Source organism: Carcharodon carcharias, chromosome 6 (genome assembly GCF_017639515.1).
Source record: "Carcharodon carcharias isolate sCarCar2 chromosome 6, sCarCar2.pri, whole genome shotgun sequence".
In the NCBI taxonomy this organism is placed as follows: domain Eukaryota; kingdom Metazoa; phylum Chordata; class Chondrichthyes; order Lamniformes; family Lamnidae; genus Carcharodon; species Carcharodon carcharias.
In genome coordinates this window covers 124,908,624-124,980,712 of record NC_054472.1, presented here as the reverse complement: position 1 = coordinate 124,980,712, position 72,089 = coordinate 124,908,624, and the positions used below count along the sequence as shown (strand labels likewise).

The 72,089-nt window shown below is 42.8% G+C and overlaps 1 protein-coding gene and 1 long non-coding RNA gene across 3 annotated transcripts; one reads left to right on the top strand and one right to left on the bottom strand.

The window, feature by feature from the left end:
- Positions 1–32,803: 32,803 nt before the first annotated feature.
- LOC121278967 (fatty acid-binding protein, liver-like) lies at positions 32,804–34,888 on the bottom strand. Its single transcript, XM_041189596.1, has 4 exons — positions 34,695–34,888; positions 34,009–34,181; positions 33,818–33,919; positions 32,804–33,563 (listed from the first exon to the last, which is right to left on the bottom strand). Exons 1-4 carry the CDS (start codon positions 34,765–34,767, stop codon positions 33,510–33,512), a joined length of 402 nt encoding a protein of 133 aa, XP_041045530.1. The 5' UTR covers positions 34,768–34,888; the 3' UTR covers positions 32,804–33,509.
- An 83-nt stretch (positions 34,889–34,971) lies between these two features.
- On the top strand, positions 34,972–43,029 carry LOC121278968. Of its 2 annotated transcripts, none has more exons than XR_005943304.1 (2): positions 34,972–36,316; positions 42,344–43,029. It is a non-coding gene; the product is annotated as an uncharacterized LOC121278968 (long non-coding RNA). The 2 variants fall into 2 exon arrangements; XR_005943305.1 differs by having other exon boundaries at positions 34,972–36,320.
- Positions 43,030–72,089: the final 29,060 nt, after the last annotated feature.

The following is a 72,089-nucleotide window of genomic DNA, read 5'->3' as shown; positions in this document are numbered from 1 at the left end:
GCTTTTGGCTTTTTAAATATGAAACTTGGAGCCTTTCTCCCTATCCCTCACTCTTCACTTAACAGGATCTTTTCCAGGTTCCTGTTCTTCCTTTGACTAGAAGACTTGCTTGGGACTTTCTCCTGTTCTACTCCCCTGGATTTTGGAGTCTTTTCTTTAGCTTGGGACTTGCTATCTGTTCCCTTTGCTCCAGTCTCTCTCTGGCAGCTACTTTAAACCAACTTTAGCTTGGAACTGGTTATCTGTCCCTTCTAGGCTACTTATGCCTGGCAGCTATCTTCAAAACTGCTGAACTCTAACAGCTTCCAAATCAAAACTGCTGTCTCTAGCTTTTCTGTGTGTATGTCTGTGGGAGGGTCCTGCCTCTCTGGGCCCCGGTTGCTAGTCAACAGGCCAGTTCTTCTAATCTTGTTTGTTAACCTTAGCTGCAAGAGCCGTTAAAACCTTCTTAGAAATGCAAGCACCTTTTAAAGTGAAACTAAAACTCAATTTGATCTTTCTTAACATGCAAATGTGGAAATACAATTCAAATGTAAACATTAAAGCTAAAACTCATTCCTAACACCCACAAACACTAATGTAGCGTATTTAAACTATTACTATTTCCCAACACTTTCTTAAGATTCTCCTTAAAACCTACTATTTTGACCAAGACTTTGGCTCTAATATCACCTTATGTGGTTCAAATGTTGCTTCATAATGCTCCCATGAGGCATTGTGACATTTTATTATGCTGAAGGTGCTATGTAAATAGAAATTCTTGTTGTTGGGAGAAAGGATGAGCAAAGGGAAGGAATAGAAAATGATACAACTACTATCATTTGTTTTTTGCTTTTTTTTAATCAAGGATTGAAAAAGTGGGCTTCAACAAACTTTTAAAAACTGTACTTGCTGGGCAGCTGTACAATTGTTTACTTGGGTATTCTGAGTACACCCACATTTCATTTTTAAGACGATTATACAAGTGAAAATTAACCATGGAAGGGCCAATCATGTAACCCATCCTCAATGTTGATGAGCTCTGTGGTTTGCAGGTGGTTCATCTGCCTCTGCCTTAGAGATATCAGCCAGAATTTTGCCCTTGTTGGGTGGGCTCGGCAGGGGCAAGCAGGTTCCCGACTGCTGCCCACGATCAGGCCTCGACCGCGAATTCACACTGGCGGGCCAAATAAGGCCCACCCAGCATGAAACGCATGCTGCAGTTCTCTGTATCGCGGTGGGGAGGAGAGCAAGTGGGGAACTTTGCGCATCCGCAAAGGAAAAGCTAAAGAACTGAAGAGTTTTGAAAATTAAAAATAAAGAATTGTAAGATGTTAAAAAACATGTCCCCTCATGAAACTCTGTCACATGAGCAGGGACATGTTAAAACTTTTATTTTGTTTTTAATTGGAACCCTCATCCCGCCTGTGCATGAGGTTCCCAAAAAATGCAAAGGCCGCTTGGCCTTTTTGCCTGCGCAGTGAAAAATTTCATTTAATTGGTAATTTATTGGCCTTAATAGGCCTGTTAATTGTCGGTGGGCGTGCTGCCGACTCCTGCACACCTGCCAACTGAAATATTGCACAAGTGCGTCAGGACATCTGGACATTCGCCCGACATCATCACACGTCATTTTATGTTTATTCAGGTCAGGCATGCATCCGTCCAACAAGCATAATATTCTGGTCATAATCTTGTTGGGCAACACAAGATCAAATAAAATAAGAGCAAAAAGATGTGGAGGCTGGAGATCTGAAATGAAACAGAGAGTGCTGGAAAAAGTCAGCAGGTCTGGCAGCATCTATGAAGAGAGAAACAGAGGGCAGAATTTTGCCCTTGATGGGTGGGCGGGCCCCACCAACTCGGCAGCAGGCGGGCAGCTGATCGCTGCCGCCAAAACAGGCCCTGCTGCCATTTTAAGTGGGAGGACCAATTAAGGCCCATCCAGCAGCCTGCCCGACGGGAAGCGCTATGCACTTCCTGTGCGGGGGCTGGGGGGGATTCCCCAACTGTCAGAGTGCGCTCTTTAGTGCATGCACACGAAACAGCGCACATCTCCCTGAGACTAAGTGCTGCCTCAGAGAGATCGCTGACAGTGTTTGAAAGTTTAAAAATAGAAAAATAAAAAAGTTATTAACATGTCCCCCTCATGTGACAATGTCACATGAGATGGGACATGTTAATAAATATCGCAGGAACTTTATTAAATTTTTAAAAACTGACATGAAACCTCATCCCGCCAGTCGATGAGGTTTCATGTTTCTTCAGAAGCCCGCCGGAGCTCCTGGCCTGCCCGCCAGACTTATGGTGGACAGGCAGGGCCTTTAATTGATTTAATTACCCAGTCAATGGCCTCAGTTGACCATTGACAGGTTGGCGGACGGACAGCTGATAAGCGCTGTCCCCCGCCTTCCTGAATATTTAAATGGGGCGGGATGACGTTGGAGGTTCCTCCCGACATCATCCTGCATTATTTTAACGTTGGCCCAGAGTTTATGTTTCGAGTCCGATGTGACTCCTCTTTGAATAAAATGTCACAAGGTGCCTCATTGGAATTATGAAGCAAAATTTGAAACACTTAAGGTGATATTAGAGCTAAAAGCTTGGCCAAAGAGCTAGGTTTTAAGGAGAATCTTAAAAGAAAAAAAAGGTAGAGAAGCAGAGAGGTTCAAGCAGAGAACTCCAAATCTCAGGGCCTAGGCAGCTGAAGGCATTGCCAGCAAAGACAGAACAATTAAAATCGGGAGTTCTCAAGATGCCAGGATCAGTTGAATGTCCGAAGAAGAGTCATATTGGACTCAAAACATTAACTGTGTTTCTCTTTCCACAGATGTTGCCACACCTGCTGAGCTTTTCTGGCACTTTCTGGTTTTATTACGCAAGGTCAAATAGTTTGGATATTTTTGTCATCATTCCAGCATACAAGGATTATCAAATGATGCCGCACAAAAGAAGGTCATTCTGCTGACCAGGCCTCTGCCAATGCTTTGAAAGAGATGTCCAATTAGTACCATTCCACTGCTCTTTACTGATAGCCATGCTAATCTTTCCCCTTCAAGTTTTATCCAATTCCCCATTGAAAGTTTCTACTGAACCTGATTCAATTACCTTCTCTGGGAGTACATTACAGATCATGATAGTTGCTGCCTAAAAAATTCTCCTAGGTTCTTTTGCTAATTATCTTAAACCTTTGTCCGTTGGTTATTGACCTTCCTGCTGTTGAAATGTTTCTCCTTATGCACTTCATCAGATCCCACATTGTTTTGAATACCTCTATTCAACCACTCTTTAATCTTCTTGCTCTAAAGAGAACAATCCCAGCTTCTGCAGTCTCTGAACATGAAAGAGATCTCTCATTCATGGAACCCTTCTATTAAATCTCCTCTGCATCCTTTCCAAGAACCTGACACCGAACAACACCAATACGTGCGTTTATATCACACTTTTAAACTAAAAGAACCTCCCAGTGTGCTTTACAGGTGTTTTTAAAAAAGAATTGCCACCAAGCCACTTCAGAAGACATTAGGGGTCAGCTGACCAAACGCTTGGTCAAAACATCTCAAAGAAGGAAAGAGAATAGAGAGGCTGAGAGACTTAGGGATGAAATTCCAAAATTTAGGGCAGTGGCAGCAGAAGATGTGACCACCAACGGTGGAGCGATTAAAATTGAGAGTGCTCAAGAGGCCAGAATTTGAACAGCTCGGAGATTTCATGAGAGAGGAGGGGAGCTGAAAGGCTGGAGAAGATCATAGAGATAAGATGCCCAAAATTGAACACAAAACCCCAGCTGAGGCCTAACCACTGCCTTATAAAGGTTTAGCATAATATCATTGTTTTTCATTCTCTTTCTGTAAAGAACGCATCCATATTTTTTTAACAGCCTTCTCGATTTACTCTGCCACCTTCAAGGATTTGTGTACATAACGCCCCCTCCTCCCCCACCAACTCCCCATTCCGCTCCAGCCCCGGTCTCTCTGTTCCTGCACTCTCCTTAAAATTATACCATTTAGTTCATATCATCTCACCTCATTCTTCCTGCCAAAACATTTCACATTGCTCTGCATGAAATTTCATCTGCCATGTGTCAACTCATTTCATCAGGCTGTCTATGTTCTCCTGAAGTCTGCTGCAATGCTCTTCACTGTTTACTACATTTCCAAGTCTTTTTTTTTAAATCATATTTACATTCATGGTTTATGTAGCAGCTGTACATTGATTAAACAATAGCCCTTTGTCTACATGAATTGGCAGATTGTTCGGTCTAAGGGTATGTACATGGCCTCATGAATGACATCTTTGATGGCCTTCAATTATGGGAATCTTGCCAAATGGAAGAAGTGGAGGCTTAGCTATTTCTTTGTTTCACAAGGAACAGGATATAATCAATGGCAAAAAATGTTAGATTGTAACTCAGGGAAGATTTGAAGTGAGACGGGTTCAGGGGCAGTGGGGGTGGGAGATGGGGTGGCCGAGGAGGAAAGTGGGCGGTAAACATTCAGAAAGAGAAAAGAGCTGATTTATATTATATGGCCTCATTTTAATTTTGACATCTTTCTCCCACTAATGGAAATGGTCTCCATGGCATCAGGTGGAGCAGAAGATTGAAAATTAGGGTGGCAGTTGGGTTCTGGCAGTGGAACCAACCAGGGAAGAGGTTAATTTAGATCTTGTTTTGTGTAATGAGATACTAATCTCATAGTAAAGATCCTATTGGGAAGAGTGATCATACCATGGAACTTTTCAGTGTGACATACTTATGACCGAAACAAGAGTCTTAAGCTTAAATAAGCCAATTATGAGTATGAGAGGTGAATTTGCTAAAGATGGTTGGGGAACATAGATGAAAATGTATGGAGATAAATAAGCAATGGCAAACATTGAAGTAATAATTCAAAATAATTAACGACAAAACACTCCATTGAGAAACAAAAACTCTATGGGAAAAGTGATCCATTTGTGGCTCACAAATAAGCTAAGGAAAGTATTAGGTTAAAAGAGGCCTGTAAAATTGAAATGAATAACACCCTGAGGGGTCAGAGGGAAAATAGAATATGTGAATAACTAGCAAGAAATGTGAAAAATAGATTCTACAAATATGTGCAAAGGAAGAGAGTGGCAAACATAAATTTTGTCCCTTCAAGGCTGACATTGGTGAACTTACAAAAAGGAAATGGCAGGTATTAAACAAATCTTTTGTATCTATTTTCACAGTAGAAGGGACAAAACAAAACACACCAAAACTGATAGAGAATCAAGGGGCTTATGAGAGTGAGGAAATTAAAGTAATTAACATGAGTAGAGAAAAAGTACTAGAGTAAAAGTAAAAAGTACTATTGTCAAATCTTCTGAACCTGATCGACTACGTCCCAGGGTTCCTAAAGAGATTAGGACTAGGGGATGCATGCATTGTGAGCTTCCAAAATGTGTTAAATTCTGGAATGGTTCAGTCCATTGGAAAGTAATAAGGGATATGGGGAATCAAGTGAGAAAGCGGAGTCAAAGTCAAAGGTCAGTCATGATGTTATTGAATGGCAGAGGGGGGGAACAAGAGTCATGACCTATTCCTTCTCCTATTTCTTTTGTTCTTATGGATCCAAGGTAATCTTTGACATAGGTTAACTGTTGAGCGGGTATTGCAGAGCTGATGCTGGTTGTGCAAGGGAGAGTATAGATCGCAATGGGGGAGCCCAAGGATTCTTTGCAAAGACCAAAAGAGCACTCCTGCTCCTCCTGGTGCCAGCCCATAAGGAATACTTCTAAAAATGAAAAAAATCTGAACAATTCTTTGCCATTTTTTTGCTATTCTGCTGTCTCCTGCTCAGTTTGTTTGGAATATTTTCCCACAGGTGGGCCTTCCCCCTGAGTTCCAGTAAAAATAATGTTGTGTTATTCTGAATCATAGGCTAACCATCTAGCCAATTGAACCCTCCTTTCCCCTCTCTAGATCTTTTCATTGAGCACTGCCAGTATGACATTGGCGTCTCCATTTTTTTTGCTGCCCTCACTCACTCTAACCTGCCTCCCTCTGAATTTGCAGCACTCCGTTCTTTGGGGTCCGACCCTAAGATTGTCATCAAACCTGCTGACAAAGGCAGTGCCGTGTTATCTGGCATACTGAACTAGCAGAGGCTGATGTTAACTCTTTGACACTTCCTCCTACTTCCCACTGGACCATGACTCCACCATTGAACATCAAGCCATTGTCTCCATTACGTCCATCGGCCTCATGCCGTCTGGCCATCTTTTCGCCACACCTTCCAACCTTGAACAGCACAACCTCTCAAAATCCACAGACAGGACTGCCCTGGTCGATTCATTGTTTCACCCTTTTTCTGCCCTGCTGAACTGATTTCCATCTATCTCAATTCTTATGTTTACTTCTCTTGTCCAGTCTCTTCTCTCCTACATACAGGATTCTTCCAGTGCCCTCCATCACTTCCCAGTTTCCTAGCTCTAACTGTCTCATCTTCACCATAGATGTCCAATCCCTCCATACCTCCAGCCCCGACTCAGAACTTGGATGGAGGCCCAACCAGTCCCCATCTATTTTTATTCGATTCTGTACTTAATCTGGGAGAATTTGAAATTTATATTGAAAGCAAATTGAAAACCTTTCATCCTTCAGAACAAATATTCTCTTCTGTGCTAAACACAGGTCGCTTGTAGAATGTGGGAATCAGGCTTCTCTCAGCAATGTAATTAAGCTTATTGCTTGTGTTAACATGCATAAAATGTTTCTTCTCCAGTTTCACGGCTATTGGCTCCAGTTGCTCTAGATTCCATAAGCAGAGTTAACAATGATATAAAATTGCCTTCTCCTCTTTTTCTTCAGGTTACATTCACACTGACACAAAAATTTGAATTCCCATCCTAATCTACTGCATAAACTGTACAATATATCACAATATGAATTATTTCATGAACAATAACATGTAAAATAGAGGAAATAGTTTTCTGTTTTGAGGACAGCTTTGGTGACCTGAAATGAGTTTAATTAACTCATTTAGTCCCTTTGGCAAGACTGCACAAAGGGTGATGTTCTAACATGCTGCAGTCAGTATAACATGTCAAATTGAGAATGTAACTATATACTTCACACAGCTCTAGATACTCTGAAATCTTTATAAAAATGTAAGAAGTAATTTAACATTTCAACACCATTTCTCGTTAATCTTATTCCTTTGGAAAAGTTAAGCTCCAGAAATACTTCTTTAAATGAGTATTGACTCTCTAAATGTAGTATTTTAACTCAGAGAGGAATTGTTCGCTCCCGTTGGTAGCGAGCGTCATGGAGGGCATGAGGAAACAATATGATGAGAAAGCCAAAAATCAGTTTTATGCCATCATGAAACCAGTTTGTGATAGTCTGTTCTGCCCGTCAATGGCATCCAATGTTGGGAACTTAACTTTAATGCATTTGCACCTCCTTATTTTGCCCTCACACCAGAATTAACCCTCACACTAAATTTACTGCCCACATTGGTGTGACTTCAGAATGGTGTGTTTCCCAGCTGCCTTAAAAGGCGTGCACCTGGTGAGCCAAATTTCGGGGGGAACTCGAAGGTAAGCGCTCGCAAGCATTGGCTGTAAGACAGAAAGGAAAAGGCGCCGCACATTCAGTGGGGGCATAGGTAAGTCGCCTTTTCCCAGCTGGCTTCCAGTGTGCTGCTGGGACAAGGGTTCCAGTGATGGTGAGGCTGGTTGGGGGGTGGGGAGGTAAGGCAGCTCAGACTGAAGGAAGTACACAAGCACGTGGAGGGGGGTGGTGTGAGGGAAGCGGCCAAGCACTTGGAAAATCTTGGCAAAAGTGAACATTCTTCTGCAGCTGAAGCCATTCAGCAGCAGCTCCATTGACATGCATGGAGTTGAGTCTCATAAGCTTTTCTGTCCACTCAAGCAACGCAAAAGCATGTAAGTGCCACCAGATGCTCCAGATCATTTCATCCCTTGGGCGCAGACTGCAAATTTATGTGTGTTTTAGGGGACAGCAGAGCAATTGGCCAACTGGGCAAGTTGTAGAAACCTCTTGTGGAAGGTACCATGTGCAGTCATTGGTGGAGGTGTTCACAGCCCCTTGCAGTGTCTTTATTCATATTTGGACTGGTACCCATTATAGTTCAAGCTAACAGTGCAGTCTTGCAGCATGGGTTAGGAGAATGCCTGCACCTGAGTTGAGAGCACAGCATGCAGTCCTGTGGCTGAAGTTGCTGCCAATCAGTCAAGTGAGCTGGAGAATTAATGTTCACTTTTGTAAATGAACTCCCAAGAATGTTTCCTTGTCTCTGGCTCCTTGTTCTGATGAGCAGTGCTTGTGTCACTCAGATATGAAACCTTGGCTCCTGCACAAGAAAAGGCTGTGTCTCAGTCCAGGGCCTCTTCCCAGTGCAGTATGTAGCCTTCAGAGTAAAGTGATGGTCACCCACCTCGGGTGGGGTTTCGAACAGCCAATGGGTGCACGACACACTGGCCATCCAAGTGGCAGCCAGCTTGCTCCTGCATGCATGAAGGGGCCTTCAGACTTAACCAGGACACATACGCTAACCCACGCATTTCTCTCTTTGTTCCTGCAGGAGGAGAACATCAGGACCATGGAGCCTGGTGATTTAGCGCATGGCTTATAGGGAGCAGAGAAGAAGAAGAAGAGAGCGGCAGAGGCGCCGGGCTCGGCAACGGGAGGAGCACCTACCTCAAATGAAGACACAGCACGGGCTACTACACTCAGCCGAAGATCCACAGAGAGCTGTCACTCCACTCCTGCTAGACCCAGGGTCTACAGGCTTTTGCGTTGCTTGAGTGGACAGAAAAGCTTATGAGACCCAACTCCATGCACGTGAATGGAGCTGCTGCTGAATGGCTTCAGCTGCAGAAGAATGTTCACTTTTGCCAAGCTTTTCCAAGTGCTTGGCCGCTTCCCTCACACCACCCCCCTCCACGTGCTTGTGTACTTCCTTCAGTCTGAGCTGCCTTGCCTCCCCACCCACCAACCGGCCTCACCATCAGTGTCACCGAAGACTGCACATATCTAGGGAACTGGTCGGTCACATATATACCACCTGTTGCAGAATTTGGCCCAAAGGGAATGTGGAGGACATCCACGTTCATGGAGGATGATGACGAGATGCAGTGAACAGTCCTGACATCCTCAACCTCCACCTGTGAATGTTTGACTCGTGTGGCTGATGGTAGCACACATAGCCTCAGTGCTCAGGCCCATGTCATGGAGATGCAGTGGAAGCCCTAAATGTCACTAGATTCCAGGAGGATGACGACCGCATGCAGTGAGGACACTCCATGGATCTTCACATTGTCTTTGTGAGTGTCTGGATCCTGTCTGGCTGAGGGAATGTTGCTTGCGCTCTGTGATCAGGGTCATATCATGGAGTTAAAAGCAAAAACCTGTGGATGCTGGAAATCCAAAACAAAAAACAAAAATACCTGGAAAAACTCAGCAGGTCTGGCAGCATCTGCAGAGAGGAACACAGTTAATGTTTCAAGTCCAAATGACCCTTCAACAGAATTAAGTAAAAATAGAAAAGAGGTGAACTATAAGCTGGTTTAAGTGGGGGGGGGGGGGGCGGGTGTGGTGGTGGTGGTGGTTGGTGGTGGTGGTGATGGGGGGTGTAGAGCTGGATAGAGGGCCAGTGATAGGTGGAGATTGCCAAAAGATGTCATAGACAAAAGGACAAAGAGATGTTGAAGGTGGTGATATTATCTGAGGAATGTGCTAATTAAGGGTAGAAAGCAGGACAAGCAAGGTACAGATAGCCCTAGTGGGGGTGGGGTGGGGGTGAAGGAATCAAAAAAGGCTAAAAGGTAGAGATAAAACAATGGATGGAAATACATTTAAAAATAATGGAAATAGGTGGGAAAAGAAAAATCTATATAAATTATTGGAAAAAAGATTGGTGGGGGGGAATCGGAAAGTGGGTGGGGATGGAGGAGAGAGTTCATGATCTAAAATTGTTGAACTCAATATTCAGTCCGGAAGGCTGTAAAGTGCCTAGTCGGAAGATGAGGTGCTGTTCCTCCAGTTTGCGTTGAGCTTCACTGGAACAATGTAGCAAGCCAAGGACGGACATGTGGGCATGAGAGCAGGGTGGAGTGTTGAAATGGCAAGCGACAGGGAGGTCTGGGTAATGCTTGTGGACAGACCGAAGGTGTTCTGCAAAGCGGTCAACCAGTCTGCGTTTGGTCTCTCCAATGTAGAGGAAACCGCATTGGGAGCAACAAATGCAGTAGACTAAGTTGAAGGACGTGCAAGTGAAAAGCTGGACTATCACTTTGCTCTGCAGTTTACACACTGAACAGGGAACGGGCCCTGGACTGAGACACCTGCCTGTATCTTGTGCAGGAGCCAAGGTTTCACACCTGAGTGACACAAGCATTGTTCATCATAACAAGGAGCCATAGACAAGGAGACATTCTTGGCAGTTTATTTACAAAAATGAACATTAACACCCATGTCTGCACTGTGCAGCTACATCTTCCTGCTGCTAAGTCATGGTGTTCCCCCAACAACCAAAGCAGAGGTGGGGGCAGCCTGCTGACTGCGATGCCCTGTCTGTGATGACATCGGCATGTGTCCTTGGGAGGGCCGAGACCTGGAGGGTCCTGCCCTGCTTTGGGTGTCCTGCTGTGGGCACCCAACAGCAGGTGCCTACCTTCTTGGCTTGTGGAGCTGGAGCTGCGGGGGTCACAGGAAGAGAGGATTTGGATCAGCTGGACATTCCCAGAATCACCTAGATGGATGGCCCTGGGGTGTTGATATGCTGGTCCTCTTCCCTCTGGTTGCCTGACGGTTCCAGCTGACTCCTTGAGGAGAAGGGGGAGCTGTGGTGAGATCGAGCTGCCCCACACCCCTATCACGTTGACACTATTAGTGATGGAGTTCAACACCAATGTCCTGGGCCAAGGTCTCCATGGCGGCCGCCATCCTGCCAGTGTTGATCTCAGTGTGTTGACGTGCCAGCGCTATCAACTCAGACTGAAAGTGGATAAATTCCTCCATTGTCCTTTGCAATCTGAGGAGTGTACCAGACATCCCTTCCTGATGTTCCCGTCATTGTCTTTGCAGCTCCAACAACTGATTGAGGGCAAAGTATGAAGGCTCAATATCTGACTCAGCCTCAGCAGATTCCTTACCTCCAGCAGTCCTTTGAGTGCCAGTGACCTCGGATGCCCCTGTAGCCACCTGTTGTGTAACATATTGTGTGCTGTGCTCACTGGATTGTGAACCTGCGACTATTCTAGATCTAGGTCCCACCATGGTGTGTGTCACTGTACTGGTGGAGGGTATGGGTGAGTGCCATGATGGGTCTTCAACGGTGCTGCCCTCAGAGGCCTTATCAATGGTTCTCTTGGTGCTGGGGTCAGGCTCAAGGTTGCCTGAGGACAACTTGGCAGATGTGCCGAGGAGAAAAATTGGAGATGATTAGTGCTTGGTAGCCACATTACACACAGAACAGTGGACTCAGAGTAGTGTTGAAAGAGGGATGATCTGCTGCTGGGTCCTCATGCAGATGCTTGTCGACCTCACTGTTGCCGCAGGAACAGTTCATATTCCTTCTGGGAGCAGCCATGTACCCATCAGCAGCAACAGAATTGTACTCAAACACAATCTGTAACCTCCTGGCCTGGCATATTCCCCACTCTACCATTACCAGCAAGCCAGGGGATCAACACTGGTTCAATGAAGAGTGCAGGAGAGCATTCCAGGAGCAGCACCAGACATACCTAAAAATAAGGTGTCAACCTGGTGAAGCTATAACACAGGACAACTTGCATGCCAAACAGCATAAGCAGCAAGTGATAGAGCTAAATGATTCCACAACCAACAAATCAGATCTACATTCTGCAATCTGCAAGATTCCAATAGTGGGCAATTAAATAATTCACTGGAGGAGGAGGGGCCACAAATATCCCCATCCTCAATGATGGGGGAACCCAGCATATCAGTGCAAAAGATAAGGCTGAAGGGTCATCCAGAAGTGCCGAGTGGGTGATCCATCTTGGACTCCTGCAGGGGTCCCCAGCTTCACAGATGCCAGTCTTCCGCCAATACGATTTACTCCACGTGATGTCAAGAAATGGATGAAGTCACTGGCTATGGTCCCTGAAAATATTCTGGCAATAGTTCTGAAGACTTGTGCTCCAGAACTTGTCGTTCCAGTACAGGTACAACACTGGCATCTACCCGCCAATGTGGAAAATTGCCCAGGTGTGTCCTGTACACAAATAGCAGGACTAATCCAACCTGGCCAATTATCGCCCCATCAGTCTACTCTCGATCATCAATAAAGTAATGGAGGGGGTCATCACAGTGCTGTCAAGTGGCATTAGCTGAGCAATAACCTGCTCACTGATGCTCAGTTTGGGTTCTGCCAGGGTCACTCAGCTCCTGAACTCATTATAGCCTTGGTTCAAACATGGACAAAAGAGCTGAACTCCCGAGGTGAGGTGAGAATGACTGGTCTTGACATCAAGGCAGCATTTGACTGAATGAGGCATTAAGGACCCCTAGCAAAACTGGAGTCAATGGGAATCAGGAGGAAAAATCTCCACTGGTTGGAGTCATACCTAGCACAAAGGAAGATGGTTGTGGTTGTTTGAGGTCAATCATCTCAGCTCCAAGACACCACTGCAGGAGTTCCTCAGGGTTGTGTCTTAGGCCCAATCATCTTCAGCTGCTTCATCAATGACCTTCCTTCCATCATACAGTCAGAAGTGAGGATGTTCGCTGATGATTGCACAATGTTCAGCACCATTCACAACTCCTCAGATACTGAAGCAGGCCATGTCCGAATGCAGCAAGGCCTGGACAATATCCAGTCTTGGGCTGACAACTGCCAGGCAATGACCATCTCCAACAAGAGAGAATCTAACCATCGCCCCTTGACATTCAATGGCATTACCATCACTGAATCCCCCACTATCAACATCCTGGGGGTTACCATTGACCAGGAAATGAACTGGACTAGCCATATAAATACTGTGGCTACAAGAGCAAATCAGAGACTAGGAATTGTGCGATGAGTAACTCACCTCCTGACTCTCCAAAGCCTGTCCACCATCCACAAAGCACAGTCAGGAGTGTGATGGAATATTCTCCATTTGCCTGGATGAATGCAGCTCTAACAACGCTAAAGAAGCTTGACACTATGTAGGACAAAGCAACTCATTTGATTGGCACCCCCTTTTGCAAACATTCACTCTCTCCACCACCAATGCACAATGATAGCAGTGTGTACCATCTACAAGATGCATCACAGGGACTCACCAAGCCTCCTTAGGCAGCACCTTCCAAACTCATGGCCAATACCATCCAGAAGGACAAGGGCAGCAGATAGATGGGAACACCACACATGGAAGTTCTCCTCCAAGCACTCACCATCCTCACTTGGAAATATATCATCATTCCTTCATTGTTGCTGGGTCAAAATCCTGGAAATCCCTCCCAACAGCACTGTGGGTGTACCTACACCACATGGACTGCAGCAGTTCAAAAGGCAGCTCACCACCGCTTCTCAAGGCACTTATGGATGGGCATTAAATGCTGGCCTAGCCAGTGACGCCCACATCCTGTAAATTAATAAAGAACAAAGAGGCAGCATGTGTCTTTCACTAGCTCTCCAACCACCAGATGAAACCCATGATTCTGCCGCAGGAGAGATTGCTTGCTTGGGGTACTGACTGATCATGGCAAATGATTTGCTATAGGGACTGGGGTACTACACCTATTCCTCCTGGTCCATAAGCAGGGAAGTTAAGATAATCACAGTGAGTTTGGTTTTGCCAGTTTATTGATTTAACCCTGACCTCTCAACCCCTATCCTCTCTTGCCCGTTTTGGGATGCTGGGTTAAAACTCCCCCTTCCTTGACTGGAACATTCTCCCTGGCAACTGTCTGAAGTTGAACCAGACTGTTCAAAATTTTGGTGTCAAATTTGAGCCCCGAGGTGAGCTATTGACCACATAGTCGCAACACCACCATAAACTGCTTACTTTCACCTCTGTAAGATCGCCTGACGACAGTCCACCTCAGCTCATCTGCTGCTGAAACACTCTTTGATGCTCCTCGTTACCTCTACAATTGACAACAACTCACTCCTGGTCAGCCTCCCAAGTTCAACACGCCGTAAACTTGAGGTCATCTGAATATCTGCTGCCTATTTGCTAACTTGCACCAAGTCCTGTTCACCCTGTGCTTGCTGATCTATATTGGCTCCCAGTTAAGCAATACCACAAATTTAAAAATTATCATCCTTGTTTCCAAATCCCTTCAAGGCCTCAAGCCTCCCTATCTCTGTAATCTCTTCCAGCCCTACGAATCTCCAAAATATCTGTACTCCTCCTATTCTGATCTCTTGAGCAACCAAATTTTAATCGCTCTACCCCTGGCAACTGTGCCTTCAGCTACCAGACCCGAACAGGTAGAATTCCCTTCCCACCTCTCTCTCTTCCTTTGAAATGCTCCTTACAGCCCAACTCTTTGACCAATTTTTTGGTTATCTGCCCTAAAATCTCCTTGGTGTCAGGGCTGTTTAGTTAAACCCTGTCTTGTCTACAACAGTATCCTGTTGTACTTAACATCAACCACATCTTAAAATAGGATTACTTACGCAGCTTTTTGGAATATTCTGTTTTCTCTAAGTATTAATATTTTACATTAAAATGTTTCATGTACTAATGCTGTGTTTCTTAGACAAGTTATACCTTTCAGATTTATATTGGAATCAGTGCATACTTCATAAAATCCAATTTTTACGGTCAGTCAGCCTGTGAAATTAGCGAAAATAAGATTTTCGCAATAAAATGACGACTTTCAAAACATAAAACAATCTGAATTCTTTCCCCAAAAAAGAGTGTAAAAGTCAAGACTCACCCTTTGAAAGATGGAGAAAGGGCATACGAAAGAGAAAATCTTGGGCAACAATAAGCAACGTTTTTTTCAAAGCTGAAATTTTTCACCCGATGAATACTTCAGCGAGTTTATGACCTGCCTCCACCAACTCCTGTTATGTGTAGTCAATAGTGGCCTTAGTAATATTCTTAATTGTAACTCTATCTTATAAATTTAAACTATCTTAACAAAGCAAGTGACAGCTTTATTTGACCAAAAGTTTAAACACCAACGAAATGCTACCAGCAAATCCTAAATGTTCTTCTATTTAACTGTCTACAGAGTCATCATTGCCAGCGACCTCTGCAAAATAATTCCTCATGGGACTTCGATTCTGGATTCTGGACTCATGCGAAACCATAATTCTTAATTTTATCGTTGTCTTTGCCCTGAACCCCTTTCTTTCCCTTATCTCTCTTTTATTGCATGAATGCAAAAGGGGTAGACATTGGGAAACCGTTTCCTGCAGCGTGCGTGTGTAAAATAAACTACCCCTCTTATTTTTACCTTTTTATCTTGAGTTTGCTGTGGGGTTATTAATAGAGGATTGGATCACTCCAAACTGTCGGGCTGGAAAAATGCGCCACCACTTACAAAATTATCTTGCAAGATAATTGCAAATTGCAACAAGTTACAGTGAAATGAGAGAAAACAACCAAGGGAGAGTGCAAGAGGAAACACAAGAAGAAGGGGCACACGAGAGGATCCACCATAAAACAATATCCCCTTGTATGTGTAGCAGTTTTGGAATCACTTTTCTAGATTATGGGAAAGCAACAGTAAACATCTCAAGGCAGATAGGATAGTTTGTTTTGGCAATGCTGGTCTACATTTATATAAATTCAAGGTTCTCATTTCAAAGATAGCCTCATAAGATTTTACTTTAGCTAGAACTGTTACCAATGTGAGAAAAAGAGAACATCTACTCATCGAATCAAATATAATCTGTTGCTTTCTAACCCCAATGCAGCACAGTAAAATGTTATTTTGTTATGAATATTCAAGGCTGAGGCAGTGAATTCCATTTAACTCTGTGCTGAACTGAAAGTTTACACTGTTAGGATCATAAATGATCATTATTCTTCACTGGTCACATTCAGTGTGTCAGATAACATGGCTGCCTATCCAAAAACATTTGATTAACAGCTGGTGTTCCTCAGAGTACTCAGCTATGGCTAATTAGAACATAGGACCATAGGAACACAGGACTTAGGAGCCAGAGTAGGCCATTAACCCCCCAAGCCTGCTCCACCAACCAATAAGATCATGGCTGAACTAGTTGTCATCTCAATTTCACGTTCCAGTCTTCCCACCTATAACCCTTGACTCCCTTGCCTATCAAAGGTCTATCTAACGTAGTCTTGAATAAATTCAGTGACCCAGCTTTGTGGGGAAGAGAATTCCAGACTATAATGGTCCTCTGAGAAAAAAAAATTCTCCTCACCTTTGTCTTAAAAGTGAGCCTCTTATTCTTCAACTGTGTCCCCTAGTTCTAGAGTACCTGCAAGAGCAAACATCCTCCTAATAGCCATCCTAACAAGTCCCCTCAGGGTCTTTATGTTTCAATATGATCACCTCTCATTTTTCTAAAATACAATAGGTATGAGTCAAAACTGTTCAATCTTTCTTCATAAGATAAGTCCTTCAAACCAGGAATGAGTTGAATGAACATTATCTTAACCACTTCTAATGCAATTATCTTATTCTTCAAATAAGGAAATGAAAGCTGTACAGTACTCCAGATGTGGTCTCACCAATGCCCTGTGCAGTAGCAGTAAAACTTCTGTCCTTTTGTATTCCATTCCTCTTGCAATAAATGTTAAAATTCCATTTGGCTTCCTAATCACTTGATGTACCTCCATACTAATTTCTTGTGATTCATGTACCAGGACACTCAGATCCCTCAGTACCAGAGTTCTACAATCTCCATTTAAATAGTATACTGCTTTCCTTTTCTTCTTGCCAAAGTTAAGTTCACATTTCACATATTAAACTCCATCTGCCAAATTTGTTCCCACTCACTTAAACTATCTTTTTTTTCATTCATTCATGGGATGTGGGCTTCACCGGCTGGGCCAGCATTTATTGCCTATCCCTAGTTGCCCTTGAGAAGGTGGTGGTGAGTTGCTTTCTTGAACCACTGCAGTCCATGTGGTGTAGGTACACCCACAGTGCTGTTAGGAAGGGAGATCCCAGGATTTTGACCCAGCGACAGTGAAGGAACGGCGATATATTTCGAAGTCAGAATGGTGAGTGGCTTGGAGGGGAACTTCCAAGTGGTGGTGTTCCCATCTATCTGCTAGATGGTAGTGGTTGTGGGTTTGGAAGGTGCTGTCGAAGAAGCCTTGGTGAATTCCTCCAGTGCATATTGTAGATTGTCTATGTCCCTTTGTAGACTTTTTACCTGCTCTTGAAAACTTACTTTCCTATCTATCTTGGTGTAAATCGACAAATTTTGTCCCTTCATCCAAGTCATTGTTATAGATTGTAAATTGTTGAGGTTCCAGCACTGATCCCTATGACACTCCACTAGTTATACCAACCTGAAAAAACCCATTTATCCCTATTCTCTGTTTCCTGTTAGCTAAACAATCCTTTCATCCATGAAACATGTACACCATCTTATGCAGTAACACTTGATGTGGGCTCTTATCAAATGCCTTTTGGAAATCCAAGTACACCACATCTACAGGTTTCCCTTTACCCATCTTGCTTGTTACTTCCTCTAAGAACTCTAATAAATCAGTTAAACACAATTTCACTTTCAAAAAACCATGTTGACTCTGCCTGATCCCATTATGATTTTCCAAATATGCTACTATAACCTACTTAATAAATTCTAGCAATTTCCATATGATAAATATTAGGCTAACTGGACTATAGTTTCCTGTTTTCTCTCTCCTCCTTTCTTCAATAATGGTGTTACATCTTTTACTCTGGTGGGAGGCATCCAGAATCCAAAGAATTTTGGAAGATTATAACCAATGTATCTACTATCTCTGCAGCTACTTCTTTTAAGGTGCCATGTGCCCCTGGTGGCTTGACAGCCTTTAGATTAATAGCTTTCCCAGCAGATCTTCCCTAGCAATGGTGATGGTTTTAAGTTCCACCCTCCCATTCAGCTCTTGATTTTTAAGTATCTGGGAAGTTTTCCAAGTCTTTGTCAGGAAGATATTAATGTATATAATGTTATTGGAAATTATTTTAAATTGGGCTTGTAGTGGGTTGTGTCTGTGGGTGTGAGTGTGTGTGTCTTAACTGGATCAAAGCCAGCTAGTCTAGGTGCTTTGATATATAGTTGTTTTGAGATGTTAAACAGTAAAATAGAGTAAAATAGTAAACAGTAAAATAGTACATTTGCATTTTGTTGAATAAACCATTCAACGAGTGGGGGTGAAATCTTGCACCTAGCTAGAAGATACCAAGCAATATGTTTATATTACTAATAAAATTGGTACTATGAGAGAGGATTTATTGTAAGAAGAGGTGGAGTTCAAAGGGGCCTGGTGATACAATGATAATTTGCATTGAAAGGGAAGACTAGGTATATACAGGAAAGAATTTTGTGTGTGGGTTAGAGACACGTGAGATCTAAGCTGCCTGTAAGCCTAAACTGTCTGTGAAGGAATCAAATTGAAAGGAACCCCATTTTCAATTCATAAGATAAAATATGCTTTACCTGGGGTCTGTTTCAGTCTATGAGTTATTGTTGCCTTGGGGAAGATTACCTGAGAGTGATTAATTTGGGGATTTGTTTAAAAGCTATTATGGTGGTAATTTGTAGATATGTGTTTGTGTTTAATTTTGTTGTTAAATTAATAAATGTTTATTTTATCTTATATAAAAAACCTCTGGAGGCTTGGTGGGTTTCATTTCAGAATTCAGAGCTGCATCTCAAACATACCAATTGAAAATACAGGTTATGACAGTTGTTTAAAGTTTCTATCTGGGGTTTTAAATAACTCAGCCTTTACCAACTACTGTGCAAAACAACTGGGAGCTTTTGACAGGATAAAATTTGTAATTCCTTGATTGGTTTGTAATTGGTGAATCTTAAGGTTATGCGTATGAGAAGCACCTTGAATTCAGGAGTTGGTGAGGTTTTTTAAGAAGTGGTGAGCATGCAAGATGGCTTTAGCAATTGCTAAGACTTGTCTGGGAGTCTGATTAGGTTGCAGAAAATAACCAAGAGTAAGTTAACGAAGTTGGCAAACAAGTTAAAATTGTGGTTACCTGCGGGGGCCAGGAAATCAGATATAATTAAAAGAATAGCACAGTATCTAGTGTTGAAAGTGATACCTGACATTTGTGAGTCATAGCTGGAGGTAGTGAGACTTCAGTTTGAAATGAAGAAACTTGAATTTGAACAAGCAATGGAATTGAAAAAACTTGAATTAGAAAAGAAGGAAAGATAAATGACATTTAAAAGGGAGCAAGCAGAAAGGAAGGAGAAAGAAAGGAAGCTAGAACTGCAATTTCAGGCAAGAGAGAATGAGAGAGAAAGAGAATACCTACTTAAAATGCTGTAAGTTAAAAAATAGATCTCAGATTCTGAGGAGAGTTCTGATGATGAAAAGACCTTTAACCTAAAAACCCAGAGGAGAGATGTTTAGATTTGTACAAGCTCTTCCAAAGTTTGAGGAAGAAGATGTTGAAACATTCTTTATTTCATTTCAGAAGATAATTAAACAGATGAAATGGCCACAGGAGTACTGGACGTTATTATTACAGTCTAAGTTTCTGGGTAGAGCGCATGAGGTATATGCTTTGCTGCCTGAAGAGGTATCAGTGAATTATGATGGGGTGAAAAAGGCTATTTTGAGTTGGTTCCTGAAGCATAGAGGCAGAAATTTAGGAATATGAGAAAACAGCCTGGGCAAACTTATATTGTGTTTGAGAGAGTAAAACAAAGTAATTTTGACCGGTGGATATGGGCATTAGACATAGAGACAACATATTCTTAGGGAAGTAATTATTTTGGAAGAATTTAAAGATTCAATCCCTTTGGTTGTGAGAACTCATGTGGAGGAACAGAGGGTTCAAACTGTAAGACAAGCAGCAAAGAGAGCTGATGATTATGAGTTAGTTCACAGAGCTAAAACTTTATTTTGTCACCCTTTCAAATTAGAAAAGGTTAGAAAGTGGGAAGGTAAAAGGACGGTAGGTAGTCAGGGAAGAGGAGTAGCTGGGAATTCCCAGGAAATTTCTTCTCAGAATAAAAAGGAAGATGCTGAGGGTAGGAGTGACATTCGAAAATTGAGGTGTTTTCATTGTAATAAAGTGGGGCACACAAAGTCCATGCATTGGAAATTATTGGGAAAATCTGTTGGAATTATTGGGTACAGAAAAAGCCCTGGAAGTAAAAGTAATGTGGGTTCTGAGGTTCAGGCACAGGAAAAACCTGTGAAAACCAGGGTAAAACAGGGAGAATTGGTGATAGATAAAGAAGTGGGAATGTGTTCACAATTTACCTAAGAGAATTCTGAGGAACAAGTTACAGAAATGCTTAAAGGCTTTGTGTGTGAAGGGAAAGTCTTCCATGTGTACAGGATGGAGTAGGCAAAGTTGTTAACATTTTAAGAGTCACAGGGTCTAGTCAATGTTTAATGTTGTGGGACAGTGATATTTGTTGTTCAGAGGGTGTATTGTAGGAGCAGGTGATAATAAGTGGGGCTTATGGAGATGCTAAATGTATTCCATTGTGGAAGGTAAATTTAAAGAGTAAGTGGAAAACAGGTGAAGTGATTATTGGAGTAGTGGAAAAATTGTCCATTGCAGGGTTCAATTTATTCTGGGTAATGATATAGCTGGATCACAGATGTGGGTGATGCCTATGGTAGTTGAGCAGCCTGTAGAAGTGTTTTCAACAGAGGTGATACAGAAGGAGCATCCTGGATTGTTTCCTGATTATGTGATAATGAGCTCATTGGGAAGAACAAGAAAAACAAGAAGGGCAGGCAGTTCAAAAGCTAGAAAAAGGTGCCAAAATCCGATTAACTAGCAATGTGTTTGATAACATTGTTCAGGAGGAAAAACTACAAGACAATTCAACTGAAGTGTTTAACTTAGAGGTTAGTGAAGTTACAGAAACATGATTTTCAATTAAAACAGTTATATCAGAAAGCTTATTTCGAAACTGAAACAAAATGTATTCCAGTATGTTATAACTTTCAGGGAGATATTTTAATGAGAAAATGGAGGCCGGATCATGTCTCAGCAAATGAAAGCTGGAGTGAGGTGCATCAGATTGTTATCCAATTAGGGTTTAGAAATGAGATTCTGAGGATTGCTCATGAAATTCCAATGGGGGGTCATTTAGGAATTAGGAAAACACAGGAAAAGATACAGAACTTTTTTTGGCCTGCAGAGGGTTGTAGTCAAATTCCGTAGAGCCAGTCATACATGTCATGTAACAGGGAAAACACAAGCAGTGATCAAGCAGGCGCCTTTAATCCCATTATTAGCAATTCAAGAACCTTTTACTAGAGTCATGATTGATTGTGTGGGACCTCTCCCTAAGGCTAAGAGGGGAAATCAGTACTTACTAACAATAATGAATGTGTCTGCCAGGTTTCCTGAAGTGATACCTTTAAGAAACAATACAACTATGAAGGCTGTGGAGGAGTTAATTAAACTTTTTACAAGATATGGTTTACCTAAGGAAATACAATCAGATCAGGGGTCAAATTTCATGTCATAGCTGGTTAAGGAAGTAATGAACAGTTTGGGGTACAACAGGTTAAGTCAAAAGCTTATCACCCAGAGTCACAAGGAGCTTTGGAAAGATGGCATCAAACTTTAAAAACTATGATGAGAGCGTACTGTCAAGATTATTCACAGGATTGGGATATGGGAATTCCATTTTTGTTATTTGCTATTAGAGATGCTCCTAATGCATCAACTGGTTTTAGCCCTTTTGAACTAGTTCATGGTAATGAGGTAGGGGGATCACTGAAATTGATTCATGAGAAATTTGTGGGTCAAAATTCAAAAACTATTCTCTTGGATTACATATCAATTTTCAGGGAAAGATTGGACAGAGCTTGTGAGACTAGGGAACATTTAATATCACAGCAAGTGCTGAAAGTGAAAGCCGATAAGAAAGCCAAAGCTTGCAGTTTTGTTTTTGGAGAGAAAATATTAGTTTTATTACCATTTAATGGTTCATTAAATGCAAGATTTTGTAGGCTTTACAAGATTTAAAAGAGATTGAGTGATGTAAATTATTTAATAAATACTCCAGATAGAAGAAAGAAGCAGAGGATGTGTTATGTAACTATGCTTAAAAAGTACTTTGACAGGGAATAGGAACAAAAACAGCTATTAGTGATGATGGATGATGAGAAAGAGGTAGAAGTGCAGGACTCTGAAATTGATTTTCCTCTAATCAGATTGGATAATGAGGGGCTGCTTGAAAATTTAAATGAAATATTGAGTTACCTTCCAAGCAAGTGTCAAAATGATTTGGAAAAGCTGTTTCAGTCACACAAACTTATTTGTGGGAATAAATTGGGAAAGACACACTTAGCTATACATGATGCCTCTGTATAGGTTTCATCTTCAATAAGGCAACATCCTTATAGATTAAATCCGCCAAAGTTATCACAAGTATGCCTCAAAATGATATCGAGTCTAGTTGCAGTAATTGGAGTTCGCCCATTGCACTGGTACCGAAACCGAATGGCACACAAAAACTGTGCATGGATTATCAAAAGGTGAAGTGGTGACAAAATCGAATTCATATCCAATACCACGGATGGAAGATTGCATTGAGAAAGTGGGATAATCAAAATTTATCACAAAAGTTGACTTGCTAAAAGGATGTTGGCAGGTACCGTTGTCGGAGAGAGCAAAGATGATATCAGCTTTTGTAACACCAAGTGGACTATATCACTTTAAATTCATGTCATTTGGTATGAAGAATGCACCTGCGACATTTCAAAGACTGACAAAGTAATTGTAGGTCTAAGCAATTGTGCTGTTTATATTGATGATCTAATAGTTTTCAGTCCTACGTGGGAGGAGCATTTACAGCATCTGGAAGGATTATTTTCTCAATTACAAGAAGCTAATTTGGTGATGAACTTTGCTAAAAGTAAATTTGAAAAAAACGCAAGTAACATAACTAGGCCATACCATTGTACATGGTAAGGTGGCTCCGAGAGAGGCAAAAGTCAAGGCTATCCTGGATTTCCCAGTTCCTATAACAAAATGAGAAGTTTTGAAATTTCTGGGCATGAGTGGGTTTTGCCGGAAATTTGTACCAAATTTTAGCAGTGTAGTTGCTCCACTGACTGAACTATTGAAAATGAACAAGAAGTTTCAATGGGCACAGGAGTGTCAGAATTCATTTGACAATTTGTAAACTGTATTAACTACAACACCAGTTTTGGCAGTACTAAATCAAGGCAACTCTATGGTTCGTCCAAATCCCTGTAAGATGTAGTATGGTAAGGTGCCGATGTAGCCCTATTCCTTAAAAGGTTTGGGTACTCAATTAAATATTTAAGTAATGAAATCTGTTTGTACTTCAGTGCCTGTAATGTAGGAATGTGTATTGGTTTGTAATTTTAATGGAATTTTAAATCAATATTCCTTCTTTGACTATCCCATCCACCAATTCTCTGTTACCTGCTGAATTTGTCTTTTTTTGTTATTACATGATAATCACATAATTCATGTTTTCAATTGATTACTTAGCTTATATATGAATTTTATGTTTTTTTGATACATACAAATTAGGAGCAAGAATAGGCCATTTAGGCCCTTAAGCCTGCTCCACCATTTAATAAGATCATGGATGATCTGACAGTGGCTAAAACTCCACATTCTGTCTATTCCCATTAGTTAGTCATGCATCTGTCTACCTCTGCCATAAAAATATTCATTGATTCTGCCTCCACCGCTCTTGATGGAAGAGAGTTCCAAAGACCCTCTGAGAGAAAAAAAATTCTTCTCATCTCCATCTTATATTGAAACAGTGTCCCTTAGTGCTAGTCTTTCCCTCAAAGGGCAACATCCTTACAACATCCACCCTGTCAAGTCCCCTCAGGATCATAAATAAAAACAGAAAATGTTCAGAAAAACTCAGCAGATCTGGCAGCATCTGTTGAGAGAAAAACAGAGTTGACATACGGAGTGCAATATGACCCTTCTTCAGAACTGGGCTCTTCAGGACCATATATGTTTCAATAAGATTACCTCTCATTCTTCTAAACACCAATGGATACAGGCCCAGCCTGTCCAACCTTTCCTCATAAGATAACCTGCCTCATCCCAGGAATGATTGCAATTCAGTCCTTGTGTTTCTTGAATAAAATTTCATTATTACATACCATAGTCTTACATTTCCTTTAAAATTAGTGCTAATCTATTCTCAAACAATATCTGTCCACACTTCACAACAAATACAGTTTCCTGTTTATGAAGAAACAAATAACCCATTCTTGGCTTCAATCAGAAATTACCAATGAGGTCATATCAGTTTTTAAAAACATGGTATTAGCATTCCACTTCTAGGTTTCCCAACTAATTAGAGCGGATGGCATGATAAGAACCTGCACCTGACTTTTGAAACTTCACTACTTAAAGTTATTCTATAAGTGTCAGAATGAAAGCATTCTACAACGGCCAAGAGAGAATCAGTGACTTGATAGATGGAGTTTCAACGTGGGAAGGCTGCTCATGGCTCTCAGATACAACTTGGACATCATGGTCTTGGGTCTGAAAAGACAGATGATAGCCTTACTGTTAACAAAAAGAAAATGAAAGATCTGCTCCATAATAAAGGAAAATTGAAGCCACTGCGAATTGACCTAATTCTACTTTGGCTATACGGGCCCACAGGGAGATTTTGGGCTAAATTTTACCAGCTCGCGGGAGGCGGGGAGGGAAGCAGGCCAGTAAAATCATGGGGAGCCTGGTGAATTGGCTTTCCAACTACATCCTGCCATCGGGGAATTTTACCAAAGGTGGGACTGGAATCAGGCTTCCTGCCTTCCCAAGGAGGTGGGAAGCCAATTTACCCAACTCGGGGCCATTTAACAGTGCCATCGGCATTTTGCTGATGGTGGATTGACCTCCTGCTGCATAAGGAGGCCAACAGCTATATGGAATTGGCCTTGCACCAGCAGCCTAGGAGAGATGGTTTTTTAAAGCAAACAGAGGGTTGATGGCAGGGAAGGCAGCAACCCCAGCCCCAATAATACCCCCAAGAAGGATTTTCCCTCCAGCACTCAGCACCTTTTTTTTAAAAGGAAATTTTTTCCTACCTTTTGTAGGCTGCAGGCCGATTTGACCAGCAGCTCTTTGGGCAATGCAGCCATCCTTAATAGGATGGCATCCATGGCAGCAGTCACTTCATTGGCTGTCACCCATAAAATTGAGAGGAAAGTTGAAGCATTTAGCCAGTCCTTGCTTTAGCAAGAAGGTAAAGGAAAATTCATATTGCCAATGAAGCCTAATCTTCAATGGGAGAAAATGTTTTAACAATGCTTACCCTGTTCTGTACAAATGGGTTCACAACTTTATAACACACTGTGCATAGACAATATGCTAGTTTTGAAAAGAGAGATGAAGATTGTGTGCCAGTGACATGCATTTCCTGCTGATGTCTGGCCATCCGCCCAACTGGCAAAATTCAAGCCTTTGTTTCCTGCCTTAGAGACTAAACAGGCATGGCTGACGGTGGCAGAGGAGGTAAACAGCAAGAGTGTGGTATCTCGCTTCTGGATACAGTGCTCAAGAGTTTCGGTGACCTCCGAAGGACAGCAAAAGTGAGTGGCATGGAACATTCAAGTACAAAACCCCTCACTTTACCTTCTCCAGTCTTCTCCTGCTCCTCAGAAAAATAAATCCTGAGGAGCACCCATCCCTTTCTTTCAACGCAACGCTCATATCCTCACCTGATCAGCCATCACTGACATTCACACTTATTTTACTGCAATGTCACACCATTCCCTCACAGGGACCCTTCACAATTATTGTACTTCCACTCTCAAAAATTCCATTTCTCACACTCAAAACTCTTTTCTTTGTCTCCATGCAGAACACAACACGGAGAGCTGGATTGAGGGGAAGATAACCCTACAGTCAGCATGAGTCTGACTACTGCAGAGGAGGAAACACCTGGAGATTAGCAGAGTCTCAGCATATATGACCATTGGCAATGGGAAGACGGCAGTATCCCAGCTATCGTGTGACAGAATTAGATATTACATCACCATATCGCACAGAATATTCATGTTGATTTGATGTCAGCAGCTAATGAACAATAATCAACACAATGAGGATTGAGAACACTCTCACATTGTCAATTCTAATTCATGCCTTTCATCTCCCACAGATCATTCTATAAACAGGAATTGATGCCAGAGGAGGAGAAAGAATCCTCAGAGCAACTCGGGCATTTTGAGGAAGTACCTTCAAACAACTCATGACAACTCATGCCGCTGTCCACCAGCTCAGATCCATGTCCCTTGGTGGGCTCACCAAGTCAGGTAGTTGGATTACCATAAGGTGAGGTACGCATCATGGACTGAACCCGTAGGTGGGTTGACAGGAAGGCAGGGGAGTAAAATTACATGCAAAGCCATGGGCACCGTCCCCAGTGCCTACTTGCCCACCTCAATTGTCAGGAAGATATAATAAGCTTCATAATGTTATTGTAATTTATTGTACAGTAATAGTGAGGTCTGTGTCAATGTGTGTCTCTGTGTGTGTGGAACTTAATTGAATTAAAGGCAGCTGGTCTGAAGGCTTTGATGTAACAAAAGCTAGGTTTGAAATGTTAAGTAGGTGAACATATGTGTAAAGGGAACATTTGCATTTTTATTGCAAATAAAATGCAATATTAGACTAGCTTGAATTCAAAAGAGGGGGGTGAAATGTTTCACCTAGCTAGGAGAAGTTAAGAAACAATGTGTTTATTTTTCCCAAAGATTACTGGTAAAATTGGTACTTTGATGGATTTTTATTGTTCGAGATAAAGTCCAAAGATATAGTGAAACAATGGGAATTTGCATTCAAAGGGGAAAATATGTATAAAGGGGAAAAGACTGTGTGTAAAGGCAGGCATTCTAAGATCAAATTCTAAGATGCCTCCAACATCTAAGCCTCAAGCTGCTGTCTACAAGGAACTGAAGCTGAGAAAAACTCACTTTGAATTCGGCTGCTCAGGGTATCATGTTACTTTGCCTGGGTCTTTTAAAATCTATGTATCTCACTATTGCCTCAATGGGCATGTAGCTGGGGTTTAAATTAATTAGGGAATTTAAATGTTATCATAGTAATTTGTAGATCTATGGATGTGCTTAAAATCATTTCTTCTATTAATAAAGGTTTAATTTAGTTTTGTAAGAAACCTACAAGATTTGGTGGCCTTTTTACTGAATTCAAAGCCTCATCTCAAAATAAGTACAAATTGCAAATAGTTGTGGCAGCTGCTTCAAGTTTCCCTCTGGGATTTGGGCAGCTTGGCATTTACCATCTGCCTGCCATAACACAATCCTCACTGCAGTTTTAAGTCTGATGGGAGGAGGCATTGGGCAGCCTGACTGCATGTGGGCCACTTTCAGCCTGTGCTGCAATTTTCCATGTGGCAGGTGAAGGTCAGCACCAAACGTGAGGCTCAGCAGCTTTCAGTGCTCAGGCTGGAGGTGGGCAAGAGGAAGCAACATATGTGGTAAGCAATCGAGAACATGCTGACTCTGACCAGTGACCACATAGACCACCAGTTTAGGAAGGATGGAGGAAAACCTTGTCTTGGCCATTCAATGCCTCACTGAGGTTCAGCAAAGTGCTCTCAGGCTCATGGCTAATAAGACAATGTGGGTAGGCCATGAGAAGGCAATCAGAGAGGGGGCACATGGAAGTGAGGACCAGAGAACCTAGGCCCCCAGCATCTGAGCAGTCAGTGCTGGGGAAAGAGCTGCCTGCCTTCTAGTTCTGTTGAAATGAAAGGGACATAGGAACAATAGGAAAAGAATTTCCAAAAGGCATTCGATAAGGTGCCATACAAAAGGTTAATATTCAGGATTAATAAGCACTCATGGAATTGGGGTAACATGTTGGCATGGATGGATAATTGATTAACCCACAGGAAGCAGAGATTAGTGATAAACAGGGCATTTTCAAGTTGGCAGGCAATAATTAATGTTAATAATGCCTCAGATCAGTAGTTCCCAAGCTGGGGTTCATGAGATATTTGGTGGGGGGGGGGGGGGGGGTGGATTTGCAGGAAAAATTCCTTAATGGCGGATGCAGAAGCGTTTCCGCACCAAAGTTACAGGTAATGACAGCTGTCAGTTTGGTGCCCACCAAATGACTGGGGCCCAAACTCTTGGTGGGTTGGGGGTGGGGGAGGAGTGGCGCTTATTGGCCAAGTAGGATATCATTCAAGATGGTTAATGTCCAAAAGCAGCCAATCAGGTATGTACACTATCCCAATTGACAGACTACTTGGCCAACGATTGCTGTCATTCTGACAACAGCAATCATTTGCCAAGTAGAATGCATTGTCTCACACCTCAAAACTGTACATGAAGTTGAAGAATTGTCAGTGGTCAGGTGTGCTGTGTCTTCTGCTTGGACTTCAGAGTCATGTGCTGCCTGTGTCTGTAGGAGTGGAGCTTTCGGGTAAGTAACTGCATTTTAATTTACCTCCATGGCTGGCCATTCCCCATACCCCCCTTCTCCTGCACCTGCAAAGGCTTTTCCCCTCCTCCCAACATCATCTGTAAATCCTTGATGCTTCGACAATACTTTCTGCAGCCCTGGCTTGGGCCCTTCCCCTCCCAACCTCTTTGGTAAATTCTGAAGGAGAACTTCCGCATTTAGAGATGAGGTTGGAAGGGGAAGGGCCCTGGCCCACAGACAGACACCATCTTTGTGGGCCAGGGCCCTTCACCTCCCAATCTCTTCTGAGTCATGAAGTTGTCCCCAAGTCCCCCGATGATGGGTGTGGCCCAGGGCCCTTACCTCTTCTCTGGAGTCCTCCCCCAGTCCCTTGCCTTATTGTTGAAGGACTGGGGGAAGATGTTTGCTCATCAGAATGGTAGGGTGTTGCTCCTCTTGCTGGTAGAAAATCAAAGATGCCTTTATTGCATCTTTACAGACATGTGCCCTCACGCCCAATGTTAAAGGCTCCATTTAGTGGTAACTGGTGGCATAATCTGGCCAGACTGGAAATGATTGGCTATTCCCCCATCAATTACACCTGGAGTCTAGCAATGCTGTAACTAGGTTTGATTTTGTGCATCTCATTTGTATTAGTAGCTACCCTTCACTTACTGCATTTTGCTAAATAATGATAAACAATGTAATTATTAATAATGTACAGCAGTGTTGCAAGAAAAACAAATTTTACATTTCCAAGATCACCGCTTACGTAATTTATGCTCAGATACGGGAGAAAATCCCTAGAATACGTTTAGTTTTAGAGGTGCGAGGGGTTCGCGAAATTTGGCATTTTCATGAAAAAGGGGTTTGCAGGATGTTAAAGTTTCAGATCCATTGCCTTAGATCAAAATACCAAAAATAATGTAACCAAATTTGATGACTATAAAGATAAGTAGGAATATAAGTGGCAAGGAGGACACAGACTGCAAAGAGATATGGACAGGTTAAGTGAGTGAGCAATAAGATAGCATATGCAGTATATTGCAGGGAAATGTGAGGTTTTTCACTTTGGTAGTCAGAAAAGTCAACTTTTTTTTAAAAAAGGTGTGAAACTTCCAAATGTTAATGTTTAGAGATACTTGGGTGCACTTGTACAAGGAACACAGGCAGTACAGCAAGCAATTAGGAAGGTAAATATCATGTTGGCCTTTATTTTCATACTCCAATGCATTTGCAATAAGTAAGTCTTGCTACAATTGTATGGGACTTTGAGACCACACCTGGAGTTACAGGGTGTAACTTTGATCACCATAAGATGGCACTGTATGTTGGTAGTAAGGGAAGTGAATATTTAAAGCGTGGATGGGGTGCCAAATCAAGCAGGATGCTTTCTCCTAGATGGTGTCGAGCTTTGAGTCTTGTTAGAGCAGGCAAATGGAGGATATTCCATCACACTCCTAACTTGTATCTTATAGATGATGGCCAGACTATGGGGAATTAAAGGTTAGGGCAATTACGGGCTACAGGATTCCCAACCTTTGATTTACTCTTGGGCTACAGTATTTATATCGCTGATGCAGTTAAGCTTCCAGTCAGAGGTAAACCCCCTGGTCCCCAAGATGTTGTCGTAGAGGGATTCAGCAATGGTAAGATTCTTTCTTGTTGGAGATGGGCACATTTATGGCATGAATGTTGCTTATCAACCCAAGCAAGCCGGAATATTGCCCAGGTCTTTCTGCATGCGGCAGACTTCATTATCTTGGAGTTGTGAATAACGTTGCACACTGCACAATTGTCTAACCTTATGATGGAGGGAAGGATACTGGTGAAGTAGTTAAAGATAGATGAGCCTAAAACTCATGAGAAACTCCTGCAGTGATGTCTTAGGATCGAGTTGATTGGTTATGGCTGTTGACTGTTATCTTTCTTTGTGCTAGGTATGATTGCAGCCAAAAGGAAAGCTTTCCCCAATTCCCATAGACTTCACGTTTACCTACGCTCCTTGATGCAACATTCAAGTCAAATGCTGTCTTGCTGTGAAGGGTATTCACTCTCACCTCACTTTTGAAATTCAGTTCATTTGTCCATGTCTGGACCAAGGCTGTAATGAGGTTTGGAGTCGAATGGTCTTGATGGAATCCAAATAAGAATTGGCAAGCAGGTTAACATGTAGGTTGCCTTACATCGCTATTGGTGACAGCTTCCATCACTTTGCTGATGGGGCAGTAATTTCTCAGATCAGACTTTATGGGCAGGACAGATCCACACAATTTTCCACATTGTGGGCAAATGCCAGTATTGTAGCTGTAATGGAAAAGTTTGATAGGCACACAGCTAGTTCTGCAACAAGTCTTCAGTATGACAGTTGGTATGTTTTCAGGTCCTATAGGCTTTGCTGTACACAGTGCCTTCAGCTGCTTCTTCACATCACATGCAGTGATTCACCAAGGACTGACATCAGTGATGCTGGAGGAGGCTGAATCACATCAAAGGCACGTGGCAAGCAAAATGAACGATGGCATTGCTTCCAGCACAAGGCTATATCTGTTGCATGCATCTACAACCAGCTGAAGTCAATACTCCAAAACACATCTCTTCAAAAGTTAAAAATTTTAACAATGAAAATCTGGTCAAAGAAATATAGTAACTTCTCTATTATTTGGCTGATAACCTGTAAGTTAATTGCTAAGATTAACACTGAAGATCTGGAATCACAAATATTAATAGTACCTTAATTACAATCTGTTCAATGGGCTGCAAGATGAAACTACATAGAAACTGTATGAACACACGACTTGACAATTACATAGCTGTCAGAGGTAGCGACATAAGAAACATACTAGATCATCTAGTTTCTTAATCACTTAGTTCGTCAGACTGTTTTGGGTGTGCAGTGCAGGCTAGTAATTGGAAATAGAACCAAAAATGCTGTCAGATCTAGTTACTGACTTAATTTTATCTAACTCAAATCTTTATTTCCATTATTCTTGGAATCATTTATGTCAATGGGATCAACTGTTTTGCACTTAATAAACATTATTTAAAATGTGGTGGTAAATCATTTTTGTCACACCAAAACTGTGTGCTTTTGAGTATATCTTTGAATCCATACCCTAACTTTAAAATTAAATGTATTGAAAAAGCCAAAAAAGCCTTCCTCTATATTACGAACATACAACATAGGAGCAGAAGGCAGCCAGTTGGCCCTTCAAACCTGGTCTGCCATTCAATAAGATCATGGCTTAACTAAATGAGTGCAGGGTCAGGAACTGAAACAAACTTTTTAAGCTGCAGTGGTGAGGAAAATCATGGATATTGCCACCCTTAGGCTAACAATCTTAAAGTCAACACAAAAGCAAAAATAATTTCCATCAAACTAAAAACAGAAAACACTGGAAATACTCAGGTCTTCCAGCATCTGAAGAGAGAAACAAGGGTTAAAAATTCAGATCAAATGAGAAGGTCACTGATCTGAAAGTTTAACTCTGTTTTCTCTCTCCACAGATGCTGCCAGACCTGCTAAGCATTTCCACCAATCATCACAGCCAGCTCAAAATACTATTGCTGCTTATTTGACTTAAAACCCCAAAAGTTCATATGAACCCTTGAGCCTGTTTTGATCATGGTTGATCTGATTGTGGCCTCAATGCTGCATTCCAGCCTACCTGACTAGCCAAATTCATGCAACAGCTTGCAAATATTCTCAGAAGTACATTTTAAAGCCAATTCTACCATCTTTGGTTAATAATATAATCAAACCAGCACCACCATTTAAGTTTCACAAATAAGAAGTATAACTTAATAAAAATTGCAGTTATGCCAGCATCAGCGTACTAAACATTGGTACATTTCTTTAAATGGTACCTACATGCTTCTTTCCACTGCCTTCAAAAAAGATTTCATATAAAGTTGCACTATTTTCACATCCAGAGGGGTAGAGCCAATTCCCATTTTTTAAAAAAGTTTCTTTCTGCACTAATTAAGAGACTGCTATTAAGGCAATCTTACTGAAAAAGTCACCATCCATATAAATATTATTTCAATGTTGATGTCATTACTGAGGTCCAGTTAACAACTGTAACTTACCAGGTACATATACAGAGACAGTTTTATAGATGAACAGGAATTTTCATTGAACACAAAAAAAGTGTGATTTTTAAATCAAAAATTCAATTGATGAGAAATGTCATACATACGTTTTACAATCTAACTTTCTTCAGGCATTATTCCAACTTAGCACTGTCTTTTTCACTCTGTCTATTGATTAGTGAAGCCAGTTCCACTTTATATTGAAGAATCAGACTGATCTTGTGTAGTACACAATTTTATTAAAGCTGCACAAATTTGACAATTTTTGCACTTTGGTTGTACATAGGGCTGTTCTTTTTCCACAGGCTTGCAGATCTGGAAGGGTCCCATAACACTGAAAAATAAATCAAAGTCCATGCCAGCAATTTTACACAGCAGCAAGATTTCAGACAGCACAGTGGTAATATAACTTGAGTAGAGTAAGCAATTTATAGTTGTAATATTACAAGCATAAATCTTACTATACAAGGTAATTGATAATTAACACCAAGTGAATACTTGAAGATTTGTTCTGTCTCACTTTTCCTTTGTTTAAGCAAAATTTCTGTTTATATTACATATTACACATCTTGGGAAGCACTGAATAAGTTGAGAAAGTATTAATGTCTGCAATTTTCTTTCTAGACTATAAGTCTGTCCATATTTGTTATTTAGGTAATATTCAGGAATAAACATTTTTTTTTTTACAAAAGAGCTCAAGTTAATCATAAATTAGTATAATGGCAAACCAGCACTATTTTTGTTGAACCTATAACTCCTGAAATTTGTCTTGTCATGCAAATACCATGAAATGTTACCAAAATACCAAAAGTTACATGAAAAAGAACAGTCCTAATTATGCAAAATACTGAGGAGAAAGTCCAGTAGAAAAGCTGCAAAAAGAATGAGGTTTTTGAACCGAGCCCATCCTCCTTGTTTCAGATCATCACTTTACTTTCCGATAGGTTCTGGTGCACACCACATCTCCCATGGTGCAGGTCTGATTTGCAAAGGAAAGAAAAAAAAATTAAACTCCATTATTGGGTTAAATATTAATTTCATAATTCTTGCACCAAATGTGCACATTAGTTTGGCTCTTTGTAGCAATAGTATCGCAAGCACTTAATGATACATCCAAGAACTGTTACAACAGTTTCTAGTAATCTAAATATTATCCACTGCCACAAATTTACACTTCTCATTACCAGCAGTAGCTGTTTGGTTCTATCGATAATGATGCACTTAAGCCCTTACCAATATTAGGTCACCATCCTTCAATTCTCTAACCAGGGTTGTCTCTTTTCCATCCCACCGTTGTATTTGGATCAGTTTGCCATTGTCCAATGTCACGGTGGTCTGTTGGGAATTTAAAACAAAAGGTCATTTATCTTCAGAAGTTGTATACCAAGTAACTTAAAATAGTTAAGAGGTGATCACCAACACACCTTGGTTTTTCTATCGTCTGCAGTGTTCTCATCAAATTCCTCCCCTAGCTTGAATTGGATCTTTGTGCTTTTAAATGAACTCTTGGTTTCTAGAATGATTGTGTCGCCATCCGTAGAAATTATAGTGTTGGGTTTGAGTGTTTTAGCCATATTCCGTTGTACCAGACCCACTTCTAAAAGACATAAAAATCGAACATTTAAATCGTACTAACTGTAGCGATGGGGAATGGTAGTAACAGTCCCAACAGTGAGCTCACACGTTTCATTACACCCCAGTGTAACAGAAATCATTTCTGGGAGAGGCAAATCCGGATCTCGATTAGAAACAGAGGGGGAAAAAAACTCCTGCTGCCTTTAGGGCGATCATTGTCTGGCACAATGCATTTTTCCCCACGTTTTCTACTGAGAAAATCGTACGCGTGATGCTGCAGGCACAGCAAAAAAAAAAATACACCAATACCGTTCCAGTGTTTCGAAAGGAGGTCACTATCGATACACATTTTAAGTGCACAGCCCACGCTTCTCTCTCTCGGATCAATCGTGGACCTGGCGTTTTAACCGCCACGGACAGCGGTATAGCTGCAGACCAGCCCCCCCGCCCCCCCAAAACCAGCTCCGTTCTTTGGCAGCGGCTACAAAATAACCCTCCTTCCCCCGCACACATAATATAAATACTGAATCCTCACCCAGATGCTTCATGTATTCATCAAAATTTTCGCTTGCCTGTAAGCCCCAAACGCCCACAAATGCTTCGACCATTTTGTCTGTGTATGTGTGCCGACCCTCTCACAACCCAAGATTAAATACAATATTATAATCTACTCAGGGTACGCTCCTAAACCTTTCTGCGCCCACGCTCTGAGCTCGTCCGCTTTTAAGCTCCTGCAGCTCAGAGCCACGTGCAAAATCCTCAAACCAATCCCGAAACGGCAACGCCAGAGATTGGCACGACAGATGTGGGAGCGAGGCAAGCGCAAAAAAAATCATGCATTTTTCAACATTAGTCGCAAACGCTGCTTCACTGAGAAGGTGCGCCCACATAAACTGCAGGGATCCTGTGCACAGGCTGCTTCATGATGTCTGCACTCAAACGTTTAAGTGCTTTTTTTTCCGCAAAATGCCGTTCCAAGAGCAGTTTTAAATTTAGGGAATAGCGAGGCGGCGAATGTTATTGAAAGCGCGAGGCTTGTTTGAACAGGTTTTTTTAAGGTGGAGGGTGTGAGAGGCAAAGGGTGGCTAGCTGCCTTGTATTGTAAGGGATTATCCCTAATTTGATTATCCTTAAAGGACGCCTCTTGTCCTCTATTTCTGGGACAGCAGGTGGGAGACTGATCTGGGAGTCTCCAGCGTGATTTGGGTGGGACTGCAAATAGTGAATTCACCAGCAGAGGTTTGATAATGTTGTGACTCAACAAGATAAATTGTAAGTATTAAAGCCTGCGTTCCCCACTGTTATGATCTCAAGAACCACTTCCCCAACCCCTGTCATGTTGAAACCACCACCACCACCCCGCGCTCTCACAGCCCCTGCTCTCATTGTACCACCACCCTTCTCGCTCCTGACCCTACAGTCAAAGTGTGCCTTATTTTATTTCATAAGTGTTGGTCACCATGCAGGATGATCATCTCTACCATTTATCATTGTGTTAACTACAATTACTCAGTGGAAAAATTCCAATTTCTTAAACACTTTTTCCAAAATCATAACGCATTATTCTTTATACGTATGCTCCTCCATTCTGTCCAGAACCTGTTCATTTCTATTCACTATATATATTCTTCACTACTATCATAGCTTTCACTTTTTCTCAATATTATCTACTTTACATTACTATGCATTGAGCTGTGTTAGCCACTGATTTGCCCACTTGTTCAATCCATCTATCTTAGGATAGTTAAAGCTTCTCAATATTATAATTCTGAGACCGCCCTTATCTGCCTGCAAGGTGTATCCTTTTCCCCCCAACTATTCCATAGTCTATAAGGACACAGTAATAGGAGTGTGCCATTCATTCCCTTGACCCCAATTCCACTATTCAGTAAGATCAGGCAATCTTACAGCACAGAAGGAGGTCATTCAGTTCATCTTCATCGTACCTGTGAAAGATATATCGAATTATTCTCACTCCGCTGCTCCATCCCATTAGCCCTGCAATTTTTTAAGCAGGAGGGGACATCCACTTCCATCCATCTTTATCCTGGTCCATCCATGTGATGTGCAAGTGCATACACACCCAAGAAATGCTGTCAGTGAGGCTTAGACCAGAGGATCAGAGTGGCCTAGAAGAAACGTGAAATGACAGGCACAGTAAGTAAGTTATTTTTATTCTTAGTCCAGCAAGTTATTCAGGCCTTGGAACCTTCTAACTATTGTCCTCTAGTATTCTGATTTTGCATCCCTCATAGTTTTTCTTTCCTGTCTGTATTCAACTGAGGTAGAAAGAGAAATGGTGAGGGTGAAACAGAGACTGGAGTTAGAGAGTTTTTTTTAATTTAATGATTGTTCACTTCTATTTCTTTTCAAATTTTGAAGCCAGCACCTTACACACAGTACTGTGGATGTTGACATCAATAAAAGGGAAAATGCGAGAATATTATTAGGGATGGTTACAGCACAGAAGGAGGCCATTCGGCTTGTTATGTCTGCATGGCTTTCCAAAGGACCAATTTATGTAGTGCTGCTCACCCGCCTTCTCCCCATGGCCTTGCACTTTTCAGATCTTAATCCAATTCCCCCTTAAATGCCTCGGTTGAACTTGCCCCCACCACAGTCTAAGGCAGTGCATTCCAGATCCCAATGGCAGATGGAACATAATGTGGGAAGTTCTCCACTTTGGAAGGAAAAAATAAAAAAGAACATTTTTGAAATGGTGAGAGCGGGAACTGTTAGTATCCAAGGGACCTAGTTATCCTTGTACACAAATCACAGAAAGTTAACATGCAGGTATAGTAAGCAATTAGGAAAGGAAATTGTATTTTAGCCTTTCTTACAAAGGAATTGGGATATAAGAATGTAGAAACCTTATTGCAATTGTATAGGGCCTTGATGAGTCCATACCTGTACTGTGTACAGTTCAGATCTCTGTACCTAAGGAAGGATATACCAGCTTCAGAATAAAGGGCATTTAGGACTGAGATACAGATACATTTCTTCACTAAAAGAGTTGTGTCTCTTTGGAATTGTCTATCTCAGGGGGTTTTGGATGCTCTATTGTTGAATACATTTAAGGCTGAGATAGTCAGATCTTTGATCTCAGGGAATCAAGGGATATGGGGAGTGGGTGTGAAAGTGGAGTTGAAGCGGAGATCAGCCATAATCTTATTGAATGGCACACAGGCTTGCTAGCCCTGCTCCTATTTATGTTCTTATATATTTTATTGACATTTAGAAAAGTTTAATGCCATGGTTTACACTTGTGAAACAGATGATCTAATTTCTAATATCTGTGAGGCAGAGGGGACGAAATTACTTTCATGATGGTTCTTGGCTTGAAGTAATCTCTGCAAACTAGGACAAAGGCATGGGGTTCATTCAAAACAGGGCCGCAGTTCTCATTACCTTACCACCTGTGATCATCACCAGTCGGAGCTGGCTGACAGAGTCGCCCTGGGAAGGGAAAGAGGAAAATAGGAGGGATGGAAGCTGGCAGTGGCCAGCAGTATTGTTTTCGGATCAAGAAGAACACTTCTGTTTAGGTGGCCTCTAGTCGTCCCCATAAAAACCACTGATTAGGCCACGATAAAGCTGGAGAATGTAAGCAGAGCGTATAAGCTGGATGCCCTCTTAGTTTCTGCTGAATTTGACAGTGGGGTATTAACATATTTAAGGGCTTAATTGGCTCTCAGAAGTTGCTGGCTTCCAGAGACTTCAGAGGCAAGTAAGGGAGTTGCCATAATCTCCACCCTACCATATAAATGCCATGGGTTATCAATTAGGAGATTATTAAGATTCTCTGTCAAATTATCATTTATTTTGTTACAATAAAGGTGCAATTTTTAAAATATACAATACATTTTAAAAATCAAATCCTAAAAGCTGTAAGTAAACCTTTTTCCATGGTTAAAGATCACCTATCAATATCTGTAAAATAATTGACTTTCAATTAGCAGGGACTTTGTTTATGAAGATTGCTAATACAATTATTTTTGAATGAAATGTGATTCGCTTTTAATTTTGTTTGCTGAACAGTCAATGGAATAAAACAAAGGAACAGGAATGTTCTTTACCTACTGTACAAGTGCACACCCTGGAGGACATTTACAATGTTACTCAGAACCACTGGTTAAAGCAACAAGCTACAATACAGACATACTTAGTCGTTGTTCTAGCTTTTTCATTGCAATTAATGCAACAATAAGACAAACTATAAAAACATTGACAAGCATTACTGTGACAATCTTTGTTTATGCTGACTAGGCAAGGCACCAGCGCAAAAACAAGATCTATAATTTATGCCATTTAGAGTACGATATATGCCCAAAACCAGGGATTATGGTTATTGACCAACAGTGTAATTTACCAAGGCCAAAAGACAATGTGAGTTGTAAAACTTGGTGCTGAAGTCCTTGGATTCAGTGCACATCACACTGCATTTTATAACAAAGAAATTCCTGCCACACTGTCAAATGGCATGAACATTACAGATGAAGCTCACACACCAGATTTCATCATTACTGAGCTGTAATTTAGGTTTATGTTTTATGCTAGTACCAGCTGCATATACAGAGACAACTTTAAGCCAAATGGGAAGTTTTACTGAACACTCAAGTGTGATTTTAAAATTAAAAATCCAATTGATAAGAAATCCTGTTTTACAATCTGACACTCAGCAATGTTTTTTTTTATTCATTCATGGGATGTGGGCTTTGCTGGCTGGGCCAGCATTTATTGCCTTGAGAAGTTGGTGATGAGCTGCCTTCTTGAACCGCTGCAGTCCATGTGGTATAGGTATATCCACAGTGTTGTTAGGAAGGGAGATCCAGGATTTTGATCCAGCAACAATGAAGGAACGTTGATATATTTCCAAGTCAGGATGGTGAGTGACTTGGAGGGGAACCTCCAGGTGGTTGTGTTCCCATCTATCTGCTGCCCTTGTCCTTCTAATTGGTAGTGGTCGTGGGTTTGGAAGGTGCTGTCGAAGGAGCCTTGGCGAATTCCTGCTGTGCATCTTGTAGATGGTACACACTGCTGCCACTGTGCATCAGTGGTGGGGGGAGTGGATGTTGAAGGTGATGGATGGAATACCAGTCAAGCAGGCTGCTATGCCCTGGATGGTGTTGAGCTTCTTGAGTGTTGATGGAGCTGCACTCATCCATACAAGTGGACAATTTTCAACACACTCATGAGCCTTGTAGATGGTGGGCAGGCTTTGGGAAGTCAGGGGATGAGTAAGTTGCTGCAGAATTCCGAGCCTCTGACCTGCTCTTGGTAGCCACAGTAGTTATATGACTAGTCCAATTTAGTTTCTGGTCACTGGCAAGCCCCAGGATGTTGAAGGGGATTCAACGATCGTACTGCCATTGAATATAAAGGGGAGGTGGTTGGATTCTCTTTTGTTGGAGATAGTCATTGCCTGGCAGTTGTGTGGTGTGAATGTTACTTGTCACCTATCAGCCAAAATCTGACATTATGATGGAGGGAAGATCATTGATGAAGCATCTGAAGGTGATTAGGCCTCGGACACCACCCTGAGGAACTCCTGCAGTGATGTCCTGGAACTGAGATGATTGACCAAACACAACCACCTTCCTTTGTGCTAGGTATGCTCCCTGATTCCCATTGACTCCAGTTTTGCTTGGGCTCCTTGATGCTACATTCTGTCAAATGCTGCCTTGATGTCAAGGGTAGTCACTCTCATCTCATCTCTTGAGTTCAGCTCTTTTGTCCATGTTTGGACCGAGGTTGTAATAAGGTCAGGAGCTGAGTGACCCTGGCGGAACTCAAACTTGAGCGTCAGTGAGCTGGTTATTGCTGAGTAAGTGCTGCTTAATAGCACTGTCGAAGACCCCTTCCATCACCTTGCTAATGATCGAGAGTAGACTGATGGGGCGGTCAGTAGTGGTGCTGCCTAATCACTTTTTGTGATGGACATTGAAGTCCCCCACCCAGAGTACATGCTATACCCTAGCCACACTCAGTGCTTCCTCCAAGTGGTGTTCAACATGGAGGAGTACTGATTCATCAACTGAGGGGAGAGTGCGGCACGTGGTAATCAACAAGAGATTTCCTTGCCCATGGTTGAACTGATGCTATGCAACTTCATGAGCTCCAAAGTCAACGTACAGAATTTCCAGGGCAGCTCCCTACTGACTGCATACCACTGTGCTGCCACCTTTGGTGGGCCTCTCCTGTCGGTGGGACAGGACATACTCAGGGATGGTGATGGTGGTGTCTGAGACATTATCTGTAAGGTATGCTTCCATGAGTATGACTATGTCTGGCTATTGCTTGACTAGCCTGTGAGACATTTCACCCAATATTGACACTAGCCCCCGTATGTTAGTAAAGAAGAGTAAGGAAGACTTTGCAGGGTTGTCATGGCTGAGTTTGCCATTGTCTTTTTTGGTGCCTAGGTCGATCGCCTAAGGTGATCAATTCACAAAGAAGTACAAAGTAGTTGTAGCATACGAACTGGCCAATCAGCCTAACAGGCTCATACCAGTGTTTATGCCTCATATAAGCCTCTTCCAACCCCTTTTTGTCTAACCCAATCAACAAACACTTATATTAACTTCTCCACTGTGAGCTTATATAGCTTCCCATTGAATGGATTTGTGCTGTTTGCCTCAACTCTCACTTGGGGTAATGGGTTCCACATTCTAACCATTCTCTAGGTGAATAGTGTCAACAACAGCTTGAATTTATATAGCTCCTCTAAAGTGGACTGTACGCTTTGTAATGCTTGGGCCCAAATTGTTTTTGGATTTCGGAATTTTTCTGGAATGTAGAATGTCATTAGGCCGCCTCACCACAAGTGTGTGAACTAGAAAACAATGTAGATATAAATAATTACCTGAAGCATAAAATGTGATAAAACATTATAACATTGTAATAAAAATTAATTTACTTATCCAAATACTATATCTTCCATGTTTACACTCTCCATGTACTGTATTAAAATGATACTGTGCATTGCTTGGGTCTTCTTGAAAAATTTCCAGACAACTGGTGTTTCCAAACAATAGATTTCCAGACTGGAGAGGTTACAGTGTAATAAAATGTCCCAAGGCACTTCACAGGAGCATTATAAAATAGGGTGTGACACTGAGTCACACAAGACCATACCAGGGCAGATAGGTTGGTCAAAGAGGCAGGTTTTAAGGAGTGCCAGGAGCCAATGTATATCAATCATGAGTAAGTGACTCATGTGTTATCCCAATATTAAACTGGCATTGTTTTTGTTAACCCTTATTCATGAGTAAAACAAACATTATGTTTAATGCCTGCATATCACTTCGCCAGGAAATGCATCCAAGGAAAACATCAGCTTTTATTAGTTTCAGGTCCATTCATAAATTGTGAGATTTGTATTTCACCGTGCAGAAATCCTGAAATCGGACCCAAAATCTTATGAAGAGCAACAGTCCCTGTTATACACAATACTGACACAAAAGCCTTGGAGGAAACAGCAAAAGTGAGGTTCGTTGAATGGATCCGATTTTTCTTGTTCCTGGACATCACTTTACTCTCTGATAAGTCGTGATGCAACCACATCTCTTACAGTGCAGGTTGGATTTGCATCAGAAATGTAAAGGAGTTAAGAATGCACCATGAAACACTGCTGTAGGATTAAACATCAATTTTATAATTCTTGCAAGAATGATGTACATCAGTTTGACTCTCTATAGTGATAATGGCCCAGATTTTGCTGATGTAACGACAAAATTGTCAGCATTCATTATATCTTTACTGAACTGAAACTGACAGCAAATTCAGGAGTCTGAACAGGCGCAGTATTGTTATGGAGAGGAGCGAGAGAGAAACTGAATTTCTTTATCCTCTCCCGACTGTCCGTAAGCAGAGATATTTTTGATTTTTTTTTAAAGTAGGTTGTGGCGTGTTTCCCTGATCCCTCAGTTTGCCTGATCCAATTTAATAATAACTCTCAGCAAAATTGCAGCATGATTAACTCAAAAGGTTAGTTTATTCACATTCAAACCTGGGTGGTGTTGGGGGTGGGGGAAGTGTTCGCAATCTCTTGCACATGTACACACACACACAGACACACACAAACACACATACAGTATAGAGGAACAGAAAAGAGGAATATTTACAGCAATGGTCAACAACAGTAAAAGAACCACAGAAATGAATATTAGTTCATGTGATTTTCAGAGTCCGAGAAGTCAAAGTCCAGAAGATGTTTCCATTGAGGTGGAGTTCAGTCCAGATGAGTTCCTGGTTGGAGACAGCAACACGAAAATCCTTGAAGTGAATGATGCTGCAGCATGATGGGCTGCCTCCGCTTCGGTTACTTGACAGACAATAATCAGAGACTTTGAAAACAAACAGGCTTTGGAGAGTTGAGAGACGATGACCTGCTGCATGATCAGCAAGGAGCTGCTGCAGTTCTTTCCAGTTGATGTTAAAACAGTAGTCTGAGATGTGAGGCTAGAAATTAAAATGATCCAAGAGGCTAGAAGCATGGCATCATGTAACGTGGCCCATTAATGAATTAATGCAGCCTTTCAAGCAGTTTCAGTGCACCTGACCAAAACCCATTGTTTCTCTTAGGAGTGAAATTATGGCTTTAACACTTCTTCACGTATAATAAGTTTTGATGCCTATTGCTTTGTTATCATTCCAGCTGGGGGAGTCAGTTCGTGTATTAGTCGTCTAGTTTCATGATTATAATGTGGCCTTACAATGGGGTGTGAGATTCCACAAGGATGGAAGTGGAACTCTTTTGTTCTTGTAGTCTCTATTGGAACCTTCCAGAAGAAATGGTCAATCTTATGACTCATGTGACCTGTAGCAGCTTTTTTGTGAATAGCAAAAAAAATAAAGTTTTGATACATGCAGTGTTGCTTTCTTTTCACGCCTTATTGACACAACAGCATAATGCAGAAATCCAAAAGTTGCTGTGAGTGAGTCTAAGCTCCTCCATTGGGTGCACTGTAGAGTTTCCCACAGACTGCAGTTTCCATTGCAATCATGATTTAATGAAAAATTCCATTTCTGTGCTGTTAGTCTCACTGTAAAAGCCCTTGAAAAAGTTGCACCTTGTTGAATGAGGTGTAACTGGATTTTAACAGCATGCTAATATCAGAATGACTGCTAAACACTCCAAAAAGCTGATTTGTGAATTGTCAAATTTCTCCATAATAGTAAAGGACTCTACATTTTAATTATAAAAAGTTATTTTTAAAAAAGTTGTTTATCTTTATTATAGTTCTTATGTTAATCTGATCATAATCATTTATTTTGCGATTGGGAAATTAAATTGGAAGTGAAGGTATTCTGTTTTAACTTCTGAGTTTGCTTTGTGTGAATACGTCAATGTGATTGGTTCCTTACTTGCCTGCTGACATCACTACATTGGTGCACCAAGCCATTCCTTGACTTAATGTCAAATTTACACTGCTGTTGGGGGAGGAGAAACCATGTCACAGTGATCACTAGATCTTTGTGGGCAGTGTACTTCAAAGTCAGAGGTCACTGCCCTTGCTTTACTGCTGACCATGAAATCCAATAAATCCAAAAGTGGTCACATAACTAGAAAATGTTATCTAAGTAATACCTGTTGCCTGAAATGTACACTTTTCGTTAACAGCGATAGCTGTGTTAATAGCTATATTGAGGTACTGAGGTCCTTAGCAATATCAGTTTATCATTCTTCAGTTCTTTACCTAGGGTTGTCCCTTTTCCATTCCACTATTGTGCTTGGACCAGTTTGCCATTATCTCATGTCATTGTGGTCTTTTGGGAACTTGAAACAAAAGGACATTTATCTCGAGAAGTCGGGTATCAAGTAACTTAAATCAGTCAATGGGATTAATCATCAACATAGCTTGGTTTTCCTATTGTCTTCAGTCGTCTCATCAAACTCATTCCCTACCTTGAATTGGGTCTTATGCTTTTAACATTACATACATTGATGGTTTTATCTCTACCTTTTATCTCTACCTTTTAGCCTATTTCAATCCCTTCCCTTCACCCCAGCCCACCCCCCACTAGGGCTATCTGTACCTTGCTTGTCCTGCTTTCTACCCTTAATTAGCACATTCCTTAGATAATATCACCACCTTCAACACCTCTTTGTCCTTTTGTCTATGACATCTTTTGGCTATCTCCACCTATTACTGGCCCTCTATCCAGCTCTACTCCCCACCCCCCCTTAAACCAGCTTATATTTCACCTCTTTTCTATTTTTACTTAGTTCTGTTGAAGAGTCATACGGACTCAAAACGTTAACTATGTTCCTCTCCGCAGATGCTGCCAGACTTGCTGAGTTTTTTGAGGTATTTTTATGTTTGTTTTGGATTTCCAGCATTCACAGTTTTTTTTTTGCTTTTATACGTTGATGGTGGTTTTGTTTGCAGTAATTATAGTTATGGGTTTGGCTGTGTTACCCAGCTTCGTCAGTGCCACATTCACCCCTTAAAAAGGAAAGACATAAATAACAGAACATTTAATGGTACTAATGGTCATAATGGCACTTAAGTCATGTGAGGGAATGTCAGTAATCCTCCCAGCAAATGAGTTCCACTACTAGATGTTTTGTTGCACTGTAGCATAACTGAAATAATTTCTGGATGTGCCAAATCAGGATATGTATATATTAAATATCTTGCTACATTCAAAAGTATAAGTTTCCTATATGGTGCACCATTTCACATATTCCTATACTGTAGGCAGAAAAACACTGGGACAAGTTGTACAAACATAGAGAAGTACCCACTATTATTAAGAATTTTGCCCACTAATTGTCCCTGGGATCAATTGTGGAATTGGCTTTCTAATCACAGCAGAGAACTCAGGCAACCAAAGATAAAAACAAAAAACTGCGGATGCTGGAAATCCAAAACAAAAACAGAAATACCTGGAAAAACTCAGCAAGTCAACTTTGTTATTCTCCGCCGATGCTGCCAGACCTGCTGAGTTTTTCCAGGTATTTCTGTTTTTGTTCAGGCAACCAAAAAGTGGGCTAAACTGTGGGAACTGGGTTAGAGTGCAGTTAAGTGTGAGGTCATCCATTTTGGAGCAAAAACAAAATGTTCAACGTTTTAGAACACCACTGCACTGTGGTGTTCTAAAATGATGAACACATGGAAATAGTGGTGGTCCAAGAGATTTAGGTTTCCCTGAACACCGATTGGTAAGCTGTAGTTGTCAGGTACTTTTTTAAATTAAGAACAGAAGATACTGAAAATAATCAGCAAGTCTGCCAGCATCTGTGGAGAGAGAAAAACTGAGTTAACATTTCATGGTGATAACGTTACATCAGAACTGAGAAAAGTTAGAGATGAGATAGGATTTACGCAAGTGAAAGTGGGAAGGATGAGAAAAAGAACAAAAGGAAATATCTATCATAGAGTGGAAAGCAGGAGATATTTTAGCCTTTTTATTGAGGGTTAGAAATGTTATAAGTAAGTTTGTATTCTCTGTACTACAGAAGGTTAACGGATGACTGGATTGAGGTTTTTTTTAAAGATTTTAAAAGCAATTGCTAGGTTCAAGAAAACCTTATTCTGCTGGTGGGAAAGTCTAAGACAAGGAGACACAAACTTAAAATGAGAACTAAATCATCGAGGAGAGAAGTTAGGATAGACCTCTTCACACAAGGGGCAGCAAAAGTGTAGATCTCTCTGCCACAAAAAGCAGTTGCTGCTAAATAAATTAGTAAGTAAGAATCTGAAGTTGTTCTATTTTTGCTAGCCTAGGGTATTGAGAGATATGGAGCCAAGATGAATGGGCATAGGAAGGACGCAGATCAGCTACAACCTCACTGAATGGTGGAACAGGCTTGCACAACTGAATAGCCTACTCCTGTTCCTATGTTCGATGCTCAGGCCCAACCCAATGAAGATTCCGAGGGACATTAAAACATTTTAAAAAAAATAACAGGATCTGCTCCTGAAGTCTTCACATACTTGCCAAAATTTAAAGTCTGGATTAATTTCCACGTTCTTAGAAACGATTCAGCCATTGTTTTATGTATGTGTGTTGTTGCCATTTTAAATTCATAACAAATGCTAACTGTGTTTTTGAAATTTATGGTTCAATTATTGTCCTCAAAATGTACTCCTTTACATTTCTTTGCACTGAATTGCATTTGCCATCTATATGCCTATTCCTCCAATCGATCTACATCAGGATAGTTAAAATTGCCTCATTATTAAAATTCTACACACCTCCCAAACTTGCCTATAAATAACATCCTTTATGTCTTTCCCACTATTCAATAGTCTATAATGTTCTCCCACTATAAAACAACAACACAGGAGTAGGCCATTCAGTCCCTTGAGCCACTTCTGCCATTTTGTTAGATCATCGAGTTTTATGAAGCAGAAGGAGGCTATTGTGTCCATCATGTCTATGTCAGATTTTTGAAAGAGCCCCATTTCTCTCTATTAAGTTGTAAGTGCATCAATGATTATTTTGGCCACTTAAGGGCTGCTTTCCATGTGCCCAGCTTGTGGCTGGCAGGAAGAGTTTAGGTGTGAGGGTGAATTCCAGCAGGTCATTCTGTTCAGGCTTCAGGTGGGAAGGTCAGGGGATGGGCATCTGCATCAAGACCTCCAACCCTTCCCTTCCCAGCCCCCTGGGCCTCACTTCCCCTTACCACTATGAGACCACATCACCCCCACTACCTAGCCCTGGACTCCAGGATTTAGAATCTGGGGACTGCCCGTCGTTCCAGTATGGCCAATGCTGCTGCTAGTGCTGCTGGGACTACAGAGCTACTAGCAAATCAGATTGGCCAGCTGCTCACTGGGGAGGGACTCGGGTGGAAATCACATCTCTAGCCAATTAACACACCTCAGAGCGTAAATAGTGGTGGGGCTGCCATGATCGACAGGGATGCATTCTTCACCAATGCTCAAAGTGATGGGATGGGAAACCCCGCCATCTGAGAAATCCAGCCCATGGATAGGAAATTAACTGAGTGGCAAGGAACAGAGTAGTCATGAACAGTTGTTTTTCTAAGCTAGAGGAAGGGTTTTAGTGGCAGTTCCCCAGGGGTGAGTGTTAAAACCCTGGTTCTGCTTGATATATATTAATGACCTAGACTTTGGTGTACAGGACACAATTTCAAAATTTACAGATGACACAAAACTTGGAAGTATTGTGAACTGTGAGGAGGGTAGTGACAAACATACACAGATCAGCAGAATGAGCAGACAAGTGGCAGTTAAAAGTTGAAGCAAAGAAGTGTGAAGCTCACAGGTAGAGGCAATATGAAATTAAGTTAGTTGAACACAATTAGTTAAGCTAATAAGTTAAAAATTAGTTAATTTGTTTAAACACAGTTGTTAGTTAAACATAATTTGCCCTTAGCAAATCCTTGTTGGCTTTTGTTAGTTAATGTGCTTTTGTCCAAGTGACTGTTAATGTTATCCTGAATTATTGTTTCTAAAAGCTTTCCCACCGCCAAGGTTAAACTGATTGGCCTGTAGTTGCTGGGTTTATCCTACAACCTTTTTTGCAGAAGGGCCTAACACTTAATTAATAAAACCAACAAGTAGCTTGTTCCTGGATTACTTCCAAATTATTGTCCAATGCTCTATTTGGTTAATCTTTTTTTTCTTTGTGGGAACTCTTGAACTTCTTTCAGTGTTTGCTTCAGGTGATAAGGTTGAGCTGTAGAAATAAATGCAGGCAGTACATGGATTCAAAGCCACATCTTAGCCCTTGGTGGCATAGCGCACTGGTGCTTGTACCAAAAGGCCATCCAATAAAATTTTTACATTGTATGTTCCTGTAAATCTTATAATTATTGGATATTATATCACATGTGAAAAACATTTATCAATAACTATTAAGGTGTGAATCTAATGGTGTTGTGATTCTGGATTTAACGCACAGGGTTGATCTTTAGCCCTCTACCCATCTGCATGTTTTTTTTAGTTTGACATGATTGAAAATGTATTGAATGCTCTCCAGTAAAAATGTCATCCAGTGGCAGCTGATTCATCAGTAAATACATGGTATAAATAGGATAGAGAAAGATCTACTCTTCCGGTTGCAGAAAATTAGCATGGAGATGAGCAGCTGCAGGAGTACCCAAACAAAAGCCAATATTGAAGAAAGAAAGATAGAAAAAAATGAACTTGCATTTATAGATTTACTTCTATTTACATAAATTAGAATAAAGGAAGTGACAGATGCAGGAATAAGAATTTCCCTGAAGATCATCCCTTGTATTTATTGAAGACACACTCTGGGGCAACATAAGCAATCTGCTGCTCACAATGAAATGTCAGTAAAATCAATGGGAGAGAAATTGGATTACACACAAACTGGCTGCAGGGAATAATCCTGGGAACAGGATTAGTCTTTCTCAGAAATATTTAGGCATCTTACCCAAAAGGGCTGGATTCTGTCTCAACATCTGTTAGGGTGAGGTCAAAACCGATTGATTTTTCAAAATTATTAAAATTGTAGAAATACAATCTAATCCTTTGTGAGGTAGTCAACAGGACTGAGGCACGTCACCTGAATAATGAGTAGTAAGTTTCATAACACATTCAAAGGCCACCTGTGGTATCTGAGAAGATGCTTAGACTATCCTGACTCAATTATGTAGTTGTGTAACAGCCTGTGATGCATGTTAATTGTTTCTAGCACTGGGGTGCCTTCGGTGATTGTTTTCCCAGATGTATACATCCGTTGGTAATCAACTGTATTAGTTTGATGGAGTTGTTCCTTCTTCCTTCTTCTTCATGCATAATTGAAAGAAATCAATTCATCAGGTTGCAATGGCAGAAGCCATTTTGATGGTAGTATCTTTCTTAAAATAATTGATTTTAAGCTGAAAAAGAAACAAGGTACAGACAGGAATCTGTAAGTTATGGGTGATAATATAAGGCAGTTACTAATAAATCTAATAAAGAATTCAGGGGAAACTGAGAATGTGAAACGTGCTATTAGATAGAATGGTTAAGGCAAATCTCATAAATGCATTTATGGGAAAGCTAGATCGTCCATGAGGGAGAAAGAAATAGAAGCATATGTTGATAAAGCAGGAGGAAGCTCATGTCGCATATAACCTGACCAACTAGTTGAGCTGAATGTCTTGTTTCATCATAACTTCCTTATTCTGTGCCACTCTGTATAAACTTCAGGATGCCTTTTTAATGACAATCTCAGCTTACACTGCCACCTTCAATGATTTGTACACATGTACCCCAGCTCCCTTCTGCTTCTCCTCCCTATCTGGAATTGCACCTTTTATTTTATGTTGCATCTGCTTATTTTTTCTACCAAAATGCACCTGCATTAAATTTCATCTGCCATGTGTCCACCCATTCTACCAGCCTGCCTATGTCCTTTTAAAGCCTATCACTATCCTGATAGTTCACAATACCGCCAAGGTTTGTAAAATCCACCATTTTTGAAACTGTGCTCTGCACACCCACGCTTAGATAATTAATATTAATCCACGCTTATCCAAACAATCATTAATTTTGTCCCGGATTATCTTTGCTAAACGCCACAAGGTTAAACTGACTGGCCTGTAATTTCTGAGCTTATTCTTACATTTTTGTTGAACAAGGGTGTAACATTTGCAATTCTCTAGCCCTCTGGCACCACCACTGTAACCAAGGAGGATTGGAAGATTATGGTGAGTGCCTCCACAATTTCCTCCCTTCCATCCCTCAACATCTTTGCAAGCATCCTGGTGACTTATCAAATTTAAGTATAGCCAACTTTTCTAATACCTCTTTTATCAATGTTTAGTCCATCAAATGTCTCCATTACCTCCTCTTTCACTATGATTTTGGCAGCTTCTCCTTCTTTGGTCAAGACAGATACAAAGTGCTCAATGGTACCTTAATCATGCCCTCTTCCTCCGTACATATAACCCATTTTTAGTTCATAATTGGCCCCACCCATCCTCTTACAACCCTCTTACTATTTATTTGCCAATTCTTTTGGATTCCCTTTTACATTAACTTCCCTACTCATATTCTCTCTTTGCTTCTCTTATTTCCCTTTTCGCTTCCCCTCTGAACTTTTTATATTCAGCCTAGTTCTCATTGGTCTTATCAATCTGACATCTGTGATACTCATCCTTTTTCTGTTTCATCTTACTCTCTCTCAGACCTGTGCCTTATGCCTTAAAGGAGAAGGTGCATGCAGAAATGTACCAGTTAGAAAAACTAGGCATCATTCAGCCAGTCCAATTTTCAGAATGGGCAGCACCCATACTCCCAATGGCAAAGCTTGACCAAACTATATACATTTGTGGGGACTATAAATTGACTGTGAACAAGGCAGTCAAACTGGATAAGTATGCTATCCTGAGATTAAACCTCTTATCTGCAAAGCTAGCTGGAGGCAAACCCTATACCAAACTGGACATGAGCCATTAGATTAGAGCTGGATAGCATGTCCAGACGGTATGTAACCATCAACACGCACAAGGGCCTGTATCAATATGCTCGCCTACCCTTTGGAGTATCATCTGCATGTGCAATCTTCCAAAGGACAATGGAGAGTCTTTTGCAAGGACTTCCCCAAGTAATGGTATACCTAAATGATGATCTGATCATGGGGTGAACTGAAACCAAACGCTTGGCCAACCTGGAAGAGGTGTTAAGAAGATTCTTCGAAGCCAATGTATGATTAAAGAAAGAGAAATGTACATTCCAAGCTCCAGAAGTTACTTACCTGGGGCACAGGATGGGATGCCATAGGTTTACATTGGTAGGAGAGGAAGTTAGGGCAATCAAAGAGGCACCCTCTCAATCCAGTGTAACTGAACTCAAGTCTTTTCTGGGCATGATCAACTATTACATCTGCTTCTTGCCAAACTTGTCAACAGTGTTAGCACTATTGCACTTATTGTTAAAAAAAGAATCATCGTTGGTCGTGGAATTCACAACAGGAAAGAAATCTTTGTGAAAGTTAAGAAGCTATTACAGTCATCATGTTTACTGGTACATTACCACCCTTTGAAAGAATTGGTATTAACATGTGATGCATCTCCTTATGGTGTGGGAGCTGTTTTATCACATAATGGAAGATGAATCAGAAAAGTAAATTGGCTATGCCTCAAGAATCTTCTCCGCATCCGAGAAGGGTTATTCCCAATTAGGTTGTCTGGGAGAGGGGGTTGGGGGTCAGGAGGAGAGGACTTCAGTGTTGGCATGACATGGGGTTGGATTTTGCCAGCAACAGCCAATTAAGTGGCTCCTGACAGGGCTGCCATCCTTCTCAAGAGAATGGTCTACCGTCAAGAGCTGCCAGCCCAATCAGGCTGCCAGCAGCTCAATATCCTCAGCAGTGCCACCACAAGTGGAGGCTACACCTGGAGCATGAGGGTGCATCAAAGACTATGCACCCTCAAAATCAGGTAAGTGGGATCTGGGAGTGCTGGAGCCAACCAGGTAGGCCGCAGTGATTGGGGGGCTTGGGGGTGTCACTGAGGTTGCTGCATGGAGTGCCCAAAAGAGAAGTGCCCCCTCCAAATTCTGCCTGGGTCTCCAATGTAGCAGTGGGCCTCTCCTCTCCACCAGCAAAACGTCATCAGAGATGGGAAGAAGCCCTTCATTGGCCTCTTAAATGGCTCAATTGAGCTCCAGCCAGATGGATTGGCTGCACTGGAGGGCATTCCTGACACCTTCCTGTGACATTTTGTCAGCCCTGCCTCCCAGTCTGCTCCCAAAGGGCTGGTAAAATTCAGCACATTGTTGCAGAAAACTATCCTGGACACGCAAAAAAAAAACAACCGTCCTGACATATGTTAGTTGCTTACTCAATATGAAAGTTAAAATGCCCCCTTAAACTCTGCCTTTGCTATCTGCTTGTTTGACCTCAGCATTTACTCAGCTACCACTTCAAGGCTAGTACCATGGGGCATTTACACAACTTCCACTCTGGTCTTAACTCCTTAATTCTACTTATAAAATCTCCATTGCTTATTTACCTTTTGTTATAGTACCTCTTATAATTGAAATTATTTCATCCTTAGTCATTAAGGCTACTACTCCACTTTACCATTTTCCCCATTGTTCCTGTAAACCTTATGATCTTTTTATAGTTCCTAGTTCTGACCACCTTGGAGTTATGTCTCCATAATGGCTACAACGTCATACCCTCAAGAGTTGAACTTGTGCCTGCAATTCATTTTATTTGTTCTTTACTCCATGAGTTTGTACAAAGGACCATTATTTGGGCCTGTCCTTCTGCTCTAATATTTTACCCACATGTTTCCTATTTCTCTCTCCTGGTTGAATCACTTTACATCTTTTTGTTTTCCTTTTAGCTGCTGTGCCTAAAGCACAAGTTTTGACTGCTACTCTATTCTTTTCCATTTTGTTTGTTTTAGAACTATTACCTATACTACCTTTCCATTTAAGCTCTCTGCCCAGCTTATTTTGAAGTCTTTGTTACCGCCCTTTTATCCTTTTCACGCGGACCATGGTCCTAACCCAGCTCAGGTGGAGCTCATCCCAATATTTATAGTTCCTTCCTGTCCCAGTACTGAAGCCAGGGTCCCATGAAATGGAAACCCACTTTCCCATACTACACCATCAACCACATGTTCATCTCCCTAATGTGCTTATCCCTAAGCCACTTTGCACATGGCTCAGGTAATAATTGAGAGATAATAACCCTCAAGGTCTTATCCTTAATTTAGCTCCTGGTTCTTGGTACCCTCCAAACAGGACCTTTTGCCTACTTGTTCTTTTGACTTTTGGTCCCAACATGGACCACAACGACTGGATCCTTCCCTTCCATCTCCAATATTCTTTCAAACTAGTTTGAGAAGACCCTCACCCTGGCAGCAGGTAGGGCATAAAACATGTAGGACTCTCAAATAAAAGCAAAATGCTGTGGATGCTGGAGCCCTGAAATAAAACAGAAAGTGCTGGAAAAACTCAGCAGGTCTGGCAGCATCTATGGAGAGAAAAACAGAGTTAACGTTTGGAGCCCAATATGACTTCTTCAGAACTGAAGAGAGGTAGTTGTGATGGGTTTTATGCTGTTGAGAAAGGGGGGATGGGGGCAGGGTCAAGTGGAGCAAAACAGAAGGTCAGGGTAGGATAGAGTGCAGGGAAAAATGACAAAAATGTCAGAACACAGGCAAAAGGAATGGTAATGATCGTATTAAAGACACAAAGCTTGGTGAGAGTAGGTGTTAATAGCAGAATAAAAGTGAACACTGTCTGAAAGCAAAATAGCAAAATCTGTTCATAGCTGAATAAAGGTCAGCACTGTCTGAAGCAAAAACACAAGAACAAGATACAGGCTGACACTAGGGGAACAAATCAAAACGGAGGACAGAATTTCTACCTCATCAGGCTCATGCGATTGGTGGGCCTGGGTGCTGTTGGGAAATGGGCCCCCGACTGTGATCGGTCCCTGACTGTTATTTCACACTGGCTGGCTAATTCAGGCCAGCCCAGCGTGAAACGTGTCTTCCGAATAGTCAGGAAAGGTGGGCGGGGGTGGGGGGGCAGGAGCCTGTCGGGTGCCATGTCTAATAGCGACCCAGCGGGCACTTTAAAATCAGCAAAGGCAGCTCCCTGAAGGTTGTCAGGGGAGAATCTTTATTCGGTCCAGAGACCGGAACAATGGCTTAAGCAGCAGCAGGAGACGTTAGGCAGGAGGGCAGGTCGGCTGGGCACTCAGCCCCCTGTTTTTTGGACTGCCTCGCAGTCCTCGTGGAAGAGGTGGGTATGAGGTGGGACACCCTTGTTCCCAGGGATGGCAGGAGGAGGCTACTGCATAGACCAAAAAAGTTTAGGAGGAGGTGGCAGCTGAGGTCAGCAGCCACGACATTGTGAGGCACACATGGGTGCAGTGTCGCAAAAGGTTCAACAACCTGCTGCGCCCAGCAGGGATTAGTGTGGAGAAGTGTTGAGGGCTGGCCAGTGAAGCTCAGGGGTGTTAGAGTCTGAATGCCAACTGTCACTGATGCTGGGACTGGCCAAGGGGATGAGCCCTGGCTGCTTGGCCTGAATGCCTTGCGGATCGAGGGCCAGGATGTGGAAATGCCCTGCAAGTTGTTCCTCAGGTGGGGCTGGCCAGGCTGCATTGGCGCTGCAGGTAGAGAGTGGACTAGTCAATGCTCCTCTGTCCTTTCAGCGGAAGAGCAGCCGCAACAACATCAAGAGGCCAAGGACAGGGGGAGGCCCCCCCAAACCTCCTAATTGTGACAAGGTTTGAAATGGATGCTTTAGAGCTGGCGAGCTGCTACCCACCTTAGTCAGCCAGTCATGGAGAGGCAGGTGCCTCTGACGAAGGTAGGAGTGCAGTGCACAGAGGTGAGTGTGTCAGATTTTGCAACCATTCTTGTGTAGTCTCTTCATTAATGGGAGCCTTAAACCTGGAGTCCCCATTGATCATTGAAAGACAATGGCACCATAATGCAGATCTCCATTGTCTCACCAGGGTGCCTGGCATGCACAGTGACAGTGTGATGACTTAAACTAATGACATGTTGTTGTTCTCCTTTAGGTTCGCAGCCTACATTTGAATGCAAGACCCTGGAGAGCCACCCTTGATGCCAGAGGATCACTGGGCTTCAGATGCACCTGCATTACACCCGCTCTCTGAATCAGTCACCAACGTAGATACCAGCACCTTGTTGGGCATTAGATCATCGGCTAGAATGTCGGAGCACAGCGATGAGGGCACTTCACGTTCGCTTGAGGAGCAGGCAGAGGCAGAGAGTGCCCAGGGTGTTGGAAGTCGGGGGTCTTCTGGAGATACTCAGTCGAAGGCAGATAATGAGCTTCCGGAGTCATGCATTAGGCGGCAGATGGTCTATGTCCAGCAGGATGTGCGGGAGGATCTGGCGGAGATCCGTGAGCGTATGCATGCCATAGTCTCCGTTGTGGAGGAGTCCATGCGGAGCATGAGTATTGTGCTGACCTCCATTGCCACGTGCACTGCCTCCTCCATTGAGAGAGTGGTGACTCTCATGGAGAGCTGGCTTCAGGGGCAGAATCAGGGGTTCCTTGACATGCTCTTGGACCTGTAAACCCTAACACAGGCAATGACTTCAGGTGGTGGGAAATGGATGAGGCACCCAGTTTCCCAGCTAGGTCCCATCCATCACTGGCAAGTAGGGAGGTCCAGGGCGACTTCACATTGGCGCATGTCCTGCTTGTTGTCTCTGCGGGCTCCTCTCTGGGGCCTCTGGATGATGGCAGCAGCTCCTCTGCCAGTGACTGTGGCATCTGATGAGGCTGGGATGACTTGGGAGATGCCAGCCGTGACTTTGGCTGCTCCTTCCCAGGTGGGGCCAGCCCAGGCTCCACTGGCCAGAGGTCGACCACCAAGGTCATCAAGGCCAACAAGACAGCAGAGTCAGCAGGCTGCCTCCAATGCCGGTGCCAGCGAGGGTTGGGGGGTGTGGTGATGGGGACCAACAAGAAGCAACACTCGTAAATGTAAGTTTAAGGCACCATGAGCACAAGAGAGTCTGTTCACGGATGATCTTCTGTTCTGCCAAGTTTTGTTAATATGTTTACTGGTGTGGCCATTAACATCAGATATGGTAATGTTCATTTGTTGTGAGTGTCAAAATTATATCAATTTTGCTTTTGTCTTAATGACCTGAGTATCCTTCAATTTTTTTTTTGGTGCAGCGCACCCTAGTATCTAATACTTTATTGCACAGGCACTGAGTGGACTTTGGGTTCAAATGAAAGGGTCATTTCAGACATCTGGGATGGAGGCGGCAGCCCTGGCATGAGGCTGAAGCAGACCTTTGGCAGCCTAGCTGAAGGAGCGTACGGTCAAGGCATCCCTGGTGTCCCCGCCTTCCTGAAGGATCCAGATGTCTGCCTCCACGCCCTCAGCGTTCTCCTCATTGTGCTCCTCTTCTAACACACCACTGGTATTGTAGTACTCCCCCTGAACTGTCCAGACATCGGAAGCGCATCTTCAGAAGACCTATGACCCTCTCTATCACCGCCCTTGTGGAGGCATGACCCCTATTATAACACTGCTCTGCCTCTGTTCTTGGGTGGTGGAGAGACGTCATAAGCTACCTTTTCAACGGATAGCCTTTGTCACCCAGCAGCCATCCATCCAGTCGGGCTGGAGCACTGAAGAGCCTCAGCACCTGGGAGTATCTCAGGATGAATGCATCATGGGAGCTGCCAGGGCACTTTGTACAGACTTGCAGAATCTGCGTCTTGTGGTCACAAATTATCTGGAAGTACATGGAGTGGAATCCCTTCCTGTTGACGAAGGTACCCGGTTAACCCCCTAGTGCCTTGATGGCCACATGTGCGCAGTCGATTGCACCCTGAATACGAGGGAACCCAGCAATCACTGCAAACCCTCTGGGCCATTCAGCCTGGCTGGCCTAGTCCATACAAAAATGAATAAATGTCATTACCCCACCTGAACAGAGCATCAGTCACCAGTTTGATGCAACTGTGGACAGCTGATTGGGACACTCCGCACAGATCCCCCCCACTGACCCCTGGAAGAGCCGGAGGCATAGAGGTTGAGGACCACTGTGACCTTCAGAGCCGCTAGTATGGTGGGGTGTCCACCCATACAGTTGGAGCTGACCTCAGGCCCAATCATATGAGAAATGGAGGTCACTGTATCCCTGGAGAGGCGGATTCTTCTTCGATATTGCACCTCAGACATATTGAGGTAGCTGCATTGCTGACTGTAAACCCTGGCAGCAGTATAGTGGCACCTTTTGTGGCCCCTTACACCTTGGACTACCTGCTGGCCCTGCGCCCCTTGTGCCTGCGCCTCTCCTCTCACAGGTCACTCCCCTGGAGGCTTCATCAGGGCACCTGGCCTCCTCTCTCTTATGCCCCTCTCCTCCTCAGAGGAGGCGGTGCCACTAGCAGAGACCACAATCCCCATTACCAGAGTAAGGAAAGGCTGTCTGATACCTGGAAGGGTTCACACGGTCAAAATACTCTGGGAGCCTTGGAGACACCAAGGAAATGGAAGTGAAGCCTGGAAATGCTAAGAATGAAGCTCAGAACAGAGATGAAGCTGTCAAGTTCAAATAAGCAGCCAGCAGCAAACTATCTCCTAAAAACTCCTCACTGCTCACAATGGCAATTCTGCTGACCCTTTCAGTCCCACCCTTGGATGAGGTTTTTGAAATTGTCAGCTACCTACCTGCACTTTTCGCCCATGCGATGAGTGCAAAATCGCAAAATCTCAGTGTGGAGGGGATTCCTTGGCTGAGGAATAAGGAAGACATGTCCGAAGCCTCACTGTGGAAGATAGCATCATGGGAACAGATGCAATGGAGCTGGAGAAACTGGGAGAATGGAATGGATTCCTTACAGAAAGCAGGGTGTGAAGAGATGTAGTTAAGAAAGCTGTGGAAGTCAATGGGCTTGTAATGAGTATTGATAGACAGTCTATCACCAGAAACAGAGAAAGAGAAGTCAAAAAAGAGAAGACAAGTATCGGAGGTGGACCGTATGAAGATGAGAGAGGGGTGGAAATTGGAAACGAAGTAGATGAATTTTTCCAGTTCCAGACTAGAGCAGGAAGTGGCACTGATGCATTCATTGATGTCCCAGAAAAAGAGTTGTGGGAGGGGGCCTGAGTAGGACTGGAACAAGGAATGTTCCACATACCACCCGTACCCCCCCCCCCCCCCCCCCCCCCGCAAAAAAAGAAGTGTGGTACTCTCAATCCAGATTTACAAAGGATGTTATCTGTTCCCCTAATTATTGAATCTCTTATAACTACCGTGTTAGGCTTCATTTTCTTCTCCCTTTGGACAGTGTCCTGCTCCCAGGTGCCTTGCTCCATATTCTGGCTGTCCTTTCAACAGTCTTTATCTTATCCTCACAGGTAACAATCAACGTTTCCTCTTGAGCTGCATTTTACAATACAACCCAAAAGTCCCCATGCAGGGCATGCTCAAATTGGCGCCTTTAAATTATTGCATAAGCATGGCCAAGAAAAAAAATTAAAGGGGACAGACACTTAAACAAACAGCCTGTGCATAACACAAGCAGTTACAAGCAATGTTGGTAGCACGTACATTGTACCTGTTGGATAGGATTGATCACTGTGATTCCTCATTATCGCACCTGGGCACCCCTTACCTGCACACTATTGGTCACACCAACCACATTCTGAACCTGTACCCTACTACAAGGTGTGATCAAGGTCAGGAGAAAACTGTCCAAATACATATGAACTAGGAGCAGGAGTAGACCACTTAGCCCTTCAAGCCTGCTCCATCATTCAATGAGATCATAGCTGATCTGATTGTAACCTCCTGCCTACCCCCAATAACCTTTCATCCCCTTGTTAATCAAGGATCTATCTAGCTCTAACGTAAAAATATTCAAAGACCCTGCTTGCACTGCCTTTTGAGGAATAAAGTTCCAAAGATCCACAACTTTCTAAGAGAAAAAAATTCTCCTCATCTCTGTCTTAAATGAGCAACCTCTCATTTTTAAACAATGACCCCTAGTTTTAGATTCTCCCACAAGAGGAAATGTTCTCTCCACATCCACTCTGTCAAGACCCCTCAGGATCCAAAAGCTTTTGATCAGGTCACCTCGTTCTCTTCTAAACTCCAGTAGATACAAGCCTAACTGTCCAACCTTTCCTCATAAGACAATATTGCTCCACTTCCCTCATCTGTCTGAGTTTTGCACTCCAGCTCAATGACTCTGAGCCAGAGAGACTCAAGATGGAGACATTTAACTGCAAGTGTGTTTTTCTCAAGACAATCTTGCAGCTTACAACCTGTGACGTACTGCATTGCAGACACACAATCTGCTCTACTGCACCTGAGTCTAAATTATTTATATTACAGCGACAACTTATATTAATTATATCTAGTTATTAGTCTGTTACACTTTTTTCCCTTTTCTACACACTAACTTGCACTAAACTAATAAACATTTATTGCCTCTATTTCCAAATCAACTAATTGGAGGTAAAGGAAAAATAGAAAGCAACACCTCCTTCCCCTTCTGTATCGAGATTGCACTGCACTAAGTTCCCAACTTTACCATTTTGTTAATGATGCACTCAGTTATGCAAACACTCTGTGCCATAGTAAATTCTGTTCTACCATCCTGACCCCAGATTTATACTGGAAATTTAATGCCATTGTGAAGCAAAATCACACTAATGATGCCATTTTATTGCAAATACCCTTAAGCTGCTGAGAATAAATAATTGCAAGTTAACCTTCATAGAAGGTAGAAACACAAGGGGCCAGAACTTTCGTGGCTGGCAATCATAGTCAGATTGCCACTCTACTCCTTTTTACTTACCTATGTCAGGAGCCACACATTTCTCGCCTGACGTTTTGACTTGGGCCTGATGAGAAACATGCATCACATAGTCTCGGACCCACTCCTCTCTTCCTTGGACTGAATGTAAAAGTCAATCATATTATGGTCGCTGCTACCTAGGGGCACTTTCACTATGAGATCACTAATTAATTCCCACCTCGTTGCTCAATACCAGGTCTAGTATAGCCTGTTCTCTGGTTGGCTCCAGAACATGCTGTTCTAAGAAACAATCCTAAAAATCATTTTATGAACTCCTCATCTATGCTACCTGTGCCCATCTGACTTTTCCAGTCTATATATAGATTAAAATCTCCCATGATTATTGCTGTGCCTTTCTGACAAGCTCCCATTATTTCTTCCTTCATGCTCCATCCTTCCATGTGGTTACTATTATGGGGCCTGTACATGACTCCCACAAGTGAATTCTTGCCTTTACCATCTCTCACCTCTACCCAAACCCTGGTTTCCCGAACTTAAGTCATCCCTCTCTATTGTGCAAATACCATCATTAACTAACAGAGACACACTTTCACCTTTTCCTTGCTTCCTGTCCCTTCTACCTGTCCTATACCCTTTAATATTCGGATCCCAATCCATGTCCTCCTGTAGCCATGCCTGTAATGGCTATCAATTCGTAATTATTTATTTCTATGTGCACTCTCAGTTCATTTGTTTTGTTTCGAATGCTTTGTGCATTCAGATAGAGAGCCTTTAATTTTATCCTTTTATTTTTTTTTATAACCTCTAGTCTCATCTGTTGATTTACTGCTGGATTTGTACTCTCTATCCCTTCCTGTCATGGTCTGTTTTTCATTTCCTATAATAATTCCTTTCTCTTTTGGCTTGTCTCTACTTTTTGATTTACCACATCTTCCCAAATTTGTATTCTTGCCCCCACTACTTAGTTTAAAACCCTCTCTACTTCCCTAGCTATATGGCTTGCAAGAACACACACCCTGCCACGGTTTAGGTCCCAATGGTACAGATCCTACTTTCCCCAGTACTGGTGCCAGTGCTCCATGAGCCGAAACTCATTTTTCATCAACCAGTCTTTAAGCCATGCATTCACCTTCCTAATCTGATTTGCCCTATGCCAATTTGCATGTGGCTCAGGTAATAATCTAGAAATTATGACCTTAATTTTAATTTTAATTTGGTGACAAGCTTCACATACTGACTATGCAGAACCTCCTTTGTCCTGCCTATGTCATTGGTACCAACATGGACCATGATTACTGGGTTCCCCCTCTCCCACTGCAAGTTCCTCTCCAACTCTGAGAAGATGACATGAACCCTGGCACCAGGCAGGCAATATAGCCATCAGGACACATGCTGTTTGCTGTAGAGAATGGTGTCAAACCCTCTTACTATACTGTCCCTGACTACCAATTTTTTCCTTGCAGCTGCCCCCACTTGAATGGCTTCCTGTACCATAGTGCCAAGGCCAGTTAGCTCATCCACCCTGCAGCCCCATTCTTATCCAAACAAGCTGAAAAAACCTCAAACCTGTTGGACAATTGCAAGGGCTAAGGCTCCTGCACTCCTGACCTCTGAGTCTCCTTACCTACTTCACATACAGCCACACCCCCCTGTCCCTGACCGCTGACCAAATCAGAAGACTCTATCCTAAAGGGTGTGACCGCCTCCTGGTATAAAGTGTCCAGGTAACTTCCCCCTTCCTGATATGCCACAGTGTCTGCAGCTCAGCCTCCAGCTCAATAACTCAGAGCCAAAGTTCCTGCAGCCTCAAACACTTACTGCAGACTGGATTACACTGGTATCCAGAAGCTCCCACATCCAGCAATTGCAACATATCACCTGCCCTGCATCACCAAAATGTGTTAATTAATTAATAGCTAATACTGGTAAAGCTAATAACATCAGTTACTGGTTTACCTGCTCCTTCTGCTGCACCAAAATGGAAATCGAATACTGGAGGCTGAAAAAGAGTGGAAGAAAAATCACCTCTTCCCTGCCCTTCACCAAACTCCCTACTCAGCACACTTTACTTCCTGCAGTAAACCTTACCTAAAGCACCTCTTTCCCCCCTGTGCACTGAATTGTCACTTTGAAGCAAATTCCCAAATACACTCATTCAGCCTCTGTCTCACTCAGACCGAAGCCTTCTATCACTGATTGTGTGCCTCTTATTCCATGGAATAGAGGGGATGGACACAGAGGGGGGCACAACTATCAATCCAGTGTCTACAGGCTACTGGTAAGTTTCCTTGGCCTCTCTAAACAACAGTGCCTCAGAAGGCTCAGACTCTTGCGGCAGGTAGTCACAGGCATCTACAGCCTCTTGGAAGAGGGTCTGCGCCCAACAGGAGACAGGGGGACATTCAGTGCCCGTGGCTCCCAACTTGACAGCTGTCAATTTCTTTACATATGGGTCCTTTCAAGAACCAGCTGGTGACATATGTAGGATTTCACAAGCTGCAGCTTACAACCCCATCAGCCATGTCATCAGTGCCTTATTTGCAATGTCTTCCAACTATATTCACTTTGAGATGGAGTAGGCTGGTCAAGCTCAAAGGACTGTCAGCTTTACTTTGTCACAGAATTTCCACAGGTCCAGAGGGGCCATAGACTACATCCATGTAGCAATCAGAACAGCCAGGCACCCTAGGTAATTGGAAAGGATACCACTCCCTTAATGTGCAGCTCGTATGGGACTGCCAGATAATGTAGTCAGTGCAGAATAAAGGCGAAGTAGGTGTGGTAATCTGATGTGTAATATACCTCCAAGAAGAGTGTTATAATGAATGATCACATGATCTTAGTATCCAAAAGCAGAGTAGCGTGGGCTACCTCTGTAGTTAGTAGTCTGGAGTTAGTAGTTGGAGCAGTGTAGAGATAGAGTTTGAAGTATAAGCACATGTTTAGTTGCTGTTGAATACCTTTATAAATAAACATGGAATTTCTACCCATGAAGTACCTGCTACTCAACTCTATCATTAGTATCAAATCGGCCACCCCTTACAACAAGCGGGCAAACAGGATCCAACAAACTGGTGGTTAGGATCCAGTAAACTGGCGACAAGGATTAAACAAGTTAAACAGAAGCAAGCAAGCAAGAGTGGATCGGTGATCATCTTCCGAGATTCTATAGACACTGGAATAGTTCCTACAGGTTGGAGGGTAGCTAATGTAACCCCACTATTTAAAAAGGGAGGCAGAGAGAAAACAGGGAATTATAGACCAGTCAGCCTGACGTCAGTAGTGGGGAAAATTCTAGAGTCCATTATAAAAGATTTAATAGCTGAGAACATGGAAAACAGTGGCAGAATCAGACAGAGTCAGCATGGATTTATGAAAGAGAAATCATGCTTGACAAATCTACTGGAATGTTGCGAGGATGTAACTAGTAGAGTTGATGAGGGGGAGCCATGTGGTTTATTTGGATTTTCAGAAGGCTTTCAACAAAGTCCCACATAAGAGATTAGCATGTAAAATTAAAGCACATGGGATTGGGGGTAGTGTATTGAGATGGATAAAAAAACTGGTTGGCAGACAGGAAACAAAGAGTAGGAATAAACGGTCCTTTTCTGAATGGCAGGCAGTGACTAGTGGGGTACCACAGGGATCGGTGCTGGAACCCCAGTTATTCACAATATATATTAATGATTTAGATGAGGGAATTAAATGTAATATCTCCAAATTTGCATATGACACAAAGCTGGGTGGGGTGGTGGGGGGGGGTGTGTGGTGTGCGGTGTTAGCTGTGAGGAGGATGCAGAGATGCTTCAGTAAGATTTGGACAAGCTGAGTGAATGGGCAAATGCATGGCAGATGCAGTATAATGTGGATAACACTGAGGTAATCCATTTTGGTAGCAAAAACAGGAAGGCAGATTATTATTTGGCTATAAATTGAGAGAGGGGAATGTGCAATGAGATCAGTGTGTCCTTGTTCACCAGTTGCTGGAGGTAGGCGTGCAGGTGCAGCAGGCAGTAATGAAGGCAAATGGTATGTTGGCCTTCATATCCAGAGGATTGGAGTACAGGAACAGGGATGTCTTGCTGCAATTGTACAGGGCCTTGGTGAGATTACACCTGGAATATTGTGTGTGGTTTTGGTCTCCTTATCTGAGGAAGGATGTTCTTGCTACAGAGGGAGTGCAGTGAAGGTTTACCCAACTGATTCCTGGGATGGTGGGACTGACATATGAGGAGAGATTGAGTCGATTAGAATTATATTTGCTGGAGTTCAGAAGAGTGATGGGGGATCTCCTAGAAACCTATAAAATTCTAACAGGACTAGACAGGGTCGATAAAGGAAGGATGTTCCCACTGGTGAGGGAGTCCAGAACCAGGGGTCACAGTCTGAGGATACAGGTTAGACCATTTAGGACTGAGATGAGAAATTTCTTCACTCAGAGAGTGGTGAGCCTGTAGAATTCGTTACCACAAAATAGTTGAGACCAAAACATTGTATGTTTTCAAGAAGGTCTTAGGTATAGCTCTTGGGCGAAAGGAATCAAAAGGTATGGGGAAAAAGCGGGAGCAGGAGTTGGATGATCAGCCATGATCATAATGAATGGTGGAGCAGACTCGTAGGGCTAAATGTCCTACTGCTGCTCCTAGTTTCTATGTTTCTTTGTTTGAATGTAAATTAAGAACATAATACATTTTTGTGGCTTTAGCTATTTAGCAAGTGCATATGGTTAGATATTCCAAGTGTGAATCAGAGAAAAGGTTCTGAGTATTTGTTGGATTTTAGTCCCTTGAGTTTACACATAGTCGTTTAGTAGTACAGAACTTGAGCATTGCTGAAAAAGGAGATGTGGCAATACCTCTGCCAGAGTCCACTTGCCAACCAATCGGCACTCTCTTCTCATAATGTATAAATTGTTGTTTTCCCCTTATATTGGTATTCTTGCAAAGTAGTTCTGGGGGTGGGGGGCCCAGAGGAAGAGTTTCAGTCTGAGTGCTCTATGTTGAGTTGGAGATTGTGGGACGAGGCCAGAGAGACATGAAATCAGAGGAGCGCTGTGTAGGAGAATGCAAGGGAGGCAAGAGAGTGATGGCTGCCAGTTGAGAGTTACAGGAATGAAACTGGACAGACCAGCCGGCATCAATCTAGGCATGGGAAACAACAATAACAAACTCAGCCCCATTGACCCTGCAAAGAACTCCTTACTAACATCTGGGGGCTGGTGCCAAAATTGGGAGATCTGTCTCACAGATTAGTCAAGCAACAGCCTGACCTGGTGATACACATGGAATCATACCCTACAGATAATGTTCCAGACACCACCCTCACCATCCCTGGATATCCTGTCCTACCGGCAGGATAGTCCCAGCAGAGGTGGAGGCACAGTGGTATACAATCAGGAGGGGGTCTGCCTGGGACTCCTCTGGACCCCATTGAAGTCTTATGGCATCAGGTCAAACATGGACAAAGTAACATCCTGCTGATTACCATGTAGCCACCCCCCTACCCCCTTAGCTGATGAATCAGTGCTCCTCCACTTGGAGGAAGCACTGAGGGCGGCAAAGGCACAGAATGTACTCTGGGTAGGGGACTTCAATGTCCATCGCCATGAGTAGCTTGGTAGCACCACTGCAGACTAAGCTGGCCGAGCCATAAAGGAAATAGTTGCTAGACTGAGTCTTCAGCAGATGGTGAGAGAACCAACAAGAGGGAAAAACATAACTGACCCCATCCTCACCAGCCTGCTTGCCACCGGTGCATCCGTCCATGACAGTATCAGTAGGAGTGACCACTGCACAGTCCTTCTGGAGATGAAGTCTCATCTTCACATTGAGGATACTCTCCATCGTATTGTGGGGCACTACCACTGTGCAAGTGGAATAGATTTTGAACAGATCTAGCAACTCAAGACTGGGCAACTATGAGGCACTGAGGGCCATCACCAGCAGCAGAATTGTACTCAACCAGAATCTGTAACCTCATGGCCCGGCATATCCCCCACTCTACCATTACTGCCAAGCCAAGGGATCAACCCTGGCTCAATGAACAGTGTAGAAGGGAATGTCAGGTACAGCACCAGGCATACCTAAAAATGAGGTGTCAACCTGGTGAAGCTACAACACAGGACTACTTGTGTATCAAGCAGCATAAGCAGCAAGTGATAGAGCGAAGTGATCCCACAAACAACGGATCAGATGTAAGCTCTGCAGTCCTGCCACATCCAGTTGTGAATGGTGGTGGACAATTAAACAACTCACTGGAGAAGGAGGCCCCACAAATATCCCTGTCCTCAATGATGGGGGAGCCCATCAGTGCAAAAGATAAGGCTGAAGCATTTGCAACAATCTTCAGCCAGAAGTGCTGCATGGATGATCCATCTAAGACCATAAGACCATAAGACACAGGAGCAGAAATTGGGCCATTTGGCCCATCGAGCCTGCTCCGGCATTCAATCATGGCTGATAAGTTTCTCAACCCCATTCTCCCGCCTTCTCCCCGTAACCTTTGATCCCCTTACCATTCAAGAACCTATCTATCTCGGTCTTAAATAAACTCAATGACCTGGCCTCCACAGCCTTCTGTGGCAATGAATTCCATAGATTCACCACTCTCTGGCTAAAGAAGTTTCTCCTCATCTCTGTTCTAAAAGATCTTCCCTTTACTCTGAGGCTGTGCCCTCGGGTCCTAGTCTCTCCTACTAATGGAAACATCTTCCCCACATCCACTCTATCCAGGCCTTTCAGTATTCTGTAGGTTTCAATCAGATCCCTCCTCATCCTTCTGAACTCCATCGAGTATAGACCCAGAGTCCTCAAACGTTCCTCATATGTTAAGCCTTTCATTCCTGGGATCATTCTCGTGAACCTCCTCTGGACCCTCTCCAGGGCCAGAACATCCTTCCTTAGATAAGGGGCCCAAAATTGCTCACAATATTCTAAGTGTGGTCTGACCAGAGCCTTATAAAGCCTCAGCAGCACATCCCTGCTTTTATATTCTAGTCCTCTCAAAATAAATGCCAACATTGCATTTGCCTTCCTAACTACGGACTCAACCTGCAAGTTAGCCTTAAGAGAATCCTGGACTAGAACTCCCAAGTCCCTTTGCACTCCAGATTTCTGAATTCTCTCCCCATTTAGAAAATAGTCTATGCCTCTATTCTTCCGACCAAAGTGCATGACTTCACACTTCCCCACGTTGTATTCCATCTGCCACTTCTTTGCCCATTCTCCTAACCTGTCCAAATCCTTCTGCAGCCTCCCCGCCCCCTCAATACTACCTTTCCCTCCGCCTATCTTTATATCATCTGCAAACTTAGCCAGGATGCCCTCAGTTCCTTCATCTAGATCATTAATGTATAAAGTGAAAAGTTGTGGTCCCCACACTGATCCCTGCGGAACTCCACTAGTCACCAGCTGCCATCCTGAGAAGGACCCACTTATCCCCACTCTCTGCCTCCTGCCAGACAGCCAATCTTCTATCCATGCTAGTACCTTGCCTCTAACACCATGGGCTCTTATCTTACTGAGCAGCCTCCTGTGCGGCACCTTGTCAAAGATCTTCTGGAAGTCCAAGTGGATTACATTCATTGGCTGTCCTTTGTCTAACCTACTCAATACCTCCTCAAAGAATTCTAACAGATTTGTCAGGCATGACCTCCCCTTGATGAAATCATGCTGACTTTGCCCTATTTTACCATGCACTTCCAAGTATTCTGAAATCTCATCCTTAATAATGGACTCTAAGATCTTACCAATGACCGAGGTCAGGCTAATCGGCTGGTAATTTCCCATCTTTTGCCTCACTCCCTTCTTAAACAGGGGGGTTACATTAGTGATTTTCCAGTCCTCTGGGACCCTCCCTGACTCGAGTGATTCCTGAAAGATCACCACTAATGCCTCCACTATCTCTTCAGCTATTTCCTTCAGAACTCTGGGGTGTAATCCATCTGGTCCAGGTGATTTATCCACCTTCAGACCTTTCAGTTTTCTTAGCGCCTTCTCCTTGGTAATGGCCACCATACTCATCTCTGCCTGCCGACTGTCTTGAACTTTGGGGATGTTACTCGTGTCTTCCACCGTGAAGACTGACACAAAGTACCTATTCTGTTCCTCTGTCATTTCTTTGTTCCCCACTACTACTTCTCCAGCGTCATTTTCCAGCCGCCCAATGTCCACTTTTGCCTCTCTCCTACCCTTTATATATCTAAAAAACTCTTGCAATCTTCTTTTATATTACTGGCTAGTTTACCCTCATATTTAATCTTCTCCACCTTATTTCTTTTTTAGTTGTCCTCTGTTGGTCTTTGTAGGCTTCCCAATCCCCTGGTTTCCCACTGCTCTTCACTGCATTTTATGCTTTCTCTTTAGCTTTCATGCTGTCCCTGACTTCCCTTGTCAGCCATAGTTGCCTTGTCCTCCCTTTGGTATGCTTCTTCTTCCTAGGGATGAATTTTTGTTGTCTCCCAAATTACTCCCAGGAACTCCTGCCATTGCTGTTCCACTGTCTTTCCTGACAGGCTCATCTCCCAGTCAATTCTGGCCAGCTCCTCCCTCATGCCTCTGTAGTTGCCTTTATTCAACTGTAATACTGTTACATCTGATTCCAGCTTTTTCCTCTCAAATTGCAGGGTAAATTCTACCATATTATGGTCACTTCCTCCTAAGGGTTCCTTCACCTTAAGCTCCCTTATCAAATCTGCCTCATTACACATCACTAAATCTAGAATTGCCTGTTCCCTAGTGGGCTCCACCACAAGCTGCTCCAAAAAGCCATCTCGTAGAATTTCCACAAATTCCTTTCTTGGGATCCACTTCCAACCTGATTTTTCCAGTCTACCTGCATATTGAAATCCCAATCTAAGCCTCCTCCGGAGGTCCCCAGCATCACAGATGTCAGTCTTCAGCCAATTCGATTCAGTCCACATGATATCAAAAAACGGCTGAAGACAATGAATACTGCAAAAGCTATGGGACCTGACAATATTCCGACAATAGCACTGATAACATGCACTCCAGAACTTGCTGTTCCCCTAGGCAAGCTGTTCCAGTACAGCTATAATATTGGCATCTACATGGCTAGGTAGAAAATTGCCCAGGTATGTCCCGTATACAAAAAAAAGCAGGACAAATCCAACCTGGCTCATCAGTCTACTCTCAATCATCAGTAAAGTAATGGAAGGGGTCTTCAACAGTGCTATCAAGTGACACTTGCTTCGCAATAACCTGTTTATTGACGCTCAGTGTGGATTCCGCCAGAGCCACTCGGCTCCTGACCTCATTACAGCCTTGGTTCAAACATGAACAAAAGAGCTCAACTCCCGAGCTGAGGTGTAAGTGACTGCCCTTGACATCAAGGCAGCATTTGACCGAGTGTGGCATCAAGGACCCCTAGCAAAACTGGGGTCAATTGGGAATAAGGGGGAAAACTCTCCTCTGATTGGAGTCATACCTAGTACAAAGGAAGATGGTTATGGTTGTTGGAGGGCAGTCATCTCAGCTCCAGGACATCACTGTAGGAGTTCCTCAGGGTAGTGTCCGAGGCCCAACCATCTTCTGCTGCTTCATCAATTATCTTCCCTCAATCTGAAAGTCAGAAATAGGATGATCACTGATGATTAGACAATGTTCAGCACCATTCGCGGCTCCTCAGACACCGATGCAGTCCATGTCCAAATGCATCAAGAGCTAAACAACATCCAGGCTTGGGCTGACAAGTGGCAAGTCACATTCACATCACACAAGTGCCAGGCAATAGCCACCTCCAACAAGAGAGAATCTGACCATCACCCCTTGACATTCAATGTCATTAGCATCGCTGAAACCCCATTATCTACATCCTGGGGGTTACCATTGACCAAGAATTGAACTGGACTAACCATATAAATACTGTGGCTAAAAGAGCAGATCGGAGGCTAGGAATCCTGCTGTGAGCAACTCACCTCCTGACTTCCCAAAGCCTGTCCACAAGCATTAGTCAGATACTCTCTACTGACCTAGATAAGTGCAGCTCCAACAACACTCAATAAACTTGACACCATCCAGGACAAAGCAGCCCACTTGATTGGCACCTCATCCACAAACATTCACTTCCTCCATCAGATGCACAGTGGCAGCAGTGTGTATCACCTGCAAGATGCACTGCAGAAATTCATCAAGGTTCCTTAGACAACGCCTTCCAAACCCACAACCACTACCATCTAGAAGGACAAGGACAGCAGATAGATGGGAACACCACCACCTGGAAGTTCCCCTCCAAGTCACTCAGCACACTGACTTGGAAATATATCCCCATTCCTTCATTGTCGCTGGGCTAAAATCCTGGAACTCCCTCCCTATCAGCATTGTGGGTGTACCTACACCACATGGATTGTAGCAGTTCAAGAAGGCAGCTCACCATTACCTTCTCAATTAAGGATGGGCAATAAATGCTGGCTTAGACAGAGGTGCCCACATGCCATGAATTAAAAAAAAAACACACCTTGGTGGAATTCTTCAGCTCATTAAACCTTTTCTGTTACTAGATCCAGGTCTGAGTACCACACTTTGATTACTGATAGCCATGCCTCCTTGGTGACTGGCCTCCTCCTGCCATCCTCAGTGAAGATGATCTGTTTGTGCCCTCGCTGCACCAATTATCAGATCCAGGGTTGTGTCTGTTAACCAGGTGTTGGGTGGGAGAGGGGATCCTGAGTGTAGTGTCCAATTATTCATTGATTCTATGTTTCATCATGTGAGTCTGTTTACTATTGATGCTCACTGTGCTTGATTAGTGAAGTCTAGGCCTGGACTCGAGAGAAGTAAACAAACTGTAGAAGTTGCTGGAAGCTAGAACTGTAAGCATGGAACAGACATTCAAAGCACTGTGAATAAAACCTCATAAAGCTTGCTTTGTCATTTTGGCATAGACCTGAGAGATAAAGGACAGAAAATTATGCTTGGCCGGGACATGCAAGCACACGACTCGGCCGAGTGTAAAATGGCACATAATGATGCCAGGCGAGCGTCCCGATGTCACCGTGCAGTCCTGTGATATTTTGTTCGGTGGGCACGTGTCGTAGCCGACAGCACGCCCACCAACAGTTAATAGGCCTATTAAGGCCATTAAAAAGTTAATTAAATTCAAATTTACGCTGCCTGCCCAACTTAACAGTAATTTTTTATCTGAAATCAGTTCATCTCCCTAAGGCAGAGAGTTGCCTCAGGGAGATTATGTAGCGCGCACTCACGTGTATGCACGAAGATCGCACTCGTCCGGCTCACACTCCTCCTCACCGCCCGCACAGGCAGTACTGAGCTAGGCCAGCATTTATTGCCCATCTTTAATTGCCCTTGAGAAAATGATGGTTAGCCACCTTCTTGAACCACTGCAGTCCGTGTGGTGTAGATTCACCCACGGTGCTGTTAGGGAGGGAGTTCCAGGACTTTGAGCCAGCAACAGTGAAGGCATCCCGGAAGGCTTCCCCCCTGAGCCCACCGAGCCTGCCCGCCCCCACCAAGCCCACACACCAAGGGCAAAATTCTGCCCAAAATGTACAACAAAATGGCAACAAGGATGATGAAGAAAAGTTTAAATTTACCGATTCCTGCACCTTTCCTTTCCTTGCAGGGAGACCCACCCATGCTGTGGGATCTATGAATTTCAGGGTTCAAAGCCTACTTTCTCACTCCAGGAATGGATGACAAAACTTGTACATTGCCTCAGAAAAGAAGGCCAGCGAATATTCAAAAAGCTCACAGAGAACGTGTTTAAGTTTGATAAAGCAATAAGTGCTCTTGAAAAATACTTTGGTCCAAAGAAATGTGTGATGGTTGAACTATATGCATTCAACCAGAGATGCCATGGAAATAGTGAGCCCATAAAACAATGCTTCCACTGTTGCTGGGTCAAAATCCTGGAACTTTCTCCCTATTATCACTGTGGGTGTATCTACACCACATGGACTGCAGTAGTTCAAGAAGGTTGCTAACCACCATTTTCTCTACGGCAATTAAAGAGGGGAAATAAATGCTGGCCTAGCCAGTGACGCCCATATCCTGTGAAAGAATTAAAAAATGTGACAGCTTTCTGGCAATTGGCTTCTACATGTAAATTTGGCGCGCAAACCAACAAATTAACTTGTGACCAATTAATTAAAAAGGCTTCAATTCAATGAATTCGGGAATGTCTCCTCATGGAGGATGATAATTTAACCTTAGAAAAAGCCACAGCCTTGGCAGTCCAAATCGAATCTGCCATTTTTAATTCAAAGAGGTTACACAGAAATGCACCCTCAGACTCAGGATTGACAATACAGCTTGCCCAACCAGCTCAAGTGCAAGGGTTATGGATAAAGGTTCATGCAACAGAATTGATCACACTGAACCACAACCTCAAATTCATAAATCTCAAGGCAGTCATCAGAGACATTCATATCTCAAAGACTATTTCTGTCCTTAAACGGACAAGCTGAACTCTAAGAAATGACTCAATGTACATATGTTTTTTGTTAAGGATGCTTTAATTTAAAATAAGGTCCTTAGGTTTACAAGGGGGAAAAGATGTCGTGTTAAATTGTTCAATGGCTCTGTTTAATTATGTGAGTCTCACCGTGCTTGATTAGTTAAGCCTGGGTGTGGACTCAGAGGGCAGCATCTTCCGGTCGTCGAGTGGGGTCAGGGCCCGCTCGCCGACATGTAAAATGACAGGGGGATATGTCGGGACGCATGCATGTC

What these genes read in the sequence shown, in the direction of transcription:
- LOC121278967 (XM_041189596.1), bottom strand. Translation starts at nt 34,767, where the DNA reads ATGGTCGAAGCATTTGTGGGCGTTTGGGGCTTACAGGCAAGCGAAAAT. An exon ending in CAGACGATAGAAAAACCAAG is followed by an intron (nt 33,920 to 34,008) that starts GTGTGTTGGTGA and finishes AATTCCCAACAG; the next exon opens with ACCACCGTGACATTGGACAA. An exon ending in AGGATGGTGACCTAATATTG is followed by an intron (nt 33,564 to 33,817) that starts GTAAGGGCTTAA and finishes TTTGCAAATCAG; the next exon opens with ACCTGCACCATGGGAGATGT.